Raw genomic sequence first — 72089 nt, 5'->3', positions numbered from 1 at the left:
TGTTTTGAAGGCACCACAATCATGGGGAAGACTTCTGACTTAACAGCTGTCCAAAAGACAATCATTGACACCTTGCACAAGGAGGGCAAGACACAAAAGGTGATTGCTAAAGAAGCTGGCTGTTCGCAGAGCTCTGTGTCCAAGCACATTAACAGACAGGCGAAGGGACGGAAAAAATGTGGTAGAAAAAAGTGTACAAGCTCTAGGGATAACCGCACCCTGCAGAGAATTGTGAAGAAAAACCCATTCAAAAATGTGGGGGAGATCCACAAAGAGTGGACTGCAGCTGGAGTCAGCGCTTCAAGAACCACCACGAGGAGACTCATGAAAGACATGGGATTCAGGTGTCGCATTCCGTGTGTCAAGCCACTCTTGAACAAGAAACAGCGCAAGAAGCGTCTCGCCTGGGCCAAGGACAAAAAGGACTGGACTGATGCTGAGTGGTCCAAAGTTATGTTTTCTGATGAAAGCAAGTTCTGCATTTCCTTTGGAAATCAAGGACCCAGAGTCTGGAGGAAGAGCGGAGAAGCACAGAATCCACGTTGCATGAGGTCCAGTGTAAAGTTTCCACCGTCAGTGATGGTGTGGGGTGCCATGTCATCTGCCGGTGTTGGCCCACTCTGTTTCCTGAGGTCCAGGGTCAATGCAGCCGTCTACCAGGAAGTTTTAGAGCACTTCATGCTTCCTGCTGCTGACCAACTTTATGGGGATGCAGACTTCACCTTTCAACAGGACTTGGCACCTGCACACAGTGCCAAAACCACCAGCACCTGGTTCAAGGACCATGGTATCCCTGTCCTTGATTGGCCAGCAAACTCGCCTGACCTTAACCCCATAGAAAATCTATGGGGTATTGTGAAGCGGAGGATGCAATACGCTAGACCCAACAATGCAGAGGAGCTGAAGACGACTATCAGAGCAACCTGGGCTCTCATAACACCTGAGCAGTGCCACAGACTGATCGAGTCCATGCCACGCCACATTACTGCAGTTATTGAGGCAAAAGGAGCCCCGACTAAGTATTGAGTGCTATACATGCACATTCTTTTCATGTTCATTCTTTTCAGTTGGCCAACATTAGAGAAACAAACATTTTTTCATTGGCCTTTAGAATATTCTAATTTTCTGAGATACCAGATTTGATGTTTTCATTGGTTATCACCTATAAATATCAAAATTAAACGTAATAAACATCGGAAATACATTGGTCTGTGTGCATTGCATGAATATAATGTACAAGTTTCACGTTTTGAATGGAATTACTGAAATATTTTCAACCTTTTGATGATATTCTAATTTACTGGCCAGCACCTGTATGTCGCACAAAGCACAATTTCACCTCATTCCGGGTCCATTTCTCAGAAAAAAGCTTCAATCAGGCTGAAACGTCACAGAAAAGTAGAATCTATTGAGTTGTAAATGATTCCTGTGTTTCATGATGATAGCACATTCCTAAGGGTGTCAAATCAGGTCATAAAGGTCACCGGATCACTTGTTCCTTAAAGGCGGGTTCCAAACACACCTTTGTGGGCTTATAACTTTTCTTCTGAATGTCCTAGAGAGATCAGGTTGGTTTTAGGGTACTCCAATCAACAGCCCCTACATTACATAGTACATAGTACATTAAAACAAACCTGATCTCTCTAGGACATTCAGAAGCCAAGTTATAAGACCACAAATGGGTAACTGGACTACTTCTTTAAATTGAAACCCAATCCGGTGACCTTTGGGACATGGTTTGACCCCCTTAGGAATGTGCGATCATCTTGAAACGTTCAGATCACTTACAACTCAATAGATTCTACCTTCTTGTAACGTTTCAGCCTGAATGGACCTTGTTTTCACACAGATGGACCCAGAATGATGTGAAATTGTGCTTCGTGCAAAATAATTCTGGGTGCCATTTACAAACCATAAGTGCTAATGACTGCATTCCTTTTTGTGGTTGTCGGGGCTGTTGGTTGGAGTACATTAAAACAAACCTCATCTCTCTAGGACATTCAGAAGCCAAGTTATAAGCCCACAAATGTGTAACTGGACTACTTCTTTATATTGACACCAGATCCGGTGACCTTTGGGACATGGGTTGACCCCCTTAGGAAAGTGCGATCATCTTGAAACGTTCAGATCACTTACAACTCAATAGATTCTACCTTCTTGTAACGTTTCAGCCTGATTGGACCTTGTTTTCACACAAATGGACCCAGAATGATGTGAAATTGTTCTCCGTGCACCATAATTCTGGGTGCCATTTAAAGACCATAAGTGCTAATGACTCCATTCCTTTTTGTGGTTGTAGGGGCTGTTGATTGGAGTATACTAAAACAAACCTGATCTCTCTAGGACATTCAGAAGCCAAGTTATAAGCCCACAAATGTGTAACTGGACTACTTCTTTAAATTTACACCAGATCTGGTGACCTTTGGGACATTGTTTGACCCCCTTAGGAAAGTGCTATCATCATGAAACGTTCAGATCACTTACAACTCAATAAATTCTACCTTCCTGTAACGTTTCAGCCTTATTGGACCTTGTTTTCTCACAAATGAACCCAGAATGATGTGAAATTGTGCTTATTGCAGCATAATTCTGGGTGCCATTTAAAAACCATAAGTGCTAATGACTCCATTCCTTTTTCAGGTTGTAGGGGTTGTTGATTGGAGTACACTAAAACAAACCTGATCTCTCTAGGACATTCAGAAGCCAAGTTATAAGGCCACAAATGTGTAACTGGACTACTTCTTTAAATTGACACCAGATCCGGTGACCTTTGGGACATAATTTGACCCCCTTAGGAATGTGCGATCATCATGAAAAGTTCAGATCACTTACAACTCAATAGATTCTACTTTCCTGTAACGTTTCAGCCTGATTGGACCTTGTTTTCACACAAATGAACCCAGAATGATGTGAAATTGTGCTTCGTGCAACATAATTCTGGGTGCCATTTACAAACCATAAGTGCTAATGACTCCATTCCTTTTTGTGGTTGTAGGGGCTGTTGATTGGAGTACACTAAAACAAACCTAACCTCTCTAGGACTTTCAGAAGCCAAGTTATAAGCCCACAAAGGTGTAACTGGACTACTTCTTTAAAGTGACACCAGGCCCGGTGACCTTTGGGACATGGTTTTACCCCCTATAGGAATGTGCGATCATCTTGAAACGTTCAGATCACTTACAACTCAATAGATTCTACCTTCTTGTAGGGTTTCAGCCTGATTGGACCTTGTTTTCACACAAATGGACCCAGAATGATGTGAAATTGTGCTTTGTGCAACATAATTCTGGGTGCCATTTACAAACCATAAGTGCTAATGACTCCATTCCTTTTTGAGATTGAAGGGGCTGTTGATTGGAGTACATTAAAACAAACCTGATCTCTCTAGAACATTCAGAAGCCAAGTTATAAGCCCACAAATGTGTAACTGGACTACTTCTTTAAATTAACACCAGATCCGGTGACCTTTGGGACATGGTTTGACCCCCTTAGGAAAGTGCTATCATCATGAAACGTTCAGATCACTTACAACTCAAGAGATTCTACCTTCCTGTAACGTTTCAGCATGATTGGACCTTGTTTTTACACAAATGAACAAAGAATGATGTGAAATTGTGCTTCGTGCAACATAATTCTGGGTGCCATTTACAAACCATAAGTGCTAATGACTCCATTCCGTTTTGTGGTTGTAGGGGCTGTTGATTGGAGTACACTAAAACAAATCTAACCTCTCTAGGACATTCAGAAGCCAAGTTATAAGCCCACAAAGGTGTAACTTGACTACTTCTTTAAAGTGACACCTGGCCCGGTGACCTTTGGGACATGGTTTTACCCCCTATAGGAATGTGCGATCATCTTGAAACGTTCAGATCACTTACAACTCAATAGATTCTACCTTCTTGTAGCGTTTCAGCCTGATTGGACCTTGTTTTCACACAAATGGACCCAGAATGATGTGAAATTGTGCTTCGTGCAACATAACTCTGGGTGCCATTTACAAACCATAAGTGCTAATGACTCCATTCCTTTTTGTGGTTGTAGGGGCTGTTGATTGGAGTACATTAAAACAAACCTGATCTCTCTAGGACCACAGAAGCCAAGTTATAAGCCCACAAATGTGTAACTGGACTACTTCTTTAAAGTGACACCAGGCCCGGTGACCTTTGGGACATGGTTTTACCCCCTATAGGAATGTGCGATCATCTTGAAACGTTCAGATCACTTACAACTCAATAGATTCTACCTTCTTGTAGCGTTTCATCCTGATTGGACCTTGTTTTCACACAAATGGACCCAGAATGATGTGAAATTGTGCTTCGTGCAACATAATTCTGGGTGCCATTTACAAACCATAAGTGCTAATGACTGCATTCCTTTTTGTGGTTGTAGGGGCTGTTGATTGGAGTATACTAAAACAAACCTGGTCTCTCTAGGACATTCAGAAGCCAAGTTATGAGCTCACAAATGTGTAACTGGATTACTTCTTTAAATTGACACCAGATCCGCTGACCTTTGGGACATGGTTTGACCCCCTTAGGAAAGTGCTATCATCATGAAACGTTCAGATCACTTACAACTCAATAGATTCTACCTTCTTGTAGCGTTTCAGCCTGATTGGACCTTGTTTTCACACAAATGGACCCAGAATGATTTGAAATTGTGCTTCGTGCAACATAATTCTGGGTGCCATTTACAAACCATAAGTGCTAATGACTCCATTCCTTTTGTGGTTGTAGGGGCTTTTTATTGGAGTACATTAAAACAAACCTGATCTCTCTAGGACATTCATAAGCCAAGTTATAAGCCCACAAATGTGTAACTGGACTACTTCTTTAAATTGACACTAGATCCGGTGACCTTTGGGACATGGTTTGAACCCCTTAGGAAAGTGCTCTCATCATGAAACGTTCAGATCACTTACAACTCAATAGATTCTACCTTCCTGTAACATTTCAGCCTGTTTGGACCTTGTTTTCACACAAATGGACCCAGAATGATGTGAAATTGTGCTTCGTGCAACATAATTCTGGGTGCCATTTACAAACCATAAGTGCTAATGACTCCATTCCTTTTTGAGATTGAAGGGGCTGTTGATTGGAGTACATTAAAACAAACCTGATCTCTCTAGGACATTCAGAAGCCAAGTTATAAGCCCACAAATGTGTAACTGGACTACTTCTTTAAAGTGACACCAGGCCCGGTGACCTTTGGGACATGGTTTTACACCCTATAGGAATGTGAGATCATCATGAAACGTTCAGATCACTTACAACTCAATAGATTCTACCTTCCTGTAAGGTTTCAGCCTGATTGGACCTTGTAATCACACAAATGGACCCAGAATGATGTGAAATTGTGCTTCGTGCAACATAATTCTGGGTGCCATTTAAAAACCATAAGTGCTAATGACTCCATTCTTTTTGGGGTATTTGGGGCTGTTGATTGGAGTACCCTAAAACAAACTTGATCTCTTTGAGACATTCAGAAGCCAAGTTATAAGCCCCCAAATGTGTGTTTGGAATACCGCCTTTAAGGAACAAGTGATCCGGTGAACTTTATGACCTGATTTGACCCCCTTAGGAATGTGCTATCATCATGTAACACGGGAGTCATTTACAACTCAATAGATTCTACTTTTCTGTGACGTTTCAGCCTGATTGAAGCTTTTTTCTGAGAAATGGACCCGGAATGATGTGAAATTGTGCTTTGTGCGACATAATTCTGGGTGCCATTTAATAACCATCAGTGCTAATGACTCCATTCCTTTTTGGGGTTGTAGGGGCTGTTAATGGGAGTACTCTAAAACAAACCTGACCTCTCTAGGACATTCAGAAGAAAAGTTATAAGCCCACAAAGGTGTAACTGGACTACTTCTTTAAAGTGACACCAGTCCCGGTGACCTTTGGGACATGGTTTGACCCCCTTAGGAATGTGCTATCATCATGAATCTTTCAGATCACTTACAACTCAATAGAATCTACCTTCCTGTAGCGATTCAGCCAGATTGGACCTATTTTTCACACAAATGGACCCAGAATGATGTGAAATTGTGCTTTGTGCAACATAATTCTGGGTGCCATTTAAAAGCCATAAGTGCTAATGACTCCATTCCTTTTTGGGGTAATAGGGGCTGGTAATTGGAGTACTCTAAAACAAACTTGACCTCTCTAGGACATTTAGAAGAAAAGATATAAGCCCACAAATGTGTAACAGGACTACTTCTTTAAAGTGACACCAGGCCCGTTGACCTTTGGGACATGGTTTGACCCCATTAGGAATGTGCTATCATCATGAAACGTTCAGATCACTTACAACTCAATAGAGTCTACCTTCCTGTAGCGTTTCAGCCTTATTGGACCTTGTTTTCACACAAATGGACCCGGAATGATGTGAAATTGTGCTTCGTGCAACATAATTCTGGTTGCCATTTAAAAACCATAAATGCTAATGACTCCATTCCTTTTTGGGGTTGTAGGGGCTGTTGATTGGAGTACCTTAAAACAAACCTGACCTCTCTGACACATTCAGAAGCCAAGTTATATGCCCACAAACGTGTGTTTGGAATACCCCCTTTAAGGAACAAGTAATCCGGTGACCTTTATGACCTGATTTGACCCCCTTAGGAATGTGCTATCATCAAGAAACACAGGAATCATTTACAACTCAATAGATTCTACTTTTCTGTGATGTTTCAGCCTGATTGAAGCTTTTTTCTGAGAAATGGACCCAGAATGATGTGAAATTGTGCTTCGTGCAACATAATTCTGGGTGCCATTTAAAAACCATAAGTGCTAATGACTCCATTCCTTTTTGGGGTAATAGGGGCTGTTGATTGGAATACCCTCAAACAAACCTGACCTCTCTGAGACATTCAGAAGCCAAGTTATAAGCCCCCAAATGTGTGTTTGGAATACCGCCTTTAAGGAACAAGTGATCCGGTGACCTTTATGACCTGATTTGACCTCCTTAGGAATGTGCTATCATCATGAAACACAGGAATCATTTACAACTCAAGAGATTCTACTTTTCTGTGACGTTTCAGCCTGATTGAAGCTTTTTTCTGAGAAATGGACCCGGAATGATGTGAAATTGTGCTTTGTGCGACATAATTCTGGGTGCCATTTAATAACCATCAGTGCTAATGACTCCATTCCTTTTTGGGGTTATAGGGGCAGTTAATTGGAGTACTCTAAAACAAACCTGACCTCTCTAGGACATTCAGAAGAAAAGTTATAAGCCCACAAAGGTGTAACAGGACTACTTCTTTAAAGTGACACCAGGCCTGGTGACCTTTGGGACATGGTTTGACCCCCTTAGGAATTTACTATCATCATAAAACGTTCAGATCACCTACAACTCAATATATTCTACCTTCTTGTAGCGTTTCAGCCTGATTGGACCTTGTTTTCACACAAATGGACCCAGAATGATGTGAAATTTTGCTTCGTTCAACATAATTCTGGGTGCAATTTAAAAACCATAAGTGCTAATGACTCCATTACTTTTTGGGGTTGTAGGGGCTGTTAATTGGAGTACTCTAAAATAAACTTGACCTCTCTAGGACATTCAGAAGAAAAGTTATATGCCCACAAAGGTGAAACAGGACCACTTCTTTAAAGTGACACCAGGCCCGGTGACCTTTGGGACATGGTTTGACCCCCTAAGGAATGTACTATAATCATAAAACGTTCACATCACTTACAACTCAATAGATTCTACCTTCTTGTAGCATTTCAGCCTGATTGGACCTTGTTTTCACACAAATGGACCCAGAATGATGTGAAATTGTGCTTCGTGCAACATAATTCTGGGCGCCATTTAAAAACCATAAGTGCTAATGACTCCATTCCTTTTTGGGGTAATAGGGGCTGTTGATTGGAGTACCCTAAAACAAACCTGACCTCTCTGAGACATTCAGAAGCCAAGTTAAGAGCCCCCATAAGGTGTGTTTGGAACCCTGCCTTTAAGGAACAAGTGATCCGGTGACCTATATGACCTGATTTGACGCCCTTAGGAATGTGCTATCATCATGAAACACGGGAGTCATTTACAACTCAATAGATTCTACTTTTCTGTGACGTTTCAGCCTGATTGAAGCTTTTTTCTGAGAAATGGACCCGGAATGATGTGAAATTGTGCTTTGTGCGACATAATTCTGGGTGCCATTTAATAACCATCAGTGCTAATGACTCCATTCCTTTTTGGGGTTATAGAGGCTGTTAATTGGAGTACTCTAAAACAAACCTGACCTCTCTAGGACATTCAGAAGAAAAGTTATAAGCCCACAAAGGTGTAACAGGACTACTTCTTTAAAGTGACACCAGGCCTGGTGACCTTTGGGACATGGTTTGACCCCCTTAGGAATTTACTATCATCATAAAACGTTCAGATCACCTACAACTCAATAGATTCTACCTTCTTGTAGCGTTTCAGCCTGATTGGACCTTGTTTTCACACAAATGGACCCAGAATGATGTGAAATTGTGCTTCGTGCAACATAATTCTGGGTGCCATTTACAAACCATAAGTGCTAATGACTCCATTCCTTTTTGTGGTTGTAGGGGCTGTTGATTGGAGTACATTAAAACAAACCTGATCTCTCTAGGACATCAGAAGCCAAGTTATAAGCCCACAAATGTGTAACTGGACTACTTCTTTAAAGTGACACCAGGCCCGGTGACCTTTGGGACATGGTTTTACCCCCTATAGGAATGTGCGATCATCTTGAAACGTTCAGATCACTTACAACTCAATAGATTCTACCTTCTTGTAGCGTTTCATCCTGATTGGACCTTGTTTTCACACAAATGGACCCAGAATGATGTGAAATTGTGCTTCGTGCAACATAATTCTGGGTGCCATTTACAAACCATAAGTGCTAATGACTGCATTCCTTTTTGTGGTTGTAGGGGCTGTTGATTGGAGTATACTAAAACAAACCTGGTCTCTCTAGGACATTCAGAAGCCAAGTTATGAGCTCACAAATGTGTAACTGGACTACTTCTTTAAATTGACACCAGATCCGCTGACCTTTGGGACATGGTTTGACCCCCTTAGGAAAGTGCTATCATCATGAAACGTTCAGATCAATTACAACTCAATAGATTCTACCTTCTTGTAGCGTTTCAGCCTGATTGGACCTTGTTTTCACACAAATGGACCCAGAAAGATTTGAAATTGTGCTTCGTGCAACATAATTCTGGGTGCCATTTACAAACCATAAGTGCTAATGACTCCATTCCTTTTGTGGTTGTAGGGGCTTTTTATTGGAGTACATTAAAACAAACCTGATCTCTCTAGGACATTCATAAGCCAAGTTATAAGCCCACAAATGTGTAACTGGACTACTTCTTTAAATTGACACTAGATCCGGTGACCTTTGGGACATGGTTTGACCCCCTTAGGAAAGTGCTCTCATCATGAAACGTTCAGATAACTTACAACTCAATAGATTCTACCTTCCTGTAACATTTCAGCCTGATTGGACCTTGTTTTCACACAAATGGACCCAGAATGATGTGAAATTGTGCTTCGTGCAACATAATTCTGGGTGCCATTTACAAACCATAAGTGCTAATGACTCCATTCCTTTTTGAGATTGAAGGGGCTGTTGATTGGAGTACATTAAAACAAACCTGATCTCTCTAGGCCATTCAGAAGCCAAGTTATAAGCCCACAAATGTGTAACTGGATTACTTCTTTAAAGTGACACCAGGCCCGGTGACCTTTGGGACATGGTTTTACACCCTATAGGAATGTGCGATCATCATGAAACGTTCAGATCACTTACAACTCAATAGATTCTACCTTCCTGTAAGGTTTCAGCCTGATTGGACCTTGTTTTCACACAAATGGACCCAGAATGATGTGAAATTGTGCTTCGTGCAACATAATTCTGGGTGCCATTTAAAAACCATAAGTGCTAATGACTCCATTCCTTTTGGGGTATTTGGGGCTGTTGATTGGAGTACCCTAAAACAAACTTGATCTCTCTGAGACATTCAGAAGCAAAGTTATAAGCCCCCAAATGTGTGTTTGGAATACCGCCTTTAAGGAACAAGTGATCCGGTGACCTTTATGACCTGATTTGACCCCCTTAGGAATGTGCTATCATCATGTAACACGGGAGTCATTTACAACTCAATAGATTCTACTTTTCTGTGACGTTTCAGCCTGATTGAAGCTTTTTTCTGAGAAATGGACCCGGAATGATGTGAAATTGTGCTTTGTGCGACATAATTCTGGGTGCCATTTAATAACCATCAGTGCTAATGACTCCATTCCTTTTTGGGGTTGTAGGGGCTGTTAATGGGAGTACTCTAAAACAAACCTGACCTCTCTAGGACATTCAGAAGAAAAGTTATAAGCCCACAAAGGTGTAACTGGACTACTTCTTTAAAGTGACACCAGTCCCGGTGACCTTTGGGACATGGTTTGACCCCCTTAGGAATGTGCTATCATCATGAATCTTTCATATCACTTACAACTCAATAGAATCTACCTTCCTGTAGCGATTCAGCCTGATTGGACCTATTTTTCACACAAATGGACCCAGAAAGATGTGAAATTGTGCTTTGTGCAACATAATTCTGGGTGCCATTTAAAAGCCATAAGTGCTAATGACTCCATTACTTTTTGGCGTAATAGGGGCTGGTAATTGGAGTACTCTAAAACAAACTTTACCTCTCTAGGACATTTAGAAGAAAAGATATAAGCCCACAAATGTGTAACAGGACTACTTCTTTAAAGTGACACCAGGCCCGTTGACCTTTGGGACATGGTTTTACCCCCTATAGGAATGTGCTATCATCATGAAACGTTCAGATCACTTACAACTCAATAGAATCTACCTTCCTGTAGCGTTTCAGCCTTATTGGACCTTGTTTTCACACAAATGGACCCGGAATGATGTGAAATTGTGCTTCGTGCAACATAATTCTGGGTGCCATTTAAAAACCATAAATGCTAATGACTCCATTCCTTTTTGGGGTTGTAGGGGCTGTTGATTGGAGTACCTTAAAACAAACCTGACCTCTCTGACACATTCAGAAGCCAAGTTATAAGCCCCCAAATGTGTGTTTGGAATACCGCCTTTAAGGAACAAGTGATCCGGTGACCTTTATGACCTGATTTGACCCCCTTAGGAATGTGCTATCATCATGAAACACAGGAATCATTTACAACTCAAGAGATTTTACTTTTCTGTGACGTTTCAGCCTGATTGAAGCTTTTTTCTGAGAAATGGACCCGGAATGATGTGAAATTGTGCTTTGTGCGACATAATTCTGGGTGCCATTTAATAACCATCAGTGCTAATGACTCCATTCCTTTTTGGGGTTATAGGGTCTGTTAATTGGAGTACTCTAAAACAAACCTGACCTCTCTAGGACATTCAGAAGAAAAGTTATAAGCCCACAAAGGTGTAACAGGACTACTTCTTTAAAGTGACACCAGGCCTGGTGACCTTTGGGACATGGTTTGACCCCCTTATGAATTTACTATCATCATAAAACGTTGAGATCACCTACAACTCAATAGATTCTACCTTCCTGTAGCGTTTCAGCCTGATTGGACCTTGTTTTCACACAAATGGACCCAGAATGATGTGAAATTTTGCTTCGTGCAACATAATTCTGGGTGCCATTTAAAAACCATAAGTGCTAATGACTCCATTCCTTTTTGGGGTTGTAGGGGCTTTTAATTGGAGTACTCTAAAATAAACTTGACCTCTCTAGGACATTCAGAAGAAAAGTTATAAGCCCACAAAGGTGTAACAGGACTACTTCTTTAAAGTGACACCAGGCCCGGTGACCTTTGGGACATGGTTTGACACCCTTAGGAATGTACTATAATCATAAAACGTTCACATCACTTACAACTCAATAGATTCTACCTTCTTGTAGCATTTCAGCCTGATTGGACCTTGTTTTCACACAAATGGACCCAGAATGATGTGAAATTGTGCTTCGTGCAACATAATTCTGGGCGCCATTTAAAAACCATAAGTGCTAATGACTCCATTCCTTTTTGGGGTAATAGGGGCTGTTGATTGGAGTACCCTAAAACAAACCTGACCTCTCTGAGACATTCAGAAGCTAAGTTAAGAGCCCCCATAAGGTGTGTTTGGAACCCTGCCTTTAAGGAACAAGTGATCCGGTGACCTATATGACCTGATTTGATGCCCTTAGGAATGTGCTATCATCATGAAACATGGGAGTCATTTACAACTCAATAGATTCTACTTTTCTGTGACGTTTCAGCCTGATTGAAGCTTTTTTCTGAGAAATGGACCCGGAATGATGTGAAATTGTGCTTTGTGCGACATAATTCTGGGTGCCATTTAATAACCATCAGTGCTAATGACTCCATTCCTCTTTGGGGTTGTAGGGGCTGTTAATGGGAGTACTCTAAAACAAACTTGACCTCTCTAGGACATTTAGAAGAAAAGATATAAGCCCACAAATGTGTAACAGGACTACTTCTTTAAAGTGACACCAGGCCCGTTGACCTTTGGGACATGGTTTGACCCAATTAGGAATGTGCTATCATCATGAATCGTTCAGATCACTTACAACTCAATAGAATCTACCTTCCTGTAGCGTTTCATTCTTATTGGACCTTGTTTTCACACAAATGGACCCAGAATGATGTGAAATTGTGCTTCGTGCAACATAATTCTGGGTGCCATTTAAAAACCATAAGTGCTAATGACTCCATTCCTTTTTGGGGTTGTAGGGGCTGTTGATTGGAGTACCTTAAAACAAACCTGACCTCTCTGACACATTCAGAAGCCAAGTTATAAGCCCACAAACGTGTGTTTGGAATACCCCCTTTAAGGAACAAGTGATCCGGTGACCTTTATGACCTGATTTGAGCCCCTTAGGAATGTGCTATCATCAAGAAACACAGGAATCATTTACAACTCAATAGATTCTACTTTTCTGTGATGTTTCAGCCTGATTGAAGAATTTTTTCTGAGAAATGGACCCGGAATGATGTGAAATTGTGATTTGTGCGACACAATTCTGGGTGCCATTTAAAAACCATAAGTGCTAATGACTCCATTCCTTTTTGGGGTTGTAGGGGCTGTTAATTGGAGAACTCTAAAACAAACCTGACCTCTCTAGCACATTCAGAAGAAAAGTTATAAGCCCACAAAGGTGTAACTGGACTACTTCTTTAAAGTTACACCAGGCCCGGTGACCTTTATGACCTGATTTGACCCCCTTAGGAAAGTCCTATCATCATGAAACACAGGAAACATTTACAACTCAATAGATTCTACTTTTCTGTAATGTTTGAGCCTGATTGAAGCTTTTTTCTGAGAAATGGACCCGGAATGATGTGAAATTGTGCTTTGTGTGACATAATTCTGGGTGCCATTTAAAAATCATAAGTGCTAATGACTCCATTTCTTTTTGGGGTTGTAGGGGCTGTTAATTGAAGTACTCTAAAACAAACCTGACCTCTCTAGGACATTCAGAAGAAATGTTATAAGCCCACAAAGGTGTAACTGGACTACTTCTTTAAAGTGACACCAGGCCCGGTGACCTTTGGGACATGGTTTTACCCCCTATAGGAATGTGCGATCATCTTGAAACGTTCAGATCACGTACAACTCAATAGATTCTACCTTCTTGTAGCGTTTCAGCCTGATTGGACCTTGTTTTCACACAAATGGACCCAGAATGATGTGAAATTGTGCTTCGTGCAACATAATTCTGGGTGCCATTTACAAACCATAAGTGCTAATGACTCCATTCCTTTTTGTGGTTGTAGGGGCTGTTTATTGGAGTACACTAAAACAAACCTGATCTCTCTAGGACATTCAGAAGCCAAGTTATAAGCCCACAAATGTGTAACTGGACTACTTCTTTAAATTGACACCAGATCCGGTGACCTTTGGGACATGGTTTGACCCCCTTAGGAAAGTGCTATCATCATGAAACGTTCAGATCACTTACAACTCAATAGATTCTACCTTCATAGAATGTTTCAGCCTGATAAGACCTTGTTTTCACACAAATGAACCCAGAATGATGTGAAATTGTGCTTCGTGCAACATAATTCTGGGTGCCATTTAAAAGCCATAAGTGCTAATGACTCCATTCCTTTTTGGGGTAGCAGGGGCTGGTAATTGGAGTACTGTAAAACAAACTTGACCTCTCTAGGACATTTAGAAGAAAAGATATAAGCCCACAAATGTGTAACAGGACTACTTCTTTAAAGTGACACCAGGCCCGTTGACCTTTGGGACATGGTTTGACCCCATTAGGAATGTGCTATCATCATGAAACGTTCAGATCACTTACAACTCAATAGAATCTACCTTCCTGTAGCGTTTCAGCCTTATTGGACCTTGTTTTCACACAAATGGACCCAGAATGATGTGAAATTGTGCTTCGTGCAACATAATTCTGGGTGCCATTTAAAAACCATAAGTGCTAATGACTCCATTCCTTTTTGGGGTTGTAGGGGCTATTGATTGGAGTACCTTAAAACAAACCTGACCTCTCTGACACATTCAGAAGCCAAGTTATAAGCCCACAAACGTGTGTTTGGAATACCCCCTTTAAGGAACAAGTGATCCGGTGACCTTTATGACCTGATTTGACCCCCTTAGGAATGTGCTATCATCAAGAAACACAGGAATCATTTACAACTCAATAGATTCTACTTTTCCGTGATGTTTCAGCCTGATTGAAGTTTTTTCTGAGAAATGGACCCGGAATGATGTGAAATTGTGCTTTGTGCGACACAATTCTGGGTGCCATTTAAAAACCATAAGTGCTAATGACTCCATTCCTTTTTGGGGTTGTAGGGGCTGTTAATTGGAGAACTCTAAAACAAACCTGACCTCTCTAGCACATTCAGAAGAAAAGTTATAAGCCCACAAAGGTGTAACTGGACTACTTCTTTAAAGTTACACCAGGCCCGGTGACCTTTATGACCTGATTTGACCCCCTTAGGAAAGTCCTATCATCATGAAACACAGGAATCATTTACAACTCAATAGATTCTACTTTTCTGTGACGTTTCAGCCTGATTGAAGCTTTTTTCTGAGAAATGGACCCGGAATGATGTGAAATTGTGCTTTGTGCGACATAATTCTGGGTGCCATTTAAAAATCATAAGTGCTAATGACTCCATTTCTTTTTGGGGTTGTAGGGGCTGTTAATTGAAGTACTCTAAAACAAACCTGACCTCTCTAGGACATTCAGAAGAAATGTTATAAGCCCACAAAGGTGTAACTGAACTACTTCTTTAAAGTGACACCAGGCCCGGTGACCTTTGGGACATGGTTTGACCCCCTTAGGAATGTGCTATCATCATGAAACGTTCAGATCACTTACAACTCAATAGATTCTACCTTCATAGAATGTTTCAGCCTGATAAGACCTTGTTTTCACACAAATGAACCCAGAATGATGTGAAATTGTGCTTCGTGCAACATAATTCTGGGTGCCATTTAAAAGCCATAAGTGCTAATGACTCCATTCCTTTTTGGGGTAGCAGGGGCTGGTAATTGGAGTACTGTAAAACAAACTTGACCTCTCTAGGACATTTAGAAGAAAAGATATAAGCCCACAAATGTGTAACAGGACTACTTCTTTAAAGTGACACCAGGCCCGTTGACCTTTGGGACATGGTTTGACCCCATTAGGAATGTGCTATCATCATGAAACGTTCAGATCACTTACAACTCAATAGAATCTACCTTCCTGTAGCGTTTCAGCCTTATTGGACCTTGTTTTCACACAAATGGACCCAGAATGATGTGAAATTGTGCTTCGTGCAACATAATTCTGGGTGCCATTTAAAAACCATAAGTGCTAATGACTCCATTCCTTTTTGGGGTTGTAGGGGCTATTGATTGGAGTACCTTAAAACAAACCTGACCTCTCTGACACATTCAGAAGCCAAGTTATAAGCCCACAAACGTGTGTTTGGAATACCCCCTTTAAGGAACAAGTGATCCGGTGACCTTTATGACCTGATTTGACCCCCTTAGGAATGTGCTATCATCAAGAAACACAGGAATCATTTACAACTCAATAGATTCTACTTTTCCGTGATGTTTCAGCCTGATTGAAGCTTTTTTCTGAGAAATGGACCCGGAATGATGTGAAATTGTGCTTTGTGCGACACAATTCTGGGTGCCATTTAAAAACCATAAGTGCTAATGACTCCATTCCTTTTTGGGGTTGTAGGGGCTGTTAATTGGAGAACTCTAAAACAAACCTGACCTCTCTAGCACATTCAGAAGAAAAGTTATAAGCCCACAAAGGTGTAACTGGACTACTTCTTTAAAGTTACACCAGGCCCGGTGACCTTTATGACCTGATTTGACCCCCTTAGGAATTTACTATCATCATAAAACGTTCAGATCACCTACAACTCAATATATTCTACCTTCTTGTAGCGTTTCAGCCTGATTGGACCTTGTTTTCACACAAATGGACCCAGAATGATGTGAAATTTTGCTTCGTTCAACATAATTCTGGGTGCAATTTAAAAACCATAAGTGCTAATGACTCCATTACTTTTTGGGGTTGTAGGGGCTGTTAATTGGAGCACTCTAAAATAAACTTGACCTCTCTAGGACATTCAGAAGAAAAGTTATATGCCCACAAAGGTGAAACAGGACCACTTCTTTAAAGTGACACCAGGCCCGGTGACCTTTGGGACATGGTTTGACCCCCTAAGGAATGTACTATAATCATAAAACGTTCACATCACTTACAACTCAATAGATTCTACCTTCTTGTAGCATTTCAGCCTGATTGGACCTTGTTTTCACACAAATGGACCCAGAATGATGTGAAATTGTGCTTCGTGCAACATAATTCTGGGCGCCATTTAAAAACCATAAGTGCTAATGACTCCATTCCTTTTTGGGGTAATAGGGGCTGTTGATTGGAGTACCCTAAAACAAACCTGACCTCTCTGAGACATTCAGAAGCCAAGTTAAGAGCCCCCATAAGGTGTGTTTGGAACCCTGCCTTTAAGGAACAAGTGATCCGGTGACCTATATGACCTGATTTGACGCCCTTAGGAATGTGCTATCATCATGAAACACGGGAGTCATTTACAACTCAATAGATTCTACTTTTCTGTGACGTTTCAGCCTGATTGAAGCTTTTTTCTGAGAAATGGACCCGGAATGATGTGAAATTGTGCTTTGTGCGACATAATTCTGGGTGCCATTTAATAACCATCAGTGCTAATGACTCCATTCCTTTTTGGGGTTATAGAGGCTGTTAATTGGAGTACTCTAAAACAAACCTGACCTCTCTAGGACATTCAGAAGAAAAGTTATAAGCCCACAAAGGTGTAACAGGACTACTTCTTTAAAGTGACACCAGGCCTGGTGACCTTTGGGACATGGTTTGACCCCCTTAGGAATTTACTATCATCATAAAACGTTCAGATCACCTACAACTCAATAGATTCTACCTTCTTGTAGCGTTTCAGCCTGATTGGACCTTGTTTTCACACAAATGGACCCAGAATGATGTGAAATTGTGCTTCGTGCAACATAATTCTGGGTGCCATTTACAAACCATAAGTGCTAATGACTCCATTCCTTTTTGTGGTTGTAGGGGCTGTTGATTGGAGTACATTAAAACAAACCTGATCTCTCTAGGACATCAGAAGCCAAGTTATAAGCCCACAAATGTGTAACTGGACTACTTCTTTAAAGTGACACCAGGCCCGGTGACCTTTGGGACATGGTTTTACCCCCTATAGGAATGTGCGATCATCTTGAAACGTTCAGATCACTTACAACTCAATAGATTCTACCTTCTTGTAGCGTTTCATCCTGATTGGACCTTGTTTTCACACAAATGGACCCAGAATGATGTGAAATTGTGCTTCGTGCAACATAATTCTGGGTGCCATTTACAAACCATAAGTGCTAATGACTGCATTCCTTTTTGTGGTTGTAGGGGCTGTTGATTGGAGTATACTAAAACAAACCTGGTCTCTCTAGGACATTCAGAAGCCAAGTTATGAGCTCACAAATGTGTAACTGGACTACTTCTTTAAATTGACACCAGATCCGCTGACCTTTGGGACATGGTTTGACCCCCTTAGGAAAGTGCTATCATCATGAAACGTTCAGATCACTTACAACTCAATAGATTCTACCTTCTTGTAGCGTTTCAGCCTGATTGGACCTTGTTTTCACACAAATGGACCCAGAATGATTTGAAATTGTGCTTCGTGCAACATAATTCTGGGTGCCATTTACAAACCATAAGTGCTAATGACTCCATTCCTTTTGTGGTTGTAGGGGCATTTTATTGGAGTACATTAAAACAAACCTGATCTCTCTAGGACATTCATAAGCCAAGTTATAAGCCCACAAATGTGTAACTGGACTACTTCTTTAAATTGACACTAGATCCGGTGACCTTTGGGACATGGTTTGACCCCCTTAGGAAAGTGCTCTCATCATGAAACGTTCAGATAACTTACAACTCAATAGATTCTACCTTCCTGTAACATTTCAGCCTGATTGGACCTTGTTTTCACACAAATGGACCCAGAATGATGTGAAATTGTGCTTCGTGCAACATAATTCTGGGTGCCATTTACAAACCATAAGTGCTAATGACTCCATTCCTTTTTGAGATTGAAGGGGCTGTTGATTGGAGTACATTAAAACAAACCTGATCTCTCTAGGCCATTCAGAAGCCAAGTTATAAGCCCACAAATGTGTAACTGGATTACTTCTTTAAAGTGACACCAGGCCCGGTGACCTTTGGGACATGGTTTTACACCCTATAGGAATGTGCGATCATCATGAAACGTTCAGATCACTTACAACTCAATAGATTCTACCTTCCTGTAAGGTTTCAGCCTGATTGGACCTTGTTTTCACACAAATGGACCCAGAATGATGTGAAATTGTGCTTCGTGCAACATAATTCTGGGTGCCATTTAAAAACCATAAGTGCTAATGACTCCATTCCTTTTGGGGTATTTGGGGCTGTTGATTGGAGTACCCTAAAACAAACTTGATCTCTCTGAGACATTCAGAAGCAAAGTTATAAGCCCCCAAATGTGTGTTTGGAATACCGCCTTTAAGGAACAAGTGATCCGGTGACCTTTATGACCTGATTTGACCCCCTTAGGAATGTGCTATCATCATGTAACACGGGAGTCATTTACAACTCAATAGATTCTACTTTTCTGTGACGTTTCAGCCTGATTGAAGCTTTTTTCTGAGAAATGGACCCGGAATGATGTGAAATTGTGCTTTGTGCGACATAATTCTGGGTGCCATTTAATAACCATCAGTGCTAATGACTCCATTCCTTTTTGGGGTTGTAGGGGCTGTTAATGGGAGTACTCTAAAACAAACCTGACCTCTCTAGGACATTCAGAAGAAAAGTTATAAGCCCACAAAGGTGTAACTGGACTACTTCTTTAAAGTGACACCAGTCCCGGTGACCTTTGGGACATGGTTTGACCCCCTTAGGAATGTGCTATCATCATGAATCTTTCATATCACTTACAACTCAATAGAATCTACCTTCCTGTAGCGATTCAGCCTGATTGGACCTATTTTTCACACAAATGGACCCAGAAAGATGTGAAATTGTGCTTTGTGCAACATAATTCTGGGTGCCATTTAAAAGCCATAAGTGCTAATGACTCCATTACTTTTTGGCGTAATAGGGGCTGGTAATTGGAGTACTCTAAAACAAACTTGACCTCTCTAGGACATTTAGAAGAAAAGATATAAGCCCACAAATGTGTAACAGGACTACTTCTTTAAAGTGACACCAGGCCCGTTGACCTTTGGGACATGGTTTTACCCCCTATAGGAATGTGCTATCATCATGAAACGTTCAGATCACTTACAACTCAATAGAATCTACCTTCCTGTAGCGTTTCAGCCTTATTGGACCTTGTTTTCACACAAATGGACCCGGAATGATGTGAAATTGTGCTTCGTGCAACATAATTCTGGGTGCCATTTAAAAACCATAAATGCTAATGACTCCATTCCTTTTTGGGGTTGTAGGGGCTGTTGATTGGAGTACCTTAAAACAAACCTGACCTCTCTGACACATTCAGAAGCCAAGTTATAAGCCCCCAAATGTGTGTTTGGAATACCGCCTTTAAGGAACAAGTGATCCGGTGACCTTTATGACCTGATTTGACCCCCTTAGGAATGTGCTATCATCATGAAACACAGGAATCATTTACAACTCAAGAGATTTTACTTTTCTGTGACGTTTCAGCCTGATTGAAGCTTTTTTCTGAGAAATGGACCCGGAATGATGTGAAATTGTGCTTTGTGCGACATAATTCTGGGTGCCATTTAATAACCATCAGTGCTAATGACTCCATTCCTTTTTGGGGTTATAGGGTCTGTTAATTGGAGTACTCTAAAACAAACCTGACCTCTCTAGGACATTCAGAAGAAAAGTTATAAGCCCACAAAGGTGTAACAGGACTACTTCTTTAAAGTGACACCAGGCCTGGTGACCTTTGGGACATGGTTTGACCCCCTTATGAATTTACTATCATCATAAAACGTTGAGATCACCTACAACTCAATAGATTCTACCTTCCTGTAGCGTTTCAGCCTGATTGGACCTTGTTTTCACACAAATGGACCCAGAATGATGTGAAATTTTGCTTCGTGCAACATAATTCTGGGTGCCATTTAAAAACCATAAGTGCTAATGACTCCATTCCTTTTTGGGGTTGTAGGGGCTTTTAATTGGAGTACTCTAAAATAAACTTGACCTCTCTAGGACATTCAGAAGAAAAGTTATAAGCCCACAAAGGTGTAACAGGACTACTTCTTTAAAGTGACACCAGGCCCGGTGACCTTTGGGACATGGTTTGACACCCTTAGGAATGTACTATAATCATAAAACGTTCACATCACTTACAACTCAATAGATTCTACCTTCTTGTAGCATTTCAGCCTGATTGGACCTTGTTTTCACACAAATGGACCCAGAATGATGTGAAATTGTGCTTCGTGCAACATAATTCTGGGCGCCATTTAAAAACCATAAGTGCTAATGACTCCATTCCTTTTTGGGGTAATAGGGGCTGTTGATTGGAGTACCCTAAAACAAACCTGACCTCTCTGAGACATTCAGAAGCTAAGTTAAGAGCCCCCATAAGGTGTGTTTGGAACCCTGCCTTTAAGGAACAAGTGATCCGGTGACCTATATGACCTGATTTGATGCCCTTAGGAATGTGCTATCATCATGAAACATGGGAGTCATTTACAACTCAATAGATTCTACTTTTCTGTGACGTTTCAGCCTGATTGAAGCTTTTTTCTGAGAAATGGACCCGGAATGATGTGAAATTGTGCTTTGTGCGACATAATTCTGGGTGCCATTTAATAACCATCAGTGCTAATGACTCCATTCCTCTTTGGGGTTGTAGGGGCTGTTAATGGGAGTACTCTAAAACAAACTTGACCTCTCTAGGACATTTAGAAGAAAAGATATAAGCCCACAAATGTGTAACAGGACTACTTCTTTAAAGTGACACCAGGCCCGTTGACCTTTGGGACATGGTTTGACCCAATTAGGAATGTGCTATCATCATGAATCGTTCAGATCACTTACAACTCAATAGAATCTACCTTCCTGTAGCGTTTCATTCTTATTGGACCTTGTTTTCACACAAATGGACCCAGAATGATGTGAAATTGTGCTTCGTGCAACATAATTCTGGGTGCCATTTAAAAACCATAAGTGCTAATGACTCCATTCCTTTTTGGGGTTGTAGGGGCTGTTGATTGGAGTACCTTAAAACAAACCTGACCTCTCTGACACATTCAGAAGCCAAGTTATAAGCCCACAAACGTGTGTTTGGAATACCCCCTTTAAGGAACAAGTGATCCGGTGACCTTTATGACCTGATTTGAGCCCCTTAGGAATGTGCTATCATCAAGAAACACAGGAATCATTTACAACTCAATAGATTCTACTTTTCTGTGATGTTTCAGCCTGATTGAAGAATTTTTTCTGAGAAATGGACCCGGAATGATGTGAAATTGTGATTTGTGCGACACAATTCTGGGTGCCATTTAAAAACCATAAGTGCTAATGACTCCATTCCTTTTTGGGGTTGTAGGGGCTGTTAATTGGAGAACTCTAAAACAAACCTGACCTCTCTAGCACATTCAGAAGAAAAGTTATAAGCCCACAAAGGTGTAACTGGACTACTTCTTTAAAGTTACACCAGGCCCGGTGACCTTTATGACCTGATTTGACCCCCTTAGGAAAGTCCTATCATCATGAAACACAGGAAACATTTACAACTCAATAGATTCTACTTTTCTGTAATGTTTGAGCCTGATTGAAGCTTTTTTCTGAGAAATGGACCCGGAATGATGTGAAATTGTGCTTTGTGTGACATAATTCTGGGTGCCATTTAAAAATCATAAGTGCTAATGACTCCATTTCTTTTTGGGGTTGTAGGGGCTGTTAATTGAAGTACTCTAAAACAAACCTGACCTCTCTAGGACATTCAGAAGAAATGTTATAAGCCCACAAAGGTGTAACTGGACTACTTCTTTAAAGTGACACCAGGCCCGGTGACCTTTGGGACATGGTTTTACCCCCTATAGGAATGTGCGATCATCTTGAAACGTTCAGATCACGTACAACTCAATAGATTCTACCTTCTTGTAGCGTTTCAGCCTGATTGGACCTTGTTTTCACACAAATGGACCCAGAATGATGTGAAATTGTGCTTCGTGCAACATAATTCTGGGTGCCATTTACAAACCATAAGTGCTAATGACTCCATTCCTTTTTGTGGTTGTAGGGGCTGTTTATTGGAGTACACTAAAACAAACCTGATCTCTCTAGGACATTCAGAAGCCAAGTTATAAGCCCACAAATGTGTAACTGGACTACTTCTTTAAATTGACACCAGATCCGGTGACCTTTGGGACATGGTTTGACCCCCTTAGGAAAGTGCTATCATCATGAAACGTTCAGATCACTTACAACTCAATAGATTCTACCTTCATAGAATGTTTCAGCCTGATAAGACCTTGTTTTCACACAAATGAACCCAGAATGATGTGAAATTGTGCTTCGTGCAACATAATTCTGGGTGCCATTTAAAAGCCATAAGTGCTAATGACTCCATTCCTTTTTGGGGTAGCAGGGGCTGGTAATTGGAGTACTGTAAAACAAACTTGACCTCTCTAGGACATTTAGAAGAAAAGATATAAGCCCACAAATGTGTAACAGGACTACTTCTTTAAAGTGACACCAGGCCCGTTGACCTTTGGGACATGGTTTGACCCCATTAGGAATGTGCTATCATCATGAAACGTTCAGATCACTTACAACTCAATAGAATCTACCTTCCTGTAGCGTTTCAGCCTTATTGGACCTTGTTTTCACACAAATGGACCCAGAATGATGTGAAATTGTGCTTCGTGCAACATAATTCTGGGTGCCATTTAAAAACCATAAGTGCTAATGACTCCATTCCTTTTTGGGGTTGTAGGGGCTATTGATTGGAGTACCTTAAAACAAACCTGACCTCTCTGACACATTCAGAAGCCAAGTTATAAGCCCACAAACGTGTGTTTGGAATACCCCCTTTAAGGAACAAGTGATCCGGTGACCTTTATGACCTGATTTGACCCCCTTAGGAATGTGCTATCATCAAGAAACACAGGAATCATTTACAACTCAATAGATTCTACTTTTCCGTGATGTTTCAGCCTGATTGAAGTTTTTTCTGAGAAATGGACCCGGAATGATGTGAAATTGTGCTTTGTGCGACACAATTCTGGGTGCCATTTAAAAACCATAAGTGCTAATGACTCCATTCCTTTTTGGGGTTGTAGGGGCTGTTAATTGGAGAACTCTAAAACAAACCTGACCTCTCTAGCACATTCAGAAGAAAAGTTATAAGCCCACAAAGGTGTAACTGGACTACTTCTTTAAAGTTACACCAGGCCCGGTGACCTTTATGACCTGATTTGACCCCCTTAGGAAAGTCCTATCATCATGAAACACAGGAATCATTTACAACTCAATAGATTCTACTTTTCTGTGACGTTTCAGCCTGATTGAAGCTTTTTTCTGAGAAATGGACCCGGAATGATGTGAAATTGTGCTTTGTGCGACATAATTCTGGGTGCCATTTAAAAATCATAAGTGCTAATGACTCCATTTCTTTTTGGGGTTGTAGGGGCTGTTAATTGAAGTACTCTAAAACAAACCTGACCTCTCTAGGACATTCAGAAGAAATGTTATAAGCCCACAAAGGTGTAACTGAACTACTTCTTTAAAGTGACACCAGGCCCGGTGACCTTTGGGACATGGTTTGACCCCCTTAGGAATGTGCTATCATCATGAAACGTTCAGATCACTTACAACTCAATAGATTCTACCTTCGTAGAATGTTTCAGCCTGATAAGACCTTGTTTTCACACAAATGAACCCAGAATGATGTGAAATTGTGCTTCGTGCAACATAATTCTGGGTGCCATTTAAAAGCCATAAGTGCTAATGACTCCATTCCTTTTTGGGGTAGCAGGGGCTGGTAATTGGAGTACTGTAAAACAAACTTGACCTCTCTAGGACATTTAGAAGAAAAGATATAAGCCCACAAATGTGTAACAGGACTACTTCTTTAAAGTGACACCAGGCCCGTTGACCTTTGGGACATGGTTTGACCCCATTAGGAATGTGCTATCATCATGAAACGTTCAGATCACTTACAACTCAATAGAATCTACCTTCCTGTAGCGTTTCAGCCTTATTGGACCTTGTTTTCACACAAATGGACCCAGAATGATGTGAAATTGTGCTTCGTGCAACATAATTCTGGGTGCCATTTAAAAACCATAAGTGCTAATGACTCCATTCCTTTTTGGGGTTGTAGGGGCTATTGATTGGAGTACCTTAAAACAAACCTGACCTCTCTGACACATTCAGAAGCCAAGTTATAAGCCCACAAACGTGTGTTTGGAATACCCCCTTTAAGGAACAAGTGATCCGGTGACCTTTATGACCTGATTTGACCCCCTTAGGAATGTGCTATCATCAAGAAACACAGGAATCATTTACAACTCAATAGATTCTACTTTTCCGTGATGTTTCAGCCTGATTGAAGCTTTTTTCTGAGAAATGGACCCGGAATGATGTGAAATTGTGCTTTGTGCGACACAATTCTGGGTGCCATTTAAAAACCATAAGTGCTAATGACTCCATTCCTTTTTGGGGTTGTAGGGGCTGTTAATTGGAGAACTCTAAAACAAACCTGACCTCTCTAGCACATTCAGAAGAAAAGTTATAAGCCCACAAAGGTGTAACTGGACTACTTCTTTAAAGTTACACCAGGCCCGGTGACCTTTATGACCTGATTTGACCCCCTTAGGAAAGTCCTATCATCATGAAACACAGGAATCATTTACAACTCAATAGATTCTACTTTTCTGTGACGTTTCAGCCTGATTGAAGCTTTTTTCTGAGAAATGGACCCGGAATGATGTGAAATTGTGCTTTGTGCGACATAATTCTGGGTGCCATTTAAAAATCATAAGTGCTAATGACTCCATTTCTTTTTGGGGTTGTAGGGGCTGTTATTTGAAGTACTCTAAAACAAACCTGACCTCTCTAGGACATTCAGAAGAAATGTTATAAGCCCACAAAGGTGTAACTGAACTACTTCTTTAAAGTGACACCAGGCCCGGTGACCTTTGGGACATGGTTTGACCCCCTTAGGAATGTGCTATCATCATGAAACGTTCAGATCACTTACAACTCAATAGATTCTACCTTCTTGTAACGTTTCAGCCTGATTGGACCTTGTTTTCACACAAATGGACCCAGAATGATGTGAAATTGTGCTTCGTGCAACATAATTCTGTGTGCCTTTTAAAATCCATAAGTGCTAATGACTCCATTCCTTTTTGTGGTTGTAGGGGCTGTTGATTGGAGTACACTAAAACAAACCTAACCTCTCTAGGACATTCAGAAGCCAAGTTATAAGCCCACAAATGTGTAACTGGACTACTTCTTTAAAGTGACACCAGGCCCGGTGACCTTTGGGACATGGTTTTACCCCCTATAGGAATGTGGGATCATCTTGAAACGTTCAGATCACGTACAACTCAATAGATTCTACCTTCTTGTAGCGTTTCAGCCTGATTGGACCTTGTTTTCACACAAATGGACCCAGAATGATGTGAAATTGTGCTTCGTGCAACATAATTCTGGGTGCCATTTACAAACCATACGTGCTAATGACTCCATTCCTTTTTGTGGTTGTAGGGGATGTTGATTGGAGTACACTAAAACAAACCTGATCTCTCTAGGACATTCAGAAGCCAAGTTATAAGCCCACAAATGTGTAACTGGACTACTTCTTTAAATTGACACCAGATCCGGTGACCTTTGGGACATGGTTTGACCCCCTTAGGAAAGTGCTATCATCATGAAACGTTCAGATCACTTACAACTCAATAGATTCTACCTTCTTGTAGCGTTTCAGCCTGATTGGACCTTGTTTTCACACAAATGAACCCAGAATGATGTGAAATTGTGCTTCGTGCAACATAATTCTGGGTGCCATTTAAAAACCATAAGTGCTAATGACTCCATTCCTTTTTGGGGTAATGGGGGCTGTTAATTGGAGTATGCTAAAACAAACCTGATCTCTCTAGGACATTCAGAAGCCAAGTTATAAGCCCACAAATGTGTAACTGGACTACTTCTTTAAATTGACACCAGTTCCAGTGACCTTTGGGACATGGTTTGACCCCCTTAGGAAAGTGCTATCATCATGAAACGTTCAGATCACTTACAACGCAATAGATTCTACCTTCCTGTAACGTTTCAGCCTGATTGGACCTTGTTTTCACACAAATGAACCCAGAATGATGTGAAATTGTGCTTCGTGCAACATAATTCTGGGTGCCATTTAAAAACCATAAGTGCTAATGACTCCATTCCTTTTTGTGGTTGTAGAGGCTGTTGATTGGAGTATACTAAAACAAACCTGATCTCTCTAGGACATTCAGAAGCCAAGTTATAAGCCCACAAATGTGTAACTGGACTACTTCTTTAAATTGACACCAGATCCGGTGACCTTTGGGACATGGTTTGACCCCCTTAGGAAAGTGCTATCATCATGAAACGTTCAGATCACTTACAACTCAATAGATTCTACCTTCCTGTAACGTTTCAGCCTGATTGGACCTTGCTTTCACACAAATGGACCCAGAATGATGTGAAATTGTGCTTCGTGCAACATAATTCTGGGTGCCATTTACAAACCATAAGTGCTAATGACTCCATTCATTTTTGTGGTTGTAGGGGCTGTTGATTGGAGTACACTAAAACAAACCTGATCTCTCTAGGACATTCAGAAGCCAAGTTATAAGCCCACAAATGTGTAACTGGACTACTTCTTTAAATTGACACCAGATCCGGTGACCTTTGGGACATAGTTTGACCCCCTTAGGAAAGTGCTATCATCATGAAACGTTCAGATCACTTACAACTCAATATATTCTACCTTCCTGTAACGTTTCAGCCTGATTGGACCTTGTTTTCACACAAATGAACCCAGAATGATGTGAAATTGTGCTTCGTGCAACACAATTCTGGGTGCCATTTAAAAACCATAAGTGCTAATGACTCCATTCCTTTTTGTGGTTGTAGGGGCTGTTGATTGGAGTACACTAAAACAAACCTGACCTCTCTAGGAAATTCAGAAGCCAAGTTATAAGCCCACAAATGTGTGACAGGACTACTTCTTTAAAGTGACACCAGGCCCGTTGACCTTTGGGACATGGTTTGACCCCATTAGGAATGTGCTATCATCATGAAACGTTCAGATCACTTACAACTCAATAGAATCTACCTTCCTGTAGCGTTTCAGCCTTATTGGACCTTGTTTTCACACAAATGGACCCAGAATGATGTGAAATTGTGCTTCGTGCAACATAATTCTGGGTGCCATTTAAAAACCATAAGTGCTAATGACTCCATTCCTTTTTGGGGTTGTAGGGGCTATTGATTGGAGTACCTTAAAACAAACCTGACCTCTCTGACACATTCAGAAGCCAAGTTATAAGCCAACAAACGTGTGTTTGGAATACCCCCTTTAAGGAACAAGTGATCCGGTGACCTTTATGACCTGATTTGACCCCCTTAGGAATGTGCTATCATCAAGAAACACAGGAATCATTTACAACTCAATAGATTCTACTTTTCCGTGATGTTTCAGCCTGATTGAAGCTTTTTTCTGAGAAATGGACCCGGAATGATGTGAAATTGTGCTTTGTGCGACACAATTCTGGGTGCCATTTAAAAACCATAAGTGCTAATGACTCCATTCCTTTTTGGGGTTGTAGGGGCTGTTAATTGGAGAACTCTAAAACAAACCTGACCTCTCTAGCACATTCAGAAGAAAAGTTATAAGCCCACAAAGGTGTAACTGGACTACTTCTTTAAAGTTACACCAGGCCCGGTGACCTTTATGACCTGATTTGACCCCCTTAGGAAAGTCCTATCATCATGAAACACAGGAATCATTTACAACTCAATAGATTCTACTTTTCTGTGACGTTTCAGCCTGATTGAAGCTTTTTTCTGAGAAATGGACCCGGAATGATGTGAAATTGTGCTTTGTGCGACATAATTCTGGGTGCCATTTAAAAATCATAAGTGCTAATGACTCCATTTCTTTTTGGGGTTGTAGGGGCTGTTAATTGAAGTACTCTAAAACAAACCTGACCTCTCTAGGACATTCAGAAGAAATGTTATAAGCCCACAAAGGTGTAACTGAACTACTTCTTTAAAGTGACACCAGGCCCGGTGACCTTTGGGACATGGTTTGACCCCCTTAGGAATGTGCTATCATCATGAAACGTTCAGATCACTTACAACTCAATAGATTCTACCTTCTTGTAACGTTTCAGCCTGATTGGACCTTGTTTTCACACAAATGGACCCAGAATGATGTGAAATTGTGCTTCGTGCAACATAATTCTGTGTGCCTTTTAAAATCCATAAGTGCTAATGACTCCATTCCTTTTTGTGGTTGTAGGGGCTGTTGATTGGAGTACACTAAAACAAACCTAACCTCTCTAGGACATTCAGAAGCCAAGTTATAAGCCCACAAATGTATAACTGGACTACTTCTTTAAAGTGACACCAGGCCCGGTGACCTTTGGGACATGGTTTTACCCCCTATAGGAATGTGGGATCATCTTGAAACGTTCAGATCACGTACAACTCAATAGATTCTACCTTCTTGTAGCGTTTCAGCCTGATTGGACCTTGTTTTCACACAAATGGACCCAGAATGATGTGAAATTGTGCTTCGTGCAACATAATTCTGGGTGCCATTTACAAACCATAAGTGCTAATGACTCCATTCCTTTTTGTGGTTGTAGGGGATGTTGATTGGAGTACACTAAAACAAACCTGATCTCTCTAGGACATTCAGAAGCCAAGTTATAAGCCCACAAATGTGTAACTGGACTACTTCTTTAAATTGACACCAGATCCGGTGACCTTTGGGACATGGTTTGACCCCCTTAGGAAAGTGCTATCATCATGAAACGTTCAGATCACTTACAACTCAATAGATTCTACCTTCTTGTAGCGTTTCAGCCTGATTGGACCTTGTTTTCACACAAATGAACCCAGAATGATGTGAAATTGTGCTTCGTGCAACATAATTCTGGGTGCCATTTAAAAACCATAAGTGCTAATGACTCCATTCCTTTTTGGGGTAATGGGGGCTGTTAATTGGAGTATGCTAAAACAAACCTGATCTCTCTAGGACATTCAGAAGCCAAGTTATAAGCCCACAAATGTGTAACTGGACTACTTCTTTAAATTGACACCAGTTCCAGTGACCTTTGGGACATGGTTTGACCCCCTTAGGAAAGTGCTATCATCATGAAACGTTCAGATCACTTACAACGCAATAGATTCTACCTTCCTGTAACGTTTCAGCCTGATTGGACCTTGTTTTCACACAAATGAACCCAGAATGATGTGAAATTGTGCTTCGTGCAACATAATTCTGGGTGCCATTTAAAAACCATAAGTGCTAATGACTCCATTCCTTTTTGTGGTTGTAGAGGCTGTTGATTGGAGTATACTAAAACAAACCTGATCTCTCTAGGACATTCAGAAGCCAAGTTATAAGCCCACAAATGTGTAACTGGACTACTTCTTTAAATTGACACCAGATCCGGTGACCTTTGGGACATGGTTTGACCCCCTTAGGAAAGTGCTATCATCATGAAACGTTCAGATCACTTACAACTCAATAGATTCTACCTTCCTGTAACGTTTCAGCCTGATTGGACCTTGCTTTCACACAAATGGACCCAGAATGATGTGAAATTGTGCTTCGTGCAACATAATTCTGGGTGCCATTTACAAACCATAAGTGCTAATGACTCCATTCATTTTTGTGGTTGTAGGGGCTGTTGATTGGAGTACACTAAAACAAACCTGATCTCTCTAGGACATTCAGAAGCCAAGTTATAAGCCCACAAATGTGTAACTGGACTACTTCTTTAAATTGACACCAGATCCGGTGACCTTTGGGACATAGTTTGACCCCCTTAGGAAAGTGCTATCATCATGAAACGTTCAGATCACTTACAACTCAATATATTCTACCTTCCTGTAACGTTTCAGCCTGATTGGACCTTGTTTTCACACAAATGAACCCAGAATGATGTGAAATTGTGCTTCGTGCAACACAATTCTGGGTGCCATTTAAAAACCATAAGTGCTAATGACTCCATTCCTTTTTGTGGTTGTAGGGGCTGTTGATTGGAGTACACTAAAACAAACCTGACCTCTCTAGGAAATTCAGAAGCCAAGTTATAAGCCCACAAATGTGTGACAGGACTACTTCTTTAAAGTGACACCAGGCCCGTTGACCTTTGGGACATGGTTTGACCCCATTAGGAATGTGCTATCATCATGAAACGTTCAGATCACTTACAACTCAATAGAATCTACCTTCCTGTAGCGTTTCAGCCTTATTGGACCTTGTTTTCACACAAATGGACCCAGAATGATGTGAAATTGTGCTTCGTGCAACATAATTCTGGGTGCCATTTAAAAACCATAAGTGCTAATGACTCCATTCCTTTTTGGGGTTGTAGGGGCTATTGATTGGAGTACCTTAAAACAAACCTGACCTCTCTGACACATTCAGAAGCCAAGTTATAAGCCCACAAACGTGTGTTTGGAATACCCCCTTTAAGGAACAAGTGATCCGGTGACCTTTATGACCTGATTTGACCCCCTTAGGAATGTGCTATCATCAAGAAACACAGGAATCATTTACAACTCAATAGATTCTACTTTTCCGTGATGTTTCAGCCTGATTGAAGCTTTTTTCTGAGAAATGGACCCGGAATGATGTGAAATTGTGCTTTGTGCGACACAATTCTGGGTGCCATTTAAAAACCATAAGTGCTAATGACTCCATTCCTTTTTGGGGTTGTAGGGGCTGTTAAATGGAGAACTCTAAAACAAACCTGACCTCTCTAGCACATTCAGAAGAAAAGTTATAAGCCCACAAAGGTGTAACTGGACTACTTCTTTAAAGTTACACCAGGCCCGGTGACCTTTATGACCTGATTTGACCCCCTTAGGAAAGTCCTATCATCATGAAACACAGGAATCATTTACAACTCAATAGATTCTACTTTTCTGTGACGTTTCAGCCTGATTGAAGCTTTTTTCTGAGAAATGGACCCGGAATGATGTGAAATTGTGCTTTGTGCGACATAATTCTGGGTGCCATTTAAAAATCATAAGTGCTAATGACTCCATTTCTTTTTGGGGTTGTAGGGGCTGTTAATTGAAGTACTCTAAAACAAACCTGACCTCTCTAGGACATTCAGAAGAAATGTTATAAGCCCACAAAGGTGTAACTGAACTACTTCTTTAAAGTGACACCAGGCCCGGTGACCTTTGGGACATGGTTTGACCCCCTTAGGAATGTGCTATCATCATGAAACGTTCAGATCACTTACAACTCAATAGATTCTACCTTCTTGTAACGTTTCAGCCCTATTGGACCTTGTTTTCACACAAATGGACCCAGAATGATGTGAAATTGTGCTTCGTGCAACATAATTCTGTGTGCCTTTTAAAAACCATAAGTGCTAATGACTCCATTCCTTTTTGTGGTTGTAGGGGCTGTTGATTGGAGTACACTAAAACAAACCTAACCTCTCTAGGACATTCAGAAGCCAAGTTATAAGCCCACAAATGTGTAACTGGACTACTTCTTTAAAGTGACACCAGGCCCGGTGACCTTTGGGACATGGTTTTACCCCCTATAGGAATGTGGGATCATCTTGAAACGTTCAGATCACGTACAACTCAATAGATTCTACCTTCTTGTAGCGTTTCAGCCTGATTGGACCTTGTTTTCACACAAATGGACCCAGAATGATGTGAAATTGTGCTTCGTGCAACATAATTCTGGGTGCCATTTACAAACCATAAGTGCTAATGACTCCATTCCTTTTTGTGGTTGTAGGGGCTGTTGATTGGAGTACACTAAAACAAACCTGATCTCTCTAGGACATTCAGAAGCCAAGTTATAAGCCCACAAATGTGTAACTGGACTACTTCTTTAAATTGACACCAGATCCGGTGACCTTTGGGACATGGTTTGACCCCCTTAGCAAAGTGCTATCATCATGAAACGTTCAGATCACTTACAACTCAATAGATTCTACCTTCCTAGAACGTTTCAGCCTGATTGGACCTTGTTTTCACACAAATGAACCCAGAATGATGTGAAATTGTGCTTCGTGCAACATAATTCTGGGTGCCATTTAAAAACCATAAGTGCTAATGACTCCATTCCTTTTTGGGGTAATGGGGGCTGTTAATTGGAGTATGCTAAAACAAACCTGATCTCTCTAGGACATTCAGAAGCCAAGTTATAAGCCCACAAATGTGTAACTGGACTACTTCTTTAAATTGACACCAGTTCCAGTGACCTTTGGGACATGGTTTGACCCCCTTAGGAAAGTGCTATCATCATGAAACGTTCAGATCACTTACAACGCAATAGATTCTACCTTCCTGTAACGTTTCAGCCTGATTGGACCTTGTTTTCACACAAATGAACCCAGAGTGATGTGAAATTGTGCTTCGTGCAACATAATTCTGGTTGCCATTTAAAAACCATGCTAATGACTCCATTCCTTTTTGTGGTTGTAGGGGCTGTTGATTGGAGTACACTAAAACAAACCTGATCGCTCTAGGACATTCAGAAGCCAAGTTATAAGCCCACAAATGTGTAACTGGACTACTTCTTTAAATCGACACCAGGCCCGGTGACCTTTGGGACATGGTTTGACCCCCTTAGGAAAGCGCTATCATCATGAAACGTTCAGATCACTTACAACTCAATAGATTCTACCTTCCTGTAACGTTTCAGCCTGATTGGACCTTTTTTTCCACACAAATGAACCCAGAATGATGTGAAATTGTGCTTCGTGCAACATAATTCTGGGTGCCATTTACAAACCATAAGTGCTAATGACTCCATTCATTTTTGTGGTTGTAGGGGCTGTTGATTGGAGTACACTAAAACAAACCTGATCTCTCTAGGACATTCAGAAGCCAAGTTATAAGCCCACAAATGTGTAACTGGACTACTTCTTTAAATTGACACCAGATCCGGTGACCTTTGGGACATAGTTTGACCCCCTTAGGAAAGTGCTATCATCATGAAACGTTCAGATCACTTACAACTCAATATATTCTACCTTCCTGTAACGTTTCAGCCTGATTGGACCTTGTTTTCACACAAATGAACCCAGAATGATGTGAAATTGTGCTTCGTGCAACACAATTCTGGGTGCCATTTAAAAACCATAAGTGCTAATGACTCCATTCCTTTTTGTGGTTGTAGGGGCTGTTGATTGGAGTACACTAAAACAAACCTGACCTCTCTAGGAAATTCAGAAGCCAAGTTATAAGCCCACAAATGTGTGACAGGACTACTTCTTTAAAGTGACACCAGGCCCGTTGACCTTTGGGACATGGTTTGACCCCATTAGGAATGTGCTATCATCATGAAACGTTCAGATCACTTACAACTCAATAGAATCTACCTTCCTGTAGCGTTTCAGCCTTATTGGACCTTGTTTTCACACAAATGGACCCAGAATGATGTGAAATTGTGCTTCGTGCAACATAATTCTGGGTGCCATTTAAAAACCATAAGTGCTAATGACTCCATTCCTTTTTGGGGTTGTAGGGGCTATTGATTGGAGTACCTTAAAACAAACCTGACCTCTCTGACACATTCAGAAGCCAAGTTATAAGCCCACAAACGTGTGTTTGGAATACCCCCTTTAAGGAACAAGTGATCCGGTGACCTTTATGACCTGATTTGACCCCCTTAGGAATGTGCTATCATCAAGAAACACAGGAATCATTTACAACTCAATAGATTCTACTTTTCCGTGATGTTTCAGCCTGATTGAAGCTTTTTTCTGAGAAATGGACCCGGAATGATGTGAAATTGTGCTTTGTGCGACACAATTCTGGGTGCCATTTAAAAACCATAAGTGCTAATGACTCCATTCCTTTTTGGGGTTGTAGGGGCTGTTAATTGGAGAACTCTAAAACAAACCTGACCTCTCTAGCACATTCAGAAGAAAAGTTATAAGCCCACAAAGGTGTAACTGGACTACTTCTTTAAAGTTACACCAGGCCCGGTGACCTTTATGACCTGATTTGACCCCCTTAGGAAAGTCCTATCATCATGAAACACAGGAATCATTTACAACTCAATAGATTCTACTTTTCTGTGACGTTTCAGCCTGATTGAAGCTTTTTTCTGAGAAATGGACCCGGAATGATGTGAAATTGTGCTTTGTGCGACATAATTCTGGGTGCCATTTAAAAATCATAAGTGCTAATGACTCCATTTCTTTTTGGGGTTGTAGGGGCTGTTAATTGAAGTACTCTAAAACAAACCTGACCTCTCTAGGACATTCAGAAGAAATGTTATAAGCCCACAAAGGTGTAACTGAACTACTTCTTTAAAGTGACACCAGGCCCGGTGACCTTTGGGACATGGTTTGACCCCCTTAGGAATGTGCTATCATCATGAAACGTTCAGATCACTTACAACTCAATAGATTCTACCTTCTTGTAACGTTTCAGCCTGATTGGACCTTGTTTTCACACAAATGGACCCAGAATGATGTGAAATTGTGCTTCGTGCAACATAATTCTGTGTGCCTTTTAAAATCCATAAGTGCTAATGACTCCATTCCTTTTTGTGGTTGTAGGGGCTGTTGATTGGAGTACACTAAAACAAACCTAACCTCTCTAGGACATTCAGAAGCCAAGTTATAAGCCCACAAATGTGTAACTGGACTACTTCTTTAAAGTGACACCAGGCCCGGTGACCTTTGGGACATGGTTTTACCCCCTATAGGAATGTGGGATCATCTTGAAACGTTCAGATCACGTACAACTCAATAGATTCTACCTTCTTGTAGCGTTTCAGCCTGATTGGACCTTGTTTTCACACAAATGGACCCAGAATGATGTGAAATTGTGCTTCGTGCAACATAATTCTGGGTGCCATTTACAAACCATAAGTGCTAATGACTCCATTCCTTTTTGTGGTTGTAGGGGATGTTGATTGGAGTACACTAAAACAAACCTGATCTCTCTAGGACATTCAGAAGCCAAGTTATAAGCCCACAAATGTGTAACTGGACTACTTCTTTAAATTGACACCAGATCCGGTGACCTTTGGGACATGGTTTGACCCCCTTAGGAAAGTGCTATCATCATGAAACGTTCAGATCACTTACAACTCAATAGATTCTACCTTCTTGTAGCGTTTCAGCCTGATTGGACCTTGTTTTCACACAAATGAACCCAGAATGATGTGAAATTGTGCTTCGTGCAACATAATTCTGGGTGCCATTTAAAAACCATAAGTGCTAATGACTCCATTCCTTTTTGGGGTAATGGGGGCTGTTAATTGGAGTATGCTAAAACAAACCTGATCTCTCTAGGACATTCAGAAGCCAAGTTATAAGCCCACAAATGTGTAACTGGACTACTTCTTTAAATTGACACCAGTTCCAGTGACCTTTGGGACATGGTTTGACCCCCTTAGGAAAGTGCTATCATCATGAAACGTTCAGATCACTTACAACGCAATAGATTCTACCTTCCTGTAACGTTTCAGCCTGATTGGACCTTGTTTTCAAACAAATGAACCCAGAATGATGTGAAATTGTGCTTCGTGCAACATAATTCTGGGTGCCATTTAAAAACCATAAGTGCTAATGACTCCATTCCTTTTTGTGGTTGTAGAGGCTGTTGATTGGAGTATACTAAAACAAACCTGATCTCTCTAGGACATTCAGAAGCCAAGTTATAAGCCCACAAATGTGTAACTGGACTACTTCTTTAAATTGACACCAGATCCGGTGACCTTTGGGACATGGTTTGACCCCCTTAGGAAAGTGCTATCATCATGAAACGTTCAGATCACTTACAACTCAATAGATTCTACCTTCCTGTAACGTTTCAGCCTGATTGGACCTTGCTTTCACACAAATGGACCCAGAATGATGTGAAATTGTGCTTCGTGCAACATAATTCTGGGTGCCATTTACAAACCATAAGTGCTAATGACTCCATTCATTTTTGTGGTTGTAGGGGCTGTTGATTGGAGTACACTAAAACAAACCTGATCTCTCTAGGACATTCAGAAGCCAAGTTATAAGCCCACAAATGTGTAACTGGACTACTTCTTTAAATTGACACCAGATCCGGTGACCTTTGGGACATAGTTTGACCCCCTTAGGAAAGTGCTATCATCATGAAACGTTCAGATCACTTACAACTCAATATATTCTACCTTCCTGTAACGTTTCAGCCTGATTGGACCTTGTTTTCACACAAATGAACCCAGAATGATGTGAAATTGTGCTTCGTGCAACACAATTCTGGGTGCCATTTAAAAACCATAAGTGCTAATGACTCCATTCCTTTTTGTGGTTGTAGGGGCTGTTGATTGGAGTACACTAAAACAAACCTGACCTCTCTAGGAAATTCAGAAGCCAAGTTATAAGCCCACAAATGTGTGACAGGACTACTTCTTTAAAGTGACACCAGGCCCGTTGACCTTTGGGACATGGTTTGACCCCATTAGGAATGTGCTATCATCATGAAACGTTCAGATCACTTACAACTCAATAGAATCTACCTTCCTGTAGCGTTTCAGCCTTATTGGACCTTGTTTTCACACAAATGGACCCAGAATGATGTGAAATTGTGCTTCGTGCAACATAATTCTGGGTGCCATTTAAAAACCATAAGTGCTAATGACTCCATTCCTTTTTGGGGTTGTAGGGGCTATTGATTGGAGTACCTTAAAACAAACCTGACCTCTCTGACACATTCAGAAGCCAAGTTATAAGCCCACAAACGTGTGTTTGGAATACCCCCTTTAAGGAACAAGTGATCTGGTGACCTTTATGACCTGATTTGACCCCCTTAGGAATGTGCTATCATCAAGAAACACAGGAATCATTTACAACTCAATAGATTCTACTTTTCCGTGATGTTTCAGCCTGATTGAAGCTTTTTTCTGAGAAATGGACCCGGAATGATGTGAAATTGTGCTTTGTGCGACACAATTCTGGGTGCCATTTAAAAACCATAAGTGCTAATGACTCCATTCCTTTTTGGGGTTGTAGGGGCTGTTAAATGGAGAACTCTAAAACAAACCTGACCTCTCTAGCACATTCAGAAGAAAAGTTATAAGCCCACAAAGGTGTAACTGGACTACTTCTTTAAAGTTACACCAGGCCCGGTGACCTTTATGACCTGATTTGACCCCCTTAGGAAAGTCCTATCATCATGAAACACAGGAATCATTTACAACTCAATAGATTCTACTTTTCTGTGACGTTTCAGCCTGATTGAAGCTTTTTTCTGAGAAATGGACCCGGAATGATGTGAAATTGTGCTTTGTGCGACATAATTCTGGGTGCCATTTAAAAATCATAAGTGCTAATGACTCCATTTCTTTTTGGGGTTGTAGGGGCTGTTAATTGAAGTACTCTAAAACAAACCTGACCTCTCTAGGACATTCAGAAGAAATGTTATAAGCCCACAAAGGTGTAACTGAACTACTTCTTTAAAGTGACACCAGGCCCGGTGACCTTTGGGACATGGTTTGACCCCCTTAGGAATGTGCTATCATCATGAAACGTTCAGATCACTTACAACTCAATAGATTCTACCTTCTTGTAACGTTTCAGCCCTATTGGACCTTGTTTTCACACAAATGGACCCAGAATGATGTGAAATTGTGCTTCGTGCAACATAATTCTGTGTGCCTTTTAAAAACCATAAGTGCTAATGACTCCATTCCTTTTTGTGGTTGTAGGGGCTGTTGATTGGAGTACACTAAAACAAACCTAACCTCTCTAGGACATTCAGAAGCCAAGTTATAAGCCCACAAATGTGTAACTGGACTACTTCTTTAAAGTGACACCAGGCCCGGTGACCTTTGGGACATGGTTTTACCCCCTATAGGAATGTGGGATCATCTTGAAACGTTCAGATCACGTACAACTCAATAGATTCTACCTTCTTGTAGCGTTTCAGCCTGATTGGACCTTGTTTTCACACAAATGGACCCAGAATGATGTGAAATTGTGCTTCGTGCAACATAATTCTGGGTGCCATTTACAAACCATAAGTGCTAATGACTCCATTCCTTTTTGTGGTTGTAGGGGCTGTTGATTGGAGTACACTAAAACAAACCTGATCTCTCTAGGACATTCAGTAGCCAAGTTATAAGCCCACAAATGTGTAACTGGACTACTTCTTTAAATTGACACCAGATCCGGTGACCTTTGGGACATGGTTTGACCCCCTTAGCAAAGTGCTATCATCATGAAACGTTCAGATCACTTACAACTCAATAGATTCTACCTTCCTAGAACGTTTCAGCCTGATTGGACCTTGTTTTCACACAAATGAACCCAGAATGATGTGAAATTGTGCTTCGTGCAACATAATTCTGGGTGCCATTTAAAAACCATAAGTGCTAATGACTCCATTCCTTTTTGGGGTAATGGGGGCTGTTAATTGGAGTATGCTAAAACAAACCTGATCTCTCTAGGACATTCAGAAGCCAAGTTATAAGCCCACAAATGTGTAACTGGACTACTTCTTTAAATTGACACCAGTTCCAGTGACCTTTGGGACATGGTTTGACCCCCTTAGGAAAGTGCTATCATCATGAAACGTTCAGATCACTTACAACGCAATAGATTCTACCTTCCTGTAACGTTTCAGCCTGATTGGACCTTGTTTTCACACAAATGAACCCAGAGTGATGTGAAATTGTGCTTCGTGCAACATAATTCTGGTTGCCATTTAAAAACCATGCTAATGACTCCATTCCTTTTTGTGGTTGTAGGGGCTGTTGATTGGAGTACACTAAAACAAACCTGATCGCTCTAGGACATTCAGAAGCCAAGTTATAAGCCCACAAATGTGTAACTGGACTACTTCTTTAAATCGACACCAGGCCCGGTGACCTTTGGGACATGGTTTGACCCCCTTAGGAAAGCGCTATCATCATGAAACGTTCAGATCACTTACAACTCAATAGATTCTACCTTCCTGTAACGTTTCAGCCTGATTGGACCTTTTTTTCCACACAAATGAACCCAGAATGATGTGAAATTGTGCTTCGTGCAACATAATTCTGGGTGCCATTTACAAACCATAAGTGCTAATGACTCCATTCATTTTTGTGGTTGTAGGGGCTGTTGATTGGAGTACACTAAAACAAACCTGATCTCTCTAGGACATTCAGAAGCCAAGTTATAAGCCCACAAATGTGTAACTGGACTACTTCTTTAAATTGACACCAGATCCGGTGACCTTTGGGACATAGTTTGACCCCCTTAGGAAAGTGCTATCATCATGAAACGTTCAGATCACTTACAACTCAATATATTCTACCTTCCTGTAACGTTTCAGCCTGATTGGACCTTGTTTTCACACAAATGAACCCAGAATGATGTGAAATTGTGCTTCGTGCAACACAATTCTGGGTGCCATTTAAAAACCATAAGTGCTAATGACTCCATTCCTTTTTGTGGTTGTAGGGGCTGTTGATTGGAGTACACTAAAACAAACCTGACCTCTCTAGGAAATTCAGAAGCCAAGTTATAAGCCCACAAATGTGTGACAGGACTACTTCTTTAAAGTGACACCAGGCCCGTTGACCTTTGGGACATGGTTTGACCCCATTAGGAATGTGCTATCATCATGAAACGTTCAGATCACTTACAACTCAATAGAATCTACCTTCCTGTAGCGTTTCAGCCTTATTGGACCTTGTTTTCACACAAATGGACCCAGAATGATGTGAAATTGTGCTTCGTGCAACATAATTCTGGATGCCATTTAAAAACCATAAGTGCTAATGACTCCATTCCTTTTTGGGGTTGTAGGGGCTATTGATTGGAGTACCTTAAAACAAACCTGACCTCTCTGACACATTCAGAAGCCAAGTTATAAGCCCACAAACGTGTGTTTGGAATACCCCCTTTAAGGAACAAGTGATCCGGTGACCTTTATGACCTGATTTGACCCCCTTAGGAATGTGCTATCATCAAGAAACACAGGAATCATTTACAACTCAATAGATTCTACTTTTCCGTGATGTTTCAGCCTGATTGAAGCTTTTTTCTGAGAAATGGACCCGGAATGATGTGAAATTGTGCTTTGTGCGACACAATTCTGGGTGCCATTTAAAAACCATAAGTGCTAATGACTCCATTCCTTTTTGGGGTTGTAGGGGCTGTTAAATGGAGAACTCTAAAACAAACCTGACCTCTCTAGCACATTCAGAAGAAAAGTTATAAGCCCACAAAGGTGTAACTGGACTACTTCTTTAAAGTTACACCAGGCCCGGTGACCTTTATGACCTGATTTGACCCCCTTAGGAAAGTCCTATCATCATGAAACACAGGAATCACTTACAACTCAATAGATTCTACTTTTCTGTGACGTTTCAGCCTGATTGAAGCTTTTTTCTGAGAAATGGACCCGGAATGATGTGAAATTGTGCTTTGTGCGACATAATTCTGGGTGCCATTTAAAAATCATAAGTGCTAATGACTCCATTTCTTTTTGGGGTTGTAGGGGCTGTTAATTGAAGTACTCTAAAACAAACCTGACCTCTCTAGGACATTCAGAAGAAATGTTGTAAGCCCACAAAGGTGTAACTGAACTACTTCTTTAAAGTGACACCAGGCCCGGTGACCTTTGGGACATGGTTTGACCCCCTTAGGAATGTGCTATCATCATGAAACGTTCAGATCACTTACAACTCAATAGATTCTACCTTCTTGTAACGTTTCAGCCCTATTGGACCTTGTTTTCACACAAATGGACCCAGAATGATGTGAAATTGTGCTTCGTGCAACATAATTCTGTGTGCCTTTTAAAAACCATAAGTGCTAATGACTCCATTCCTTTTTGTGGTTGTAGGGGCTGTTGATTGGAGTACACTAAAACAAACCTAACCTCTCTAGGACATTCAGAAGCCAAGTTATAAGCCCACAAATGTGTAACTGGACTACTTCTTTAAAGTGACACCAGGCCCGGTGACCTTTGGGACATGGTTTTACCCCCTATAGGAATGTGGGATCATCTTGAAACGTTCAGATCACGTACAACTCAATAGATTCTACCTTCTTGTAGCGTTTCAGCCTGATTGGACCTTGTTTTCACACAAATGGACCCAGAATGATGTGAAATTGTGCTTCGTGCAACATAATTCTGGGTGCCATTTACAAACCATAAGTGCTAATGACTCCATTCCTTTTTGTGGTTGTAGGGGCTGTTGATTGGAGTACACTAAAACAAACCTGATCTCTCTAGGACATTCAGAAGCCAAGTTATAAGCCCACAAATGTGTAACTGGACTACTTCTTTAAATTGACACCAGATCCGGTGACCTTTGGGACATGGTTTGACCCCCTTAGCAAAGTGCTATCATCATGAAACGTTCAGATCACTTACAACTCAATAGATTCTACCTTCCTAGAACGTTTCAGCCTGATTGGACCTTGTTTTCACACAAATGAACCCAGAATGATGTGAAATTGTGCTTCGTGCAACATAATTCTGGGTGCCATTTAAAAACCATAAGTGCTAATGACTCCATTCCTTTTTGGGGTAATGGGGGCTGTTAATTGGAGTATGCTAAAACAAACCTGATCTCTCTAGGACATTCAGAAGCCAAGTTATAAGCCCACAAATGTGTAACTGGACTACTTCTTTAAATTGACACCAGTTCCAGTGACCTTTGGGACATGGTTTGACCCCCTTAGGAAAGTGCTATCATCATGAAACGTTCAGATCACTTACAACGCAATAGATTCTACCTTCCTGTAACGTTTCAGCCTGATTGGACCTTGTTTTCACACAAATGAACCCAGAATGATGTGAAATTGTGCTTCGTGCAACATAATTCTGGTTGCCATTTAAAAACCATGCTAATGACTCCATTCCTTTTTGTGGTTGTAGGGGCTGTTGATTGGAGTACACTAAAACAAACCTGATCGCTCTAGGACATTCAGAAGCCAAGTTATAAGCCCACAAATGTGTAACTGGACTACTTCTTTAAATCGACACCAGGCCCGGTGACCTTTGGGACATGGTTTGACCCCCTTAGGAAAGCGCTATCATCATGAAACGTTCAGATCACTTACAACTCAATAGATTCTACCTTCCTGTAACGTTTCAGCCTGATTGGACCTTTTTTTCCACACAAATGAACCCAGAATGATGTGAAATTGTGCTTCGTGCAACATAATTCTGGGTGCCATTTACAAACCATAAGTGCTAATGACTCCATTCATTTTTGTGGTTGTAGGGGCTGTTGATTGGAGTACACTAAAACAAACCTGATCTCTCTAGGACATTCAGAAGCCAAGTTATAAGCCCACAAATGTGTAACTGGACTACTTCTTTAAATTGACACCAGATCCGGTGACCTTTGGGACATAGTTTGACCCCCTTAGGAAAGTGCTATCATCATGAAACGTTCAGATCACTTACAACTCAATATATTCTACCTTCCTTTAACGTTTCAGCCTGATTGGACCTTGTTTTCACACAAATGAACCCAGAATGATGTGAAATTGTGCTTCGTGCAACACAATTCTGGGTGCCATTTAAAAACCATAAGTGCTAATGACTCCATTCCTTTTTGTGGTTGTAGGGGCTGTTGATTGGAGTACACTAAAACAAACCTGACCTCTCTAGGAAATTCAGAAGCCAAGTTATAAGCCCACAAATGTGTAACAGGACTACTTCTTTAAAGTGACACCAGGCCCGTTGACCTTTGGGACATGGTTTGACCCCATTAGGAATGTGCTATCATCATGAAACGTTCAGATCACTTACAACTCAATAGAATCTACCTTCCTGTAGCGTTTCAGCCTTATTGGACCTTGTTTTCACACAAATGGACCCAGAATGATGTGAAATTGTGCTTCGTGCAACATAATTCTGGGTGCCATTTAAAAACCATAAGTGCTAATGACTCCATTCCTTTTTGGGGTTGTAGGGGCTATTGATTGGAGTACCTTAAAACAAACCTGACCTCTCTGACACATTCAGAAGCCAAGTTATAAGCCCACAAACGTGTGTTTGGAATACCCCCTTTAAGGAACAAGTGATCCGGTGACCTTTATGACCTGATTTGACCCCCTTAGGAATGTGCTATCATCAAGAAACACAGGAATCATTTACAACTCAATAGATTCTACTTTTCCGTGATGTTTCAGCCTGATTGAAGCTTTTTTCTGAGAAATGGACCCGGAATGATGTGAAATTGTGCTTTGTGCGACACAATTCTGGGTGCCATTTAAAAACCATAAGTGCTAATGACTCCATTCCTTTTTGGGGTTGTAGGGGCTGTTAAATGGAGAACTCTAAAACAAACCTGACCTCTCTAGCACATTCAGAAGAAAAGTTATAAGCCCACAAAGGTGTAACTGGACTACTTCTTTAAAGTTACACCAGGCCCGGTGACCTTTATGACCTGATTTGACCCCCTTAGGAAAGTCCTATCATCATGAAACACAGGAATCATTTACAACTCAATAGATTCTACTTTTCTGTGACGTTTCAGCCTGATTGAAGCTTTTTTCTGAGAAATGGACCCGGAATGATGTGAAATTGTGCTTTGTGCGACATAATTCTGGGTGCCATTTAAAAATCATAAGTGCTAATGACTCCATTTCTTTTTGGGGTTGTAGGGGCTGTTAATTGAAGTACTCTAAAACAAACCTGACCTCTCTAGGACATTCAGAAGAAATGTTGTAAGCCCACAAAGGTGTAACTGAACTACTTCTTTAAAGTGACACCAGGCCCGGTGACCTTTGGGACATGGTTTGACCCCCTTAGGAATGTGCTATCATCATGAAACGTTCAGATCACTTACAACTCAATAGATTCTACCTTCTTGTAACGTTTCAGCCCTATTGGACCTTGTTTTCACACAAATGGACCCAGAATGATGTGAAATTGTGCTTCGTGCAACATAATTCTGTGTGCCTTTTAAAAACCATAAGTGCTAATGACTCCATTCCTTTTTGTGGTTGTAGGGGCTGTTGATTGGAGTACACTAAAACAAACCTAACCTCTCTAGGACATTCAGAAGCCAAGTTATAAGCCCACAAATGTGTAACTGGACTACTTCTTTAAAGTGACACCAGGCCCGGTGACCTTTGGGACATGGTTTTACCCCCTATAGGAATGTGGGATCATCTTGAAACGTTCAGATCACGTACAACTCAATAGATTCTACCTTCTTGTAGCGTTTCAGCCTGATTGGACCTTGTTTTCACACAAATGGACCCAGAATGATGTGAAATTGTGCTTCGTGCAACATAATTCTGGGTGCCATTTACAAACCATAAGTGCTAATGACTCCATTCCTTTTTGTGGTTGTAGGGGCTGTTGATTGGAGTACACTAAAACAAACCTGATCTCTCTAGGACATTCAGAAGCCAAGTTATAAGCCCACAAATGTGTAACTGGACTACTTCTTTAAATTGACACCAGATCCGGTGACCTTTGGGACATGGTTTGACCCCCTTAGCAAAGTGCTATCATCATGAAACGTTCAGATCACTTACAACTCAATAGATTCTACCTTCCTAGAACGTTTCAGCCTGATTGGACCTTGTTTTCACACAAATGAACCCAGAATGATGTGAAATTGTGCTTCGTGCAACATAATTCTGGGTGCCATTTAAAAACCATAAGTGCTAATGACTCCATTCCTTTTTGGGGTAATGGGGGCTGTTAATTGGAGTATGCTAAAACAAACCTGATCTCTCTAGGACATTCAGAAGCCAAGTTATAAGCCCACAAATGTGTAACTGGACTACTTCTTTAAATTGACACCAGTTCCAGTGACCTTTGGGACATGGTTTGACCCCCTTAGGAAAGTGCTATCATCATGAAACGTTCAGATCACTTACAACGCAATAGATTCTACCTTCCTGTAACGTTTCAGCCTGATTGGACCTTGTTTTCACACAAATGAACCCAGAATGATGTGAAATTGTGCTTCGTGCAACATAATTCTGGTTGCCATTTAAAAACCATGCTAATGACTCCATTCCTTTTTGTGGTTGTAGGGGCTGTTGATTGGAGTACACTAAAACAAACCTGATCGCTCTAGGACATTCAGAAGCCAAGTTATAAGCCCACAAATGTGTAACTGGACTACTTCTTTAAATCGACACCAGGCCCGGTGACCTTTGGGACATGGTTTGACCCCCTTAGGAAAGCGCTATCATCATGAAACGTTCAGATCACTTACAACTCAATAGATTCTACCTTCCTGTAACGTTTCAGCCTGATTGGACCTTTTTTTCCACACAAATGAACCCAGAATGATGTGAAATTGTGCTTCGTGCAACATAATTCTGGGTGCCATTTACAAACCATAAGTGCTAATGACTCCATTCATTTTTGTGGTTGTAGGGGCTGTTGATTGGAGTACACTAAAACAAACCTGATCTCTCTAGGAAATTCAGAAGCCAAGTTATAAGCCCACAAATGTGTAACTGGACTACTTCTTTAAATTGACACCAGATCCGGTGACCTTTGGGACATAGTTTGACCCCCTTAGGAAAGTGCTATCATCATGAAACGTTCAGATCACTTACAACTCAATATATTCTACCTTCCTTTAACGTTTCAGCCTGATTGGACCTTGTTTTCACACAAATGAACCCAGAATGATGTGAAATTGTGCTTCGTGCAACACAATTCTGGGTGCCATTTAAAAACCATAAGTGCTAATGACTCCATTCCTTTTTGTGGTTGTAGGGGCTGTTGATTGGAGTACACTAAAACAAACCTGACCTCTCTAGGAAATTCAGAAGCCAAGTTATAAGCCCACAAATGTGTAACAGGACTACTTCTTTAAAGTGACACCAGGCCCGTTGACCTTTGGGACATGGTTTGACCCCATTAGGAATGTGCTATCATCATGAAACGTTCAGATCACTTACAACTCAATAGAATCTACCTTCCTGTAGCGTTTCAGCCTTATTGGACCTTGTTTTCACACAAATGGACCCAGAATGATGTGAAATTGTGCTTCGTGCAACATAATTCTGGGTGCCATTTAAAAACCATAAGTGCTAATGACTCCATTCCTTTTTGGGGTTGTAGGGGCTATTGATTGGAGTACCTTAAAACAAACCTGACCTCTCTGACACATTCAGAAGCCAAGTTATAAGCCCACAAACGTGTGTTTGGAATACCCCCTTTAAGGAACAAGTGATCCGGTGACCTTTATGACCTGATTTGACCCCCTTAGGAATGTGCTATCATCAAGAAACACAGGAATCATTTACAACTCAATAGATTCTACTTTTCCGTGATGTTTCAGCCTGATTGAAGCTTTTTTCTGAGAAATGGACCCGGAATGATGTGAAATTGTGCTTTGTGCGACACAATTCTGGGTGCCATTTAAAAACCATAAGTGCTAATGACTCCATTCCTTTTTGGGGTTGTAGGGGCTGTTAATTGGAGAACTCTAAAACAAACCTGACCTCTCTAGCACATTCAGAAGAAAAGTTATAAGCCCACAAAGGTGTAACTGGACTACTTCTTTAAAGTTACACCAGGCCCGGTGACCTTTATGACCTGATTTGACCCCCTTAGGAAAGTCCTATCATCATGAAACACAGGAATCATTTACAACTCAATAGATTCTACTTTTCTGTGACGTTTCAGCCTGATTGAAGCTTTTTTCTGAGAAATGGACCCGGAATGATGTGAAATTGTGCTTTGTGCGACATAATTCTGGGTGCCATTTAAAAATCATAAGTGCTAATGACTCCATTTCTTTTTGGGGTTGTAGGGGCTGTTAATTGAAGTACTCTAAAACAAACCTGACCTCTCTAGGACATTCAGAAGAAATGTTATAAGCCCACAAAGGTGTAACTGAACTACTTCTTTAAAGTGACACCAGGCCCGGTGACCTTTGGGACATGGTTTGACCCCCTTAGGAATGTGCTATCATCATGAAACGTTCAGATCACTTACAACTCAATAGATTCTACCTTCTTGTAACGTTTCAGCCTGATTGGACCTTGTTTTCACACAAATGGACCCAGAATGATGTGAAATTGTGCTTCGTGCAACATAATTCTGTGTGCCTTTTAAAAACCATAAGTGCTAATGACTCCATTCCTTTTTGTGGTTGTAGGGGCTGTTGATTGGAGTACACTAAAACAAACCTAACCTCTCTAGGACATTCAGAAGCCAAGTTATAAGCCCACAAATGTGTAACTGGACTACTTCTTTAAAGTGACACCAGGCCCAGGGACCTTTGGGACATGGTTTTACCCCCTATAGGAATGTGGGATCATCTTGAAACGTTCAGATCACGTACAACTCAATAGATTCTACCTTCTTGTAGCGTTTCAGCCTGATTGGACCTTGTTTTCACACAAATGGACCCAGAATGATGTGAAATTGTGCTTCGTGCAACATAATTCTGGGTGCCATTTACAAACCATAAGTGCTAATGACTCCATTCCTTTTTGTGGTTGTAGGGGCTGTTGATTGGAGTACACTAAAACAAACCTGATCTCTCTAGGACATTCAGAAGCCAAGTTATAAGCCCACAAATGTGTAACTGGACTACTTCTTTAAATTGACACCAGATCCGGTGACCTTTGGGACATGGTTTGACCCCCTTAGCAAAGTGCTATCATCATGAAACGTTCAGATCACTTACAACTCAATAGATTCTACCTTCCTAGAACGTTTCAGCCTGATTGGACCTTGTTTTCACACAAATGAACCCAGAATGATGTGAAATTGTGCTTCGTGCAACATAATTCTGGGTGCCATTTAAAAACCATAAGTGCTAATGACTCCATTCCTTTTTGGGGTAATGGGGGCTGTTAATTGGAGTATGCTAAAACAAACCTGATCTCTCTAGGACATTCAGAAGCCAAGTTATAAGCCCACAAATGTGTAACTGGACTACTTCTTTAAATTGACACCAGTTCCAGTGACCTTTGGGACATGGTTTGACCCCCTTAGGAAAGTGCTATCATCATGAAACGTTCAGATCACTTACAACGCAATAGATTCTACCTTCCTGTAACGTTTCAGCCTGATTGGACCTTGTTTTCACACAAATGAACCCAGAATGATGTGAAATTGTGCTTCGTGCAACATAATTCTGGTTGCCATTTAAAAACCATGCTAATGACTCCATTCCTTTTTGTGGTTGTAGGGGCTGTTGATTGGAGTACACTAAAACAAACCTGATCGCTCTTGGACATTCAGAAGCCAAGTTATAAGCCCACAAATGTGTAACTGGACTACTTCTTTAAATCGACACCAGATCCGGTGACCTTTGGGACATGGTTTGACCCCCTTAGGAAAGCGCTATCATCATGAAACGTTCAGATCACTTACAACTCAATAGATTCTACCTTCCTGTAACGTTTCAGCCTGATTGGACCTTTTTTTCCACACAAATGAACCCAGAATGATGTGAAATTGTGCTTCGTGCAACATAATTCTGGGTGCCATTTAAAAACCATAAGTGCTAATGACTCCATTCCTTTTTGTGGTTGTAGAGGCTGTTGATTGGAGTATACTAAAACAAACCTGATCTCTCTAGGACATTCAGAAGCCAAGTTATAAGCCCACAAATGTGTAACTGGACTACTTCTTTAAATTGACACCAGATCCGGTGACCTTTGGGACATGGTTTGACCCCCTTAGGAAAGTGCTATCATCATGAAACGTTCAGATCACTTACAACTCAATAGATTCTACCTTCCAACTCAATAGATTCTACCTTCCTGTAACGTTTCAGCCTGATTGGACCTTGCTTTCACACAAATGGACCCAGAATGATGTGAAATTGTGCTTCGTGCAACATAATTCTGGGTGCCATTTACAAACCATAAGTGCTAATGACTCCATTCATTTTTGTGGTTGTAGGGGCTGTTGATTTGAGTACACTAAAACAAACCTGATCTCTCTAGGACATTCAGAAGCCAAGTTATAAGCCCACAAATGTGTAACTGGACTACTTCTTTAAATTGACACCAGATCCGGTGACCTTTGGGACATAGTTTGACCCCCTTAGGAAAGTGCTATCATCATGAAACGTTCAGATCACTTAAAACTCAATATATTCTACCTTCCTGTAACGTTTCAGCCTGATCGGACCTTGTTTTCACACAAATGAACCCAGAATGATGTGAAATTGTGCTTCGTGCAACACAATTCTGGGTGCCAATTAAAAACCATAAGTGCTAATGACTCCATTCCTTTTTGTGGTTGTAGGGGCTGTTGATTGGAGTACACTAAAACAAACCTGACCTCTCTAGGAAATTCAGAAGCCAAGTTATAAGCCCACAAAGGTGTAACTGGACTACTTCTTTAAAGTGACACCAGGCCCGGTGACCTTTGGGACATGGTTTTACCCCCTATAGGAATGTGCGATCATCTTGAAACTTTCAGATCACTTACAACTCAATAGATTCTACCTTCTTGTAACGTTTCAGCCTGATTGGACCTTGTTTTCACACAAATGGACCCAGAATGATGTGAAATTGTGCTTCGTGACACATAATTCTGGGTGCCATTTACAAACCATAAGTGCTAATGACTCCATTCCTTTTTGTGGTTGTAGGGGCTGTTGATTGGAGTACATTAAAACAAACCTGATCTCTCTAGGACATTCAGAAGCCAAGTTATAAGCCCACAAATGTGTAACTGGACTACTTTAAATTGACAACAGATCCGGTGACCTTTAGGACATGATTTGACCCCCTTAGGAAAGTGCTATCATCATGAAACATTCAGATCACTTACAACTCAATAGATTCTAGCTTCCTGTAACGTTTCAGCCTGATTGGACCTTGTTTTCACACAAATGAACCCAGAATGATGTGAAATTGTGCTTCGTGCAACATAATTCTGGGTGCCATTTACAAACCATAAGTGCTAATGACTCCATTCCTTTTTGTGGTTGTAGGGGCTGTTGATTGGAGTACACTAAAACAAACCTAACCTCTCTAGGACATTCAGAAGCCAAGTTATAAGCCCACAAAGGTGTAATTGGACTACTTCTTTAAAGTGACACCAGATCCGGTGACCTTTGGGACATGGTTTGACCCCCATAGGAATGTGCGATCATCTTGAAACGTTCAGATCACTTACAACTCAATAGATTCTACCTTCTTGTAGCGTTTCAGCCTGATTGGACCTTGTTTTCACACAAATGGACCCAGAATGATGTGAAATTGTGCTTCGTGCAGCATAATTCTGGGGGCCATTTACAAACCATAAGTGCTAATTACTCCATTCCTTTTTGTGGTTGTAGGGGCTGTTGATTTGAGTACATTAAAACAAACCTGATCTCTGTAGGACATTCAGAAGCCAAGTTATAAGCCCACAAATGTGTAACTGGACTACTTCTTTAAATTGACACCAGATCCGGTGACCTTCGGGACATGGTTTGACCCCCTTAGGAAAGTGCTATCATCATGAAACGTTAAGATCACTTACAACTCAATAGATTCTACCTTCCTGTAACGTTTCAGCCTGATTGGACCTTGTTTTCACACAAATGAACCCAGAATGACGTGAAATTGTGCTTCGTGCAACACAATTCTGGGTGCCATATAAAAACCATAAGTGCTAATGACTCCATTCCTTTTTGTGGTTGTAGTTGCTGTTGATTGGAGTACACTAAAACAAACCTGACCTCTCTAGGACATTCAGAAGCCAAGTTATAAGCCCACAAAGGTGTAACTGGACTACTTCTTTAAAGTGACACCAGGCCCGGTGACCTTTGGGACATGGTTTGACCCCCTATAGGAATGTGCGATCATCATGAAATGTTCAGATCACTTACAACTCAATAGATTCTACCTTCTTGTAACGTTTCAGCCTGATTGGACCTTGTTTTCACACAAATGAACCCAGAATGATATGAAATTGTGCTTCGTGCAACATAATTCTGGGTGCCATTTACAAACCATAAGTGCTAATGACTTCATTCCTTTTTGTGGTTGTAGGGGCTGTTGATTGGAGTACAGTTAAACAAACCTGACCTCTCTAGGACATTCAGAAGCCAAGTTATAAGCCCACAAATGTGTAACTGGACTACTTCTTTAAAAAGACACCAGATCCGGTGACCTTTGGGACATGGTTTGACCCCCTTAGGAAAGTGCTATCATCATGAAACGTTCAGATCACTTACAACTCAATAGATTCTACCTTCCTGTAACGTTTCAGCCTGATTGGACCTTGTTTTCACACAAATGAACCCAGAATGATGTGAAATTGTCTTTCGTGCAACATAATTCTGGGTGCCATTTAAAAACCATGCTAATGACTCCATTCCTTTTTGTGGTTGTAGGGGCTGTTGATTGGAGTACACTAAAACAAACCTGATCGCTCTAGGACATTCAGAAGCCAAGTTATAAGCCCACAAATGTGTAACTGGACTACTTCTTTAAATTGACACCAGATCCGGTGACCTTTGGGACATGGTTTGACCCCCTTAGGAAAGCGCTATCATCATGAAACGTTCAGATCACTTACAACTCAATAGATTCTACCTTCCTGTAACGTTTCAGCCTGATTGGACCTTTTTTTCACACAAATGAACCCAGAATGATGTGAAATTGTGCTTCGTGCAACATAATTCTGGGTGCCATTTAAAAACCATAAGTGCTAATGACTCCATTCCTTTTTGTGGTTGTAGGGGCTGTTGATTGGAGTATACTAAAACAAACCTGATCTCTCTAGGACATTCAGAAGCCAAGTTATAAGCCCACAAATGTGTAACTGGACTACTTCTTTAATTGACACCAGATCCGGTGACCTTTGGGACATGGTTTGACCCCCTTAGGAAAGTGCTATCATCATGAAACGTTCAGATCACTTACAACTCAATAGATTCTACCTTCCTGTAACGTTTCAGCCTGATTGGACTTTTTTTCACACAAATGAACCCAGAATGATGTGAAATTGTGCTTCGTGCAACATAATTCTGGCTGCCATTTAAAAGCCATAAGTGCTAATGACTCCATTCCTTTTTGTGGTTGTAGGGGCTGTTGATTGGAGTACACTAAAACAAACCTGATCTCTCTAGGACATTCAGAAGCCAAGTTATAAGCCCACAAATGTGTAACTGGACTACTTCTTTAAATTGACACCAGATCCGGTGATCTTTGGGACATAGTTTGACCCCCTTAGGAAAGTGCTATCATCATGAAACGTTCAGATCACTTACAACTCAATATATTCTACCTTCCTGTAACGTTTCAGCCTGATTGGACCTTTTTTTCACACAAATGAACCCAGAATGATGTGAAATTGTGCTTCATGCAACACAATTCTGGGTGCCATTTAAAAACCATAAGTGCTAATTACTCCATTCCTTTTTGTGGTTGTAGGGGATGTTGATTGGAGTACACTAAAACAAACCTGACCTCTCTAGGAAATTCAGAAGCCAAGTTATAAGCCCACAAAGGTGTAACTGGACTACTTCTTTAAAGTGACACCAGGCCCGGTGACCTTTGGGACATGGTTTTACACCCTATAGGAATGTGCGATCATCTTGAAACGTTCAGATCAATTACAACTCAATAGATTCTACCTTCTTGTAACGTTTCAGCCTGATTGGACCTTGTTTTCACACAAATGGACCCAGAATGATGTGAAATTGTGCTTCGTGACACATAATTCTGGGTGCCATTTACAAACCATAAGTGCTAATGACTCCATTCCTTTTTGTGGTTGTAGGGGCTGTTGATTTGAGTACATTAAAACAAACCTGATCTCTGTAGGACATTCAGAAGCCAAGTTATAAGCCCACAAATGTGTAACTGGACTACTTCTTTAAATTGACACCAGATCCGGTGACCTTTGGGACATGGTTTGACCCCCTTAGGAAAGTGCTATCATCATGAAACGTTAAGATCACTTACAACTCAATAGATTCTACCTTCCTGTAACGTTTCAGCCTGATTGGACCTTGTTTTCACACAAATGAACCCAGAATGATGTGAAATTGTACTTCGTGCAACACAATTCTGGGTGCCATTTAAAAACCATAAGTGCTAATGACTCCATTCCTTTTTGTGGTTGTAGGGGCTGTTGATTGGAGTACACTAAAACAAACCTGACCTCTCTAGGACATTCAGAAGCCAAGTTATAAGCCCACAAAGGTGTAACTGGACTACTTCTTTAAAGTGACACCAGGCCCGGTGACCTTTGGGACATGGTTTGACCCCCTATAGGAATGTTCGATCATCATGAAACGTTCAGATCACTTACAACTCAATAGATTCTACCTTCTTGTAACGTTTCAGCCTGATTGGACCTTGTTTTCACACAAATGAACCCAGAATGATATGAAATTGTGCATCGTGCAACATAATTCTGGGTGCCATTTACAAACCATAAGTGCTAATGACTCCATTCCTTTTTGTGGTTGTAGGGGCTGTTGATTGGAGTACACTAAAACAAACCTGACCTCTCTAGGACATTCAGAAGCCAAGTTATAAGCCCACAAATGTGTAACTGGACTACTTCTTTAAATTGACACCAATTCCGGTGACATTTGGGACATGGTTTGACCCCCTTAGGAAAGTGCGATCATCATGAAACATTCAGATCACTTACAACGCAATAGATTCTACCTTCCTGTAACGTTTCAGCCTGATTGGACCTTGTTTTCACACAAATGAACCCAGAATGATGTGAAATTGTGCTTCGTGCAACATAATTCTGGTTGCCATTTAAAAACCATAAGTGCTAATGACTCCATTCCTTTTTGTGGATGTAGGGGCTGTTGATTGGAGTACACTAAAAAAAACCTGACCTCTCTAGGACATTCAGAAGCCAAGTTATAAGCCCACAAATGTGTGACTGGACTACTTCTTTAAAGTGACACCAGATCCGGTGACCTTTGGGACATGGTTTGACCCCCTTAGGAAAGTGCTATCATCATGAAACGTTCAGATCACTTACAACTCAATAGATTCTACCTTCCTGTAACGTTTCAGCCTGATTGGACCTTGTTTTCACACAAATGAACTCAGAATGATGTGAAATTGTGCTTCGTGCAACACAATTCTGGGTGCCATTTACAAACCATAAGTGCTAATGACTCCATTCCTTTTTGTGGTTGTAGGGGCTGTTGATTGGAGTACACTAAAACAAACCTAACCTCTCTAGGACATTCAGAAGCCAAGTTATAAGCCCACAAAGGTGTAACTGGACTACTTCTTTAAAGTGACACCAGATCCGGTGACCTTTGGGACACTGTTTGACCCCCTTAGGAAAGTGCTATCATCATGAAACGTTCAGATCACTTACAACTCAATAGATTCTACCTTCCTGTAACGTTTCAGCCTGATTGGACCTTGTTTTCACACAAATGAACCCAGAATGATGAGAAATTGTGCTTCGTGCAACATAATTCTGGGTGCCATTTACAAACCATAAGTGCTAATGACTCCATTCCTTTTTGTGGTTGTAGGGGCTGTTGATTGGAGTACACTAAAACAAACATAACCTCTCTAGGACATTCAGAAGCCAAGTTATAAGCCCACAAAGGTGTAACTGGACTACTTCTTTAAAGTGACACCAGGCCCGGTGACCTTTGGGACATGGTTTTACCCCCTATAGGAATGTGCGATCGCCTTGAAATGTTCAGATCACTTACAACTCAATAGATTCTACCTTCTTGTAGCGTTTCAGCCTGATTGGACCTTTTTTCACACAAATGGACCCAGAATGATGTGAAATTGTGCTTCGTGCAACATAATTCTTGGTGCCATTTACAAACCATAAGTGCTAATGACTCCATTCCTTTTTGTGGTTGTAGGGGCTGTTGATTGGAGTACACTAAAATAAACCTGATCTCTCTAGGACATTCAGAAGCCAAGTTATAAGCCCACAAATGTGTAACTGGACTACTTTAAATTGACACCAGATCCGGTGACCTTTGGGACATGGTTTGACCCCCTTAGGAAAGTGCTATCATCATGAAACATTCAGATCACTTACAACTCAATAGATTCTACCTTCCTGTAACGTTTCAGCCTGATTGGACCTTGTTTTCACACAAATGAACCCAGAATGATGTGAAATTGTGCTTCGTGCAACATAATTCTGGGTGCCATTTAAAAACCATAAGTGCTAATGACTCCATTCCTTTTTGGGGTAATGGGGGCTGTTAATTGGAGTACGCTAAAACAAACCTGATCTCTCTAGGACATTCAGAAGCCAAGTTATAAGCCCACAAATGTGTAACTGGACTACTTCTTTAAATTGACACCAGTTCCGGTGACCTTTGGGACAGGGTTTGACCCCCTTAGGAAAGTGCGATCATCATGAAACGTTCAGATCACTTACAACGCAATAGATTCTACCTTCCTGTAATGTTTCAGCCTGACTGGACCTTGTTTTCACACAAATGAACCCAGAATGATGTGAAATTGTGCTTCGTGCAACATAATTCTGGTTGCCATTTAAAAACCATAAGTGCTAATGACTCCATTCCTTTTTGTGGTTGTAGGGGCTGATGATTGGAGTACACTAAAACAAACCTGACCTCTCTAGGACATTCAGAAGCCAAGTTATAAGCCCACAAATGTGTAACTGGACTACTTCTTTAAAGTGACACCAGATCCGGTGACCTTTGGGACATGGTTTGACCCCCTTAGGAAAGTGCTATCATCATGAAACGTTCAGATCACTTACAACTCAATAGATTCTACCTTTCTGTAACGTTTCAGCCTGATTGGACCTTGTTTTCACACAAATGAACCCAGAATGATGTGAAATTGTGCTTCGTGCAACATAATTCTGGGTGCCATTTACAAACCATAAGTGCTAATGACTCCATTCCTTTTTGTGGTTGTAGGGGCTGTTGATTGGAGTACACTAAAACAAACCTAACCTCTCTAGGACATTCAGAAGCCAAGTTATTAGCCCACAAAGGTGTAACTGGACTACTTCTTTAAAGTGACACCAGATCCGGTGACCTTTGGGACATGGTTTGACCCCCTTAGGAAAGTGCTATCATCATGAAACGTTCAGATCACTTACAACTCCATAGATTCTACCTTCCTGTAACGTTTCAGCCTGATTGGACCTTGTTTTCACACAAATGAACCCAGAATGATCTGAAATTGTGCTTCGTGCAACATAATTCTGGGTGCCATTTACAAACCATAAGTGCTAATGACTCCATTCCTTTTTGTGGTTGTAGGGGCTGTTGATTGGAGTACACTAAAACAAACCTAACCTCTCTAGGACATTCAGAAGCCAAGTTATAAGCCCACAAAGGTGTAACTGGACTACTTCTTTAAAGTGACACCAGGCCCGGTGACCTTTGGGACATGGTTTTACCCCCTATAGGAATGTGCGATCGCCTTGAAATGTTCAGATCACTTACAACTCAATAGATTCTACCTTCTTGTAGCGTTTCAGCCTGATTGGACCTTTTTTTCACACAAATGGACCCAGAATGATGTGAAATTGTGCTTCGTGCAACATAATTCTTGGTGCCATTTACAAACCATAAGTGCTAATGACTCCATTCCTTTTTGTGGTTGTAGGGGCTGTTGATTGGAGTACACTAAAATAAACCTGATCTCTCTAGGACATTCAGAAGCCAAGTTATAAGCCCACAAATGTGTAACTGGACTACTTTAAATTGACACCAGATCCGGTGACCTTTGGGACATGGTTTGACCCCCTTAGGAAAGTGCTATCATCATGAAACATTCAGATCACTTACAACTCAATAGATTCTACCTTCCTGTAACGTTTCAGCCTGATTGGACCTTGTTTTCACACAAATGAACCCAGAATGATGTGAAATTGTGCTTCGTGCAACATAATTCTGGGTGCCATTTAAAAACCATAAGTGCTAATGACTCCATTCCTTTTTGGGGTAATGGGGGCTGTTAATTGGAGTACGCTAAAACAAACCTGATCTCTCTAGGACATTCAGAAGCCAAGTTATAAGCCCACAAATGTGTAACTGGACTACTTCTTTAAATTGACACCAGTTCCGGTGACCTTTGGGACAGGGTTTGACCCCCTTAGGAAAGTGCGATCATCATGAAACGTTCAGATCACTTACAACGCAATAGATTCTACCTTCCTGTAATGTTTCAGCCTGACTGGACCTTGTTTTCACACAAATGAACCCAGAATGATGTGAAATTGTGCTTCGTGCAACATAATTCTGGTTGCCATTTAAAAACCATAAGTGCTAATGACTCCATTCCTTTTTGTGGTTGTAGGGGCTGATGATTGGAGTACACTAAAACAAACCTGACCTCTCTAGGACATTCAGAAGCCAAGTTATAAGCCCACAAATGTGTAACTGGACTACTTCTTTAAAGTGACACCAGATCCGGTGACCTTTGGGACATGGTTTGACCCCCTTAGGAAAGTGCTATCATCATGAAACGTTCAGATCACTTACAACTCAATAGATTCTACCTTTCTGTAACGTTTCAGCCTGATTGGACCTTGTTTTCACACAAATGAACCCAGAATGATGTGAAATTGTGCTTCGTGCAACATAATTCTGGGTGCCATTTACAAACCATAAGTGCTAATGACTCCATTCCTTTTTGTGGTTGTAGGGGCTGTTGATTGGAGTACACTAAAACAAACCTAACCTCTCTAGGACATTCAGAAGCCAAGTTATTAGCCCACAAAGGTGTAACTGGACTACTTCTTTAAAGTGACACCAGATCCGGTGACCTTTGGGACATGGTTTGACCCCCTTAGGAAAGTGCTATCATCATGAAACGTTCAGATCACTTACAACTCCATAGATTCTACCTTCCTGTAACGTTTCAGCCTGATTGGACCTTGTTTTCACACAAATGAACCCAGAATGATCTGAAATTGTGCTTCGTGCAACATAATTCTGGGTGCCATTTACAAACCATAAGTGCTAATGACTCCATTCCTTTTTGTGGTTGTAGGGGCTGTTGATTGGAGTACACTAAAACAAACCTAACCTCTCTAGGACATTCAGAAGCCAAGTTATAAGCCCACAAAGGTGTAACTGGACTACTTCTTTAAAGTGACACCAGGCCCGGTGACCTTTGGGACATGGTTTTACCCCCTATAGGAATGTGCAATCACCTTGAAATGTTCAGATCACTTACAACTCAATAGATTCTACCTTCTTGTAGCGTTTCAGCCTGATTGGACCTTTTTTTCCACACAAATGGACCCAGAATGATGTGAAATTGTGCTTCGTGCAACATAATTCTTGGTGCCTTTACAAATCATAAGTGCTAATGACTCCATTCCTTTTTGTGGTTGTAGGGGCTGTTGATTGGAGTACACTAAAACAAACCTGATCTCTCTAGGACATTCAGAAGCCAAGTTATAAGCCCACAAATGTGTAACTGGACTACTTCTTTAAATTGACACCAGATCCGGTGACCTTTGGGACATGGTTTGACCCCCTTAGGAAAGTGCTATCATCATGAAACGTTCAGATCACTTACAACTCAATAGATTCTACCTTCCTGTAACGTTTCAGCCTGATTGGACCTTGTTTTCACACAAATGAACCCAGAATGATGTGAAATTGTGCTTCGTGCAACATAATTCTGGGTGCCATTTAAAAACCATAAGTGCTAATGACTCCATTCCTTTTTGGGGTAATGGGGGCTGTTAATTGGAGTATGCTAAAACAAACCTGATCTCTCTAGGACATTCAGAAGCCAAGTTATAAGCCCACAAATGTGTAACTGGACTACTTCTTTAAATTGACACCAGTTCCGGTGACCTTTGGGACATGGTTTGACCCCCTTAGGAAAGTGCGATCATCATGAAACGTTCAGATCACTTACAACTCAATAGATTCTACCTTCCTGTAATGTTTCAGCCTGACTGGACCTTGTTTTCACACAAATGAACCCAGAATGATGTGAAACTGTGCTTCGTGCAACATAATTCTGGTTGCCATTTAAAAACCATCAGTGCTAATGACTCCATTCCTTTTTGTGGTTGTAGGGGCTGTTGATTGGAGTACACTAAAACAAACCTGACCTCTCTAGGACATTCAGAAGCCAAGTTATAAGCCCACAAATGTGTAACTGGACTACTTCTTTAAAGTGACACCAGATCCGGTGACCTTTGGGACATGGTTTGACCCCCTTAGGAAAGTGCGATCATCATGAAACGTTCAGATCACTTACAACGCAATAGATTCTACCTTCCTGTAATGTTTCAGCCTGACTGGACCTTGTTTTCACACAAATGAACCCAGAATGATGTGAAATTGTGCTTCGTGCAACATAATTCTGGTTGCCATTTAAAAACCATCAGTGCTAATGACTCCATTCCTTTTTGTGGTTGTAGGGGCTGTTGATTGGAGTACACTAAAACAAACCTGACCTCTCCAGGACATTCAGAAGCCAAGTTATAAGCCCACAAATGTGTAACTGGACTACTTCTTTAAAGTGACACCAGATCCGGTGACCTTTGGGACATGGTTTGACCACCTTAGGAAAGTGCTATCGTCATGAAACGTTCAGATCACTTACAACTCAATAGATTCTACCTTCCTGTAACGTTTCAGCCTGATTGGACCTTGTTTTCACACAAATGGACCCAGAATGATGTGAAATTGTGCTTCGTGCAACATAATTCTGGTTGCCATTTACAAACCATAAGTGCTAATGACTCCATTCCTTTTTGTGGTTGTAGGGGCTGTTGATTGGAGTACACTAAAACAAACCTAACCTCTCTAGGACATTCAGAAGCCAAGTTATAAGCCCACAAAGTTGTAACTGGACTACTTCTTTAAAGTGACACCAGGCCCGGTGACCTTTGGGACATGGTTTTACCCCCTATAGGAATGTGCGATCACCTTGAAATGTTCAGATCACTTACAACTCAATAGATTCTACCTTCTTGTAGCGTTTCAGCCTGATTGGACCTTTTTTTCACACAAATGGACCCAGAATGATGTGAAATTGTGCTTCGTGCAACATAATTCTTGGTGCCATTGACAAACCATAAGTGATAATTACTCCATTCCTTTTTGTGGTTGTAGGGGCTGGTGATTGGAGTACACTAAAACAAACCTGATCTCTCTAGGACATTCAGAAGCCAAGTTATAAGCCCACAAATGTGTAACTGGACTACTTCTTTAAATTGACACCAGAACCGGTGACCTTTGGGACATGGTTTGACCCCCTTATTAAAGTGCTATCATCATGAAACGTTCAGATCACTTACAACTCAATAGATTCTACCTTCCTGTAAAGTTTCAGCCTGATTGGACCTTGTTTTCACACAAATGAACCCAGAATGATGTGAATTTGTGTTTCGTGCAACATAATTCTGGGTGCCATTTAAAAACCATAAGTGCTAATGACTCCATTCCTTTTTGGGGTAATGGGGGCTGTTAATTGGAGTACGCTAAAACAAACCTGATCTCTCTAGGACATTTAGAAGCCAAGTTATAAGACCACAAATGTGTAACTGGACTACTTCTTTAAATTGACACCAGTTCCGGTGACCTTTGGGACATGGTTTGACCCCCTTAGGAAAGTGTGATCATCATGAAACGTTCAGATCACTTACAACGCAATAGATTCTACCTTCCTGTAACGTTTCAGCCTGATTGGACCTTGTTTTCACACAAATGAACCCAGAATGATGTGAATTTGTGCTTAGTGCAACATAATTCTGGTTGCCATTTAAAAACCATAAGTGCTAATGACTCCATTCCTTTTAGTGGTTGTAGGGGCTGTTGATTGGAGTACACTAAAACAAACCTGACCTCTCTAGGACATTCAGAAGCCAAGTTATAAGCCCACAAATGTGTAACTGGACTACTTCTTTAAAGTGACACCAGATCCGGTGACCTTTGGGACATGGTTTGAACCCCTTAGGAAAGTGCTATCATCATGAAACGTTCAGATCACTTACAACTCAATAGATTCTACCTTCCTGTAACGTTTCAGCCTGATTGGACCTTGTTTTCACACAAATGAACCCAGAATGATGTGAAATTGTGCTTCGTGCAACATAATTCTGGGTGCCATTTACAAACCATAAGTGCTAATGACTCCATTCCTTTTTGGGGTTGTAGGGGCTGTTGATTGGAGTACACTAAAACAAACCTAACCTCTCTAGGACATTCAGAAGCCAAGTTATAAGCCCACAAAGGTGTAACTGGACTACTTCTTTAAAGTGACACGAGGCCCGGTGACCTTTGGGACATGGTTTTACCCCCTATAGGAATGTGCGATCATCTTGAAACGTTCAGATCACTTACAACTCAATAGATTCTACCTTCTTGTAGCGTTTCAGCCAGATTGGACCTTGTTTTCACACAAATGGACCCAGAATGATGTGAAATTGTGCTTCGTGCAACATAATTCTGGGTGCTATTTACAAACCATAAGTGCTAATGACTCCATTCCTTTTTGTGGTTTTAGGGGCTGTTGATTGGAGTACACTAAAACAAACCTGATCTATCTAGGACATTCAGAAGCCAAGTTATAAGCCCACAAATGTGTAACTGGACTACTTCTTTAAAGTGACACGAGGCCCGGTGACCTTTGGGACATGGTTTTACCCCCTATAGGAATGTGCGATCATCTTGAAACGTTCAGATCACTTACAACTCAATAGATTCTACCTTCTTGTAGCATTTCAGCCGGATTGGACCATGTTTTCACACAAATGGACCCAGAATGATGTGAAATTGTGTTTCGTGCAACATAATTCTGGGTGCCATTTACAAACCATAAGTGCTAATGACTCCATTCCTTTTTGTTGTTGTAGGGGCTGTTGATTGGAGTACACTAAAACAAACCTGATCTCTCTAGGACATTCAGAAGCCAAGTTATAAGCCCACAAATGTGTAACTGGACTCAATGCTTTCGTTCTTTTTTAAACACAGAAACAGTTTTGTTTACCTGTTTGTAGCTACAGTTTCGCCGACGGCTGCCGGCTTCTTCAGGCTGACGCTGATGGTGGCGCGTCACTTCCTTCTCCGTTTATCTGCGGGCAGCAGAGGACGTTGTGGCCCTCTACTGCCCGCTCTCCCCTCTCCGACGATGTGGTCCCATGCGCGGTCCAGCGTGTAAACTCCGTCGTCCCTGTTCATGGTCCCACATCCACGTCTCCTTATCTCGATTGCTTCCTTGATCCATCTTTTGTATTTTTGTTGTTCGGTGGTTATGATCCGTGTGTTGTCCCAGTCCATTATATGGTTTTCTCTTAAGCAATGATCTGTTACGGCTGACTTTTTTATTGTTTTAGTATACTCCAATCAACAGCCCCTACAACCACAAAAAGGAATGGAGACATTAGCAATTATGGTTTTTAAATGGCACCCAGAATTATGTTGCACGAAGCCCAATTTCACATCATTCTGGGTTCATTTGTGTGAAAACAAGGTCCAGTCAGGCTGAAACGTTACAGGAAGGTAGAATCTATTGAGTTGTAAGTGATCTGAACGTTTCATGATGATAGCACTTTCCTAAGGGGGTCAAACCATGTCCCAAAGGTCACCGGATCTGGTGTCAATTTAAAGAAGTTGTCCAGTTACACATTTGTGGGCTTATAACTTGGCTTCGGAATGTCCTAGAGCGATCAGGTTTGTTTTAGTGTACTCCAATCAACAGCCCCTACAACCACAAAAAGGAATGGAGACATTAGCACTTATGGTTTTTAAATGGCACCCAGAATTATGTTGCACGAAGCACAATTTCACATCATTCTGGGTTCATTTGTGTGAAAACAAGGTCCAATCAGGCTGAAAAGTTACAGGAAGGTAGAATCTATTGAGTTGTAAGTGATCTGAACGTTTCATGATGATAGCACTTTCCTAAGGGGGTCAAACCATGTCCCAAAGGTCACCGGATCTGGTGTCACTTTAAAGAAGTAGTCCAGTTGCACATTTGTGGGCTTACAACTTGGCTTCTGAATGTCCTAGAGAGGTCAGGTTTTTTTTTATTGTACTCCAATCAACATCCCCTACAACCACAAAAAGGAATGGAGACATTAGCACTTATGGTTTGTAAATGGCACCCAGAATTATGTTGCACGAAGCACAATTTCACATCATTCTGGGTCCATTTGTGTGAAAACAAGGTCCAATCAGGCTGAAACTCTACAAGAAGGTAGAATCTATTGAATTGTAAGTGATCTGAACGTTTCAAGATGATCGCACATTCCTATAGGGGGTAAAACCATGTCCCAAAGTTCACCGGGCCTGGTGTCACTTTAAAGATGTAGTCCAGTTACACCTTTGTGGGCTTATAACTTGGCTTCTGAATGTCCTAGAGAGGTTAGGTTTGTTTTAGTGTATTCCAATCAAAAGCCCCTACAACCACAAAAAGGAATGGAGTCATTAGCACTTATGGTTTGTAAATGGCACCCAGAATTATGTTGCACGAAGCACAATTTCACATCATTCTGGGTTCATTTGTGTGAAAACAAGGTCCAATCAGGCTGAAATGTTACAGGAAGGTAGAATCTATTGAGTTGTAAGTGATCTGAACGTTTCATGATGATAGCACTTTCCTAAGGGGGTCAATCCATGTCCCAAAGGTCACCGGATCTGGTGTCACTTTAAAGAAGTAGTCCAGTTACACATTTGTGGGCTTATAACTTGGCTTCTGAATGTCCTAGAGAGGTCAGGTTTGTTTTAGTGTGCTCCAATCAACAGCCCCTACAACCACAAAAAGGAATGGAGACATTAGCACTTATGGTTTTTAAATGGCACCCAGAATTATGTTGCACGAAGCACAATTTCACATCATTCTGGGTTCATTTGTGTGAAAACAAGGTCCAATCAGGCTGAAACGTTACAGGAAGGTAGAATCTATTGAGTTGTAAGTGATCTGAACGTTTCATGATGATAGCACTTTCCTAAGGGGGTCAAACCATGTCCCAAATGTCACCGGATCTGGTGTCAATTTAAAGAAGTAGTCCAGTTACACCTTTGTGGGCTTATAATTTGGCTTCTGAATGTCCTAGAGAGATCAGGTTTGTGTTACGGTACTCCAATCAACAGCCTCTACAACCACAAAAAGGAATGGAGTCATTAGCACTTATGGTTTTTAAATGGCACCCAGAGTTATGTTGCACGAAGCACAATTTCACATCATTCTGGGTTCATTTGTGTGAAAACAAGGTCCAATCAGGCTGAAACGTTACAGGAAAGTAGAATCTATTGAGTTGTAAGTGATCTGAACGTTTCATGATGATTGCACTTTCCTAAGGGGGTAAAACCATGTCCCAAAGGTCACCGGATCTGGTGTCAATTTAAAGAAGTAGTCCAGTTACACATTTGTGGGCTTATAACTTGGCTTCTGAATGTCCTAGAGAGGTTAGGTTTGTTTTAGTGTACTCCAATCAACAGCCCCTACAACCACAAAAAGGAATGGAGTCATTAGCACTTATGGTTTGTAAATGGCACCCAGAATTATGTTGCACGAAGCACAATTTCACATCATTCTGGGTTCATTTGTGTGAAAACAAGGTCCAATCAGGCTGAAACGTTACAGGAAGGTAGAATCTATTGAGTTGTAAGTGATCTGAACGTTTCATGATGATAGCACTTTCCTAAGGGGGTCAAACCATGTCCCAAAGGTCACCGGATCTGGTGTCACTTTAAAGAAGTAGTCCAGTTACACATTTGTGGGCTTATAGCTTGGCTTCTGAATGTCCTAGAGAGGTCAGGTTTGTTTTAGTGTACTCCAATCAACAGTCCCTACAACCACAAAAAGGAATGGAGTCATTAGCACTTATGTTTTGTAAATGGCACCCAGAATTATGTTGCACAAAGCACAATTTCACATCATTCTGGGTCCATTTGTGTGAAAACAAGGTCCAATCAGGCTGAAACGTTACAAGAAGGTAGAATCTATTGAGTTGTAAGTGATCTGAACGTTTCATGATGATCGCACATTCCTATAGGGGGTCAAACCATGTCCCAAAGGTCACCGGGCCTGGTGTCACTTTAAAGAAGTAGTCCAGTTACACCTTTGTGGGCTTATAACTTGGCTTCCGAATGTCCTAGAGAGGTCAGGTTTGTTTAAGTGTACTCCAATAAACAGCCCCTACAACCACAAAAAGGAATGGAGTCATTAGCACCTATGGTTTGTAAATGGCACCCTGAATTATGTTGCACGAAGCACAATTTCACATCATTCTGGGTCCATTTGTATGAAAACAAGGTCCAATCAGGCTGAAACGTTACAGGAAGGTAGAATCTATTGAGTTGTAAGTGATCTGAACGTTTCATGATGATAGCATTTTCCTAAGGGGGTCAAACCATGTCCCAAAGGTCACCGGATCTGGTGTCAATTTAAAGAAGTAGTCCAGTTACACATTTGTGGGCTTATAACTTGGCTTCTGAATGTCCTAGAGAGGTCAGGTTTGTTTTAGTGTACTCCAATCAACAGTCCCTACAACCACAAAAAGGAATGGAGTCATTAGCACTTATGGTTTGTAAATGGCACCCAGAATTATGTTGCACAAAGCACAATTTCACATCATTCTGGGTCCATTTGTGTGAAAACAAGGTCCAATCAGGCTGAAACGTTACAAGAAGGTAGAATCTATTGCGTTGTAAGTGATCTGAACGTTTCATGATGATCGCACATTCCTATAGGGGGTCAAACCATGTCCCAAAGGTCACCGGGCCTGGTGTCACTTTAAAGAAGTAGTCCAGTTACACCTTTGTGGGCTTATAACTTGGCTTCTGAATGTCCTAGAGAGGTCAGGTTTGTTTAAGTGTACTCCAATAAACAGCCCCTACAACCACAAAAAGGAATGGAGTCATTAGCACTTATGGTTTGTAAATGGCACCCTGAATTATGTTGCACGAAGCACAATTTCACATCATTCTGGGTCCATTTGTATGAAAACAAGGTCCAATCAGGCTGAAACGTTACAGGAAGGTAGAATCTATTGAGTTGTAAGTGATCTGAACGTTTCATGATGATAGCATTTTCCTAAGGGGGTCAAACCATGTCCCAAAGGTCACCGGATCTGGTGTCAATTTAAAGAAGTAGTCCAGTTACACATTTGTGGGCTTATAACTTGGCTTCTGAATGTCCTAGAGAGATCAGGTTTGTTTTAGTATACTCCAATCAACAGCCCCTACAACCACAAAAAGGAATGGAGTCATTAGCACTTATGGTTTTTAAATGGCACCCAGAATTATGTTGCACGAAGCACAATTTCACATCATTCTGGGTTCATTTGTGTGAAAACAAGGTCCAATCAGGCTGAAACGTTACAGGAAGGTAGAATCTATTGAGTTGTAAGTGATCTGAACGTTTCACGATGATAGCACTTTCCTAAGGGGGTCAAACCATGTCCCAAAGTTCACCGGATCTGGTGTCAATTTAAAGAAATAGTCCAGTTACACATTTGTGGGCTTATAACTTGGCTTCTGAATGTCCTAGAGAGATCAGGTTTGTTTTAGTGTACTCCAATCAACAGCCCCTACAACCACAAAAAGGAATGGAGTCATTAGCACTTATGGTTTGTAAATGGCACCCAGAATTATGTTGCACGAAGCACAATTTCACATCATTCTGGGTTCATTTGTGTGAAAACAAGGTCCAATCAGGCTGAAACGTTACAAGAAGGTAGAATCTATTGAGTTGTAAGTGATCTGAACGTTTAATGATGATCACACATTCCTATAGGGGGTCAAACCATGTCCCAAAGGTCACCGGGCCTGGTGTCACTTTAAAGAAGTAGTCCAGTTACACCTTTGTGGGCTTATAACTTGGCTTCTGGATGTCCTAGAGAGGTCAGGTTTGTTTTAGTGTACTCCAATCAACAGCCCCTACAACCACAAAAAGGAATGGAGTCATTAGCACTTATGGTTTGTAAATGGCACCCAGAATTATGTTGCACGAAGCACAATTTCACATCATTCTGGGTTCATTTGTGTGAAAACAAGGTCCAATCAGGCTGAAACGTTACAAGAAGGTAGAATCTATTGAGTTGTAAGTGATCTGAACGTTTCATGATGATCGAACATTCCTATAGGGGGTCAAACCATGTCCTAAAGGTCACCGGGACTGGTGTCACTTTAAAGAAGTAGTCCAGTTACACATTTGTGGGCTTATAACTTGGCTTCTGAATGTCCTAGAGAGGTCAGGTTTGTTTTAGTGTACTCCAATCAACAGCCCCTACAACCACAAAAATGAATGGAGTCTTTAGCACTTATGGTTTGTAAATGGCACCCAGAATTATGTTGCACGAAGCACAATTTCACATCATTCTGGGTCCATTTGTGTGAAAACAAGGTCCAATCAGGCTGAAACGTTACAGGAAGGTAGAATCTATTGAGTTGTAAGTGATCTGAACATTTCAAGATGATAGCACTTTCCTAAGGGGGTCAAACCATGTCCCAAAGGTCACCGGATCTGGTGTCAATTTAAAGAAGTAGTCCAGTTACACATTTGTGGGCTTATAACTTGGCTTCTGAATGTCCTAGAGAGATCAGGTTTGTTTTAGTATACTCCAATCAACAGCCCCTACAACCACAAAAAGGAATGGAGTCATTAGCACTTATGGTTTGTAAATGGCACCCAGAATTATGTTGCACGAAGCACAATTTCACATCATTCTGGGTTCATTTGTGTGAAAACAAGGTCCAATCAGGCTGAAACGTTACAGGAAGGTAGAATCTAGTGAGTTGTAAGTGATCTGAACGTTTCATGATGATAGCACTTTCCTAAGGGGGTCAAACCATGTCCCAAAGGTCACCGGATCTGGTGTCACTTTAATGAAGTAGTCCAGTTACACATTTGTGGGCTTCTAACTTGGCTTCTGAATGTCCTAGAGAGATCAGGTTTGTTTTAGTATACTCCAATCAACAGCCCCTAAAACCACAAAAAGGATCGGAGTCATTAGCACTTATGGTTTTTAAATGGCACCCAGAATTATGTTGCACGAAGCACAATTTCACATCATTCTGGGTTCATTTGTGTGAAAACAAGGTCCAATCAGGCTGAAACGTTACAGGAAGGTAGAATCTATTGAGTTGTAAGTGATCTGAACGTTTCATGATGATAGCACTTTCCTAAGGGGGTCAAACCATGTCCCAAAGGTCACCGGATCTGGTGTCAATTTAAAGAAGTTGTCCAGTTACACATTTGTGGGCTTATAACTTGGCTTCTGAATGTCCTAGAGCGATCAGGTTTGTTTTAGTGTACTCCAATGAACAGCCCCTACAACCACAAAAAGGAATGGAGACATTAGCACTTATGGTTTTTAAATGGCACCCAGAATTATGTTGCACGAAGCACAATTTCACATCATTCTGGCTTCATTTGTGTGAAAACAAGGTCCAATCAGGCTGAAACGTTACAGGAAGGTAGAATCTACTGAGTTGTAAGTGATCTGAACGTTTCATCATGATAGCACTTTCCTAAGGGGGTCAAACCATGTCCCAAAGGTCACCGGATCAGGTGTCAATTTAAAGAAGTAGTCCAGTTACACATTTGTGGGCTTATAACTTGGCTTCTGAATGTCCTAGAGAGATCAGGTTTGTTTTAGTGTACTCCAATCAACAGCCCCTACAACCACAAAAAGGAATGGAGTCATTAGCACTTATGGTTTGTAAATGGCACCCAGAATTATGTTGCACGAAGCACAATTTCACATCATTCTGTGTCCATTTGTGTGAAAACAAGGTCCAATTAGGCTGAAACGCTACAAGAAGGTAGAATCTATTGAGTTGTAAGTGATCTGAACGTTTCAAGATGATCGCACATTCCTATAGGGGGTAAAACCATGTCCCAAAGGTCACCGGGCCTGGTGTCACTTTAAAGATGTAGTCCAGTTACACCTTTGTGGGCTTATAACTTGGCTTCTGAATGTCCTAGAGAGGTTAGGTTTGTTTTAGTGTACTCCAAACAAATGCCCCTACAACCACAAAAAGGAATGGAGTCATTAGCACTTATGGTTTGTGAATGGCACCCAGAATTATGTTGCACGAAGCACAATTTCACATCATTCTGGGTTCATTTGTGTGAAAACAAGGTCCAATCAGGCTGAAACGTTACAGGAAGGTAGAATCTATTGAGTTGTAAGTGATCTGATTGTTTCATGATGATAGCACTTTCCTAAGGGGGTCAAACCATGTCCCAAAGGTCACCGGATCTGGTGTCACTTTAAAGAAGTAGTCCAGTTACACATTTGTGGGCTTATAACTTGGCTTCTGAATGTCCCAGAGAGGTCAGGTTTGTTTTAGTGTACTCCAATCAACAGCCCCTACAACCACAAAAAGGAATGGAGACATTAGCACTTATGGTTTTTAAATGGCACCCAGAATTATGTTGCACGAAGCACAATTTCACATCATTCTGGGTTCATTTGTGTGAAAACAAGGTCCAATCAGGCTGAAACGTTACAGGAAGGTAGAATCTATTGAGTTGTAAGTGATCTTAACGTTTCATGATGATAGCACTTTCCTAAGGGGGTCAAACCATGTCCCAAATGTCACCGGATCTGGTGTCAATTTAAAGAAGTAGTCCAGTTACACATTTGTGGGCTTATAACTTGGCTTCTGAATGTCCTAGAGAGATCAGGTATGTTTTAGGGTACTCCAATCAACAGCTCCTACAACCACAAAAAGGAATGGAGTCATTAGCACTTATGGTTTTTAAATGGCACCCAGAATTATGTTGCACGAAGCACAATTTCACATCATTCTGGGTTCATTTGTGTGAAAACAAGGTCCAATCAGGCTGAAACGTTACAGGAAGGTAGAATCTATTGAGTTGTAAGTGATCTGAACGTTTCATGATGATAGCACTTTCCTAAGGGGGTAAAACCATGTCCCAAAGGTCACCGGATCTGGTGTCAATTTAAAGAAGTTGTCCAGTTACACATTTGTGGGCTTATAACTTGGCTTCTGAATGTCCTAGAGAGATCAGGTTTGTTTTAATGTACTCCAATCAACAGCCCCTACAACCACAAAAAGGAATGGAGTCATTAGCACTTATGCTTTGTAAATGGCACCCAGAATTATGTTGCACGAAGCACAATTTCAGATCATTCTGGGTCCATTTGTGTGAAAACAATGTCCAATCAGGCTGAAACGCTACAAGAAGGTAGAATCTATTGAGTTGTAAGTGATCTGAACGATTCATGATGATAGCACTTTCCTAAGGGGGTAAAACCATGTCCCAAAGGTCACCGGATCTGGTGTCAATTTAAAGAAGTAGTCCAGTTACACATTTGTGGGCTTATAACTTGGCTTCTGAATGTCCTAGAGAGATCAGGTTTGTTTTAATGTACTCCAATCAACAGCCCCTACAACCACAAAAAGGAATGGAGTCATTAGCACTTATGCTTTGTAAATGGCACCCAGAATTATGTTGCACGAAGCACAATTTCAGATCATTCTGGGTCCATTTGTGTGAAAACAATGTCCAATCAGGCTGAAACGCTACAAGAAGGTAGAATCTATTGAGTTGTAAGTGATCTGAACGTTTCAAGATGATCGCACATTCCTATAGGGGGTAAAACCATGTCCCAAAGGTCACCGGGCCTTGTGTCACTTTAAAGAATAGTCCAGTTACACCTTTGTGGGCTTATAACTTGGCTTCTGAATGTCCTAGAGAGTGTTGAGGGTCTGACCTCATGAGGAAATTACTATGCAGTGATTTTCTCCAAAATGACTGTGCTTAAATTGCTCTGGAAAGCAAATAATCACATCAGCGCCAAGAAACTTCATTTCCCATGATGCTTTGCACACGGAAGCATTGGGTGATGTTACCGCCTAGTACCAGAAACACGTTCTGCGCATGTGCGGGAAGCCGTGGAGCTTTTCCCGCGAACTAAGACCATAAATCTTCAGCAGAGACAAAGAAACTTCGTTCTTTTGCCCAGGATACCTGGCGGTAAGGACACGCTTGTCAACGCTCCGACTCCCTTGAGCACGCGGAAGCTCTAAGTGCACAAGTGGAGCCCACGGAACTGCTGGAAACTAAACTGCAAGCCCATCAGATCTGCTCGTTTCTGCTCCCCTCCAGCTGATGTTTGAGGACACAGAACTGCGGAGGAAAGCAACAACTCCATCAAGCACGCTGTAAGTTATAACTCAGCACAGAAAGAAACTTTGCTGTCTCTGTCCAGCCCGTGGAGAAACACTCGTGAACGCCAAACAACGGAGAAAGCATCAAACCGACGGATGACGCTGGAAACTGCGGAGAAAAACGGAGAACCGTCAAGTCATAACAGCGGGGGACGCCTTGCTGCTTTGGTGATCAGAAAACTCATTTTTTTTCTCTCCTTTTCTTCTCCCGTTTCCTCTATAGTCCAGAATAAGCAATAAAATCGCGCTATTGCTTAAAAAGTAGCTTCGTGTTTTCCTCTTTCGTCCCAAACACGTCCGTCGGGTCATTT

Source organism: Nothobranchius furzeri, chromosome 17, assembly GCF_043380555.1.
Source record: "Nothobranchius furzeri strain GRZ-AD chromosome 17, NfurGRZ-RIMD1, whole genome shotgun sequence".
Taxonomy (NCBI): Eukaryota; Metazoa; Chordata; class Actinopteri; order Cyprinodontiformes; family Nothobranchiidae; genus Nothobranchius; species Nothobranchius furzeri.
Note: the sequence above shows the minus strand (reverse complement) of the source record.